The sequence below is a fragment of the Dendrobium catenatum genome, unplaced genomic scaffold (assembly GCF_001605985.2).
Source record: "Dendrobium catenatum unplaced genomic scaffold, ASM160598v2 fragScaff_scaffold_1220, whole genome shotgun sequence".
In the NCBI taxonomy this organism is placed as follows: domain Eukaryota; kingdom Viridiplantae; phylum Streptophyta; class Magnoliopsida; order Asparagales; family Orchidaceae; genus Dendrobium; species Dendrobium catenatum.
In genome coordinates, this window is record NW_021319682.1 from 13798599 (window position 1) to 13866535 (window position 67937).

The window sequence follows — 67937 nt, forward strand, 5'->3', positions numbered from 1 at the left end:
GCGCACACACACACACACACACACACACACACACACACACACACACACATATATATATATATATATATATATAAGTGCACAGGCCCTTATAACTTCACTTGTATTGCACATATAATATCTACCAACTTTATAATACTCACCACACTATCTAACATTTCTCTCTTCCTTCCTCCTTTTATCACACATTTCAAGCACTTGAACATAGAAACATATAATACTAGGCCTCAACCAATTAATAATAGTTTGAACATTTATGGATCTATAGAAATACATGTGCTGCTCACCATATATCGTAGAAAAGAAAAAAAAATTTAACCAAAACACACACTTGGAGAACTTAACATACAATTGATGTTACCGCAGCATCTCCAAAATAATCCTTAGATAAGCCATATATTGTTCCTTAAATTTACAATAAACCAAAATATCATCTATAAAAATGACAATGAACTAATCCAAATGCTCTCAGAATACTCTATTAGTAATACCTCCATATTTAGTATTAAAATCAACTTGTTTTGGTCCGATTCGAAGACGTAAATTCTTAAATTTGTATATTTTGAACCCTTAAATATGTTCTTAAGTGTATTTTTTAAGCATGTGAAAGTATGCATGTTTTATGGAGCGAGTTCCATGGGTCTTTTTTGCATGTTTATGAAATTATAATTTTTCTCCCAGAGACACCACGTCGTTGGTGTTTTTTGCTCCCCATGGAAGGCTTTAAGGAAATTTTGAATTTAATTTAGCGTGGTAGATGATGACCTCATTTTTATATAAGGTCGCTTTGACCCATTCTTGTACTCTAGACCCTAAGATTCTTCTAGTCTCCAGACCCTATGATCAATTTAGATCTTAGGCAAATCCAGTCCAAAATCTAAGGCTAAGGGTTTATGTCCTGAAAGCCTTTCATAGTATTTTTTAAAACACTTCAAAACCTAGTCAACTGACCTTCGATTCAAAATCTATCAATTGTCTATTGTTAAGACATATATCTGAGATCAGCCCTCCAAGTTTGAGCTCAATATGACCCTTTTAACCCCATAAATAAAATCCATTTTCAAAGGCTGCAAAATCTTCAAAAATTTACGATCCATGCCACTAGACCCTCCACTTTGTGGAATATGATATTGGGACCTTCCCCAAACCACTTGATAATGTCCACGGCCTCCCCCATGACATATTGTCCAGCAACTTGCACTTTTCCAGACCCAATTTGACCCAGGTTTAACTAGGGGTCAAAATGACCAAAATACATTTAAGGGGATTTTTGGTATTTTCCTCAAATTTTAACATCTCCAACCCATATCAAACTCCAAATTTCATTCCAATGGATCCTAAATGACTTTAGGAACACATTGGATGCAAACTTACTCTTTATTTTGACCTAGTTGATCAAGTCAATCATGATTGACCAAAATATTCTTAATGGATTTAAACATCCATTTTCAACCCAAATGAACTACTAAATGCATGGGATCACTTTCATTAATCTCAAAATACTCATTTGAATCTGTTTGACCTAAACTCAACTCATGGTTTGACAAGGTTGACCAAGTCAACCATAGTTGACCAAATCAACCCTTTAACCCAACACTTATCAAGTTTAATCATTCAAGCTACTTTAAATCAATTTAACCCATCAAAAGCAGTAAATTAGACACCCTTGGCATATCCAAAATTTATCCAAGTCAAAACCCCCTTGGGTTGACTTGGTCAACCCATTTGGAAGGGTTAAAACCCCCTCCAATGTCATGTATTTACTCTAAATTCTAAACCCTAACTTTAAATCTCTTGACATGATTTTCTATAGCACTCTTGACCTCCCTCATGCACATCCTAGTCATCATTGACTGGTTAACAAGTCAATGGGTCAAACAAAACCCTTGAAATGAGACCATTCCTTAGCTACCTCATCATGCCACATAGGGGTGCAAACGAGTCGAGTCGGGCTCGAGTCAGCGGTTGTTCGAGCCGAGCTTGTCTGAGAAATGCCGAGCTCGAGCTCGAGCTCGAACTCGAGTCGAGCTCAAAAGTCGAGCTCGAGCTCGACTCGACAGAGTAAAAAAAAGCTCGTCGAGATCTCGAGCAGCAGTTCGAGCTCGGACGTGCTCGCGTCGTCGCCAATTCTGCGACGTCTCCAATGTTGCTTCGTCACCGTCCGGCGTCCACGTCTGCTTCCAACGACAACGTCGGCGTACGGCTTGACTCGATTGCACACTTAAATTCGTCATCCCGAACTCAAAGTCCCATCGGGCGTCGAGAACCGTCATCACGAGCTTGTCCGTCATCTTCCTGAGCTCCGCCGTCATGATCCGTCGCCTGAGCTCTGCCACCAAGAGATCCGACGAGCTCTGCCACCAAGTCGAGATTCAACGAGCTCTGGACGAGCTCTGCCACCAAGATCCATCATCCCGAGCTCATCCATGAACCATCGTTGTCCCGAGTAAAGCCATCGTCGTTCCGAGCTCTATTCGCGTCCGACGACGTCGTATCGAGCTCGTTCGTCGTCTAGATCCATGCGTGCTCTAAGATTTCAATTTCCCGCTCGCCAAAACTGGATTTCCGCTTGCTAGAATTAGATTTCCCGCTTGCCAGAATTGGATTTCCGCGTGCGTCGAGCAGCTCGTCGAGCCGACGAGTCGAGTCAGAGACATGTTCAAACTCGAGCTCGATTAGCATCGAGCTCGAACTCGTGTTCGAGCTCGACTCACGGGCTCGTTAAGCACGACTCATCGAGCCCGTTACCGAGTCGAGTTCGAGCCGGCTCGCGAGTCGGCCTGACTCGGTTGCACCCTTAACGCCACATAACCAAACCCATTCTCCAAGCCAAAATATGCTTTAGGCTGATGGAGATAAGCTTTTTCCCTTCTTAATTGACCCATAATCCAGCTCTATTAACCATGCCATGGCTTGGTTTAGCCAAATGAGGAAAAAGGGGTGTGGGCCCCCTCTCTTGGCTTAAGGCAAGTCTCCTTTAAATTACCTGCTTTCTCCTATTTTTAGGCTACACATGGGACACATGTCACCCATCTAAGCCCTTCCTAATTGAATCATAGCCATACAATTCAAAAGCAAGGGCTTAAGGTAGGAGAACTTGCCCTAATCCCATATATTGCTCATTTTTCACCTAAGTCCCAAGCTCCAGCAGCCCCAAAAACTCTCCAAGAGCTTCCTACACTCTCCTGCACTCCCTAAGGCCCTCTCAAGCTTCTCCCCACCATTTCCAAGTCTCAAATCACTATTCTAGTGAGGAGAGGCCATTCTAGAGAGAAAAAATGTTCTATCTTCAACAACTTGCAATCCAACCATCAAAATCCTCTAGAGTCTTCAGAAAACTTATAGCAAACATCAGTAGGAGCAAAAGGAGCCCAAGATTACAAAAATCCACTAGCTAGATTGTAAGATTTTCTTACTTTTAGGTGGAAATCAAATTTGAAACTATAGAAAATCTACAATGTATGGAGCTTCCAAACTCTCGACATTCTTAGATTACGTTGCCCTCTAGTTGTGTTTCTAATTTTGTTAGATTTTGTTGAGTATTTTGGAAGATATGGGTATTTGAAAAATTTTGACCAAATTTGACTCTAGTTCAACTAGAGCCATCCGATCGCGCTGAAGGTGTGATCGGACAGCCCAGAATCAGCCGCATCGCCCCCTGATCGCATGGTTTCCCTCCAGATTTGAACACGGGTCCTCCCACGGTCTAAGATGATGACAGGGTGGCCTCTCGGCTGTCGATCTCATCGCATTTGGTTTTAACGGTCAGATCGTGGATCTAATGTGGTTAAGTGGCTTATTCAAGGCTCGATATATGGCACTATGCCGTGATGCTATGCCACCGCGCCAATGATTGGGCCGGCGGCTGATTTAACTCAAATTTGTTTTAAAAAAATTCAAAAAATGCCCAATCTTTTAAAATTCATAGAAAATTGAATTTTGGGCTTGTTGGAAAGATAATTTAATGTAGTATTTATTAAAATTAATTTTAATTTGTTTTGAACTTTGGATTATAAGAAAACTGAGTTTGTTTGAATTTATTTTTTTCCAATTTTCTTGCAATCCAGGGATCAAATTGATCTCAAATTTTGGTGGAATGTTCTTGAGCATCTTAGGCATATTCTGTGTTTTTTCTAGGGTCAGATGCTTTGTAATTTTCTGTGATATGAATTTTCAAGGTAATGGGTCCGTTTTGGACCCAAAAATTCAAAAATTCATAACTCCTTCGATTTTTAGTATTTTTCTGTGAATTTTTTGTGACGTGAATGCATGTGTACCAGGGTTAGACACGCCAAGTGTCATGCCCATTTGAATAGTAGATACACCTAGGGAAAATAATAAGGAAAATGTCTATAAAACTTAAAAATTTTCTAGGGAGCTGTACACACACCCAATAGGGGTGAAACTTGAACAAAGTAAACTTAGTGATATTTTAAACCATAGCTTTAAATTTTACTGAATTTGGAGCTCATTATGTCATAAAATTATCCTTATCAAAATTTATCCTCTTTGAGGACCCAAAAAATTCAAAAAATGTAATAAATCCAAATTAAGTTAAAAAAATGCAAATAATACTTCAAAATGACCAGAATGTAGTTATCTACCTAGGGAAAATAAAGCCCTTTGACTGAACCTCTAATCTAGCCTTTATTTGATTTCTAATAAAAAGTAACAATTAATCAAATTAATTAATAAAATTAATAAAAAAACCCAAATAAATTCTAAACACTTGGAAACACCTCCTTGGGTCATTCCTGACCTTTGGAGGTGATTCCATGAGATTTAGAGTTGATTTCAATTAAAACTCCCAAAACCTTCCTAATTAAACAAATTTTAAAATTCAATTAATTAAGAAAACTTTGAAAAAATCATAAATAATTCTAGAAAAATCCAATTTAATCAAACCAAAGGCAATCAACTCCTATTAAGGTTTAGTATTTTCTAAAAATGTTAAAAAATCAAAATTTTGTCAAAGTCAATAGTTTGGTCAAACCTAAGTCAAAATCTAAGTCTAAACTTCCGAAATTTATAACTTTTCATAGAAAACTCCTAATCAAGCATAATAACAGTCTAACTACTCATTATAAGGTCTAATATTTATTAAAAATCTAAAATCTTCAAAATTCATTTTAATTTGAAAAGTCAATTTCTTAACCCCTTAATTAAAACCCTTAGATAATTCTAATAATTCAAAAGTCTAATAATGGATAAAATTCTAGAATTTCCTAATTTTATTAATAAAACACTCAACCAATTTCTTAAAATTGGCCACTAACTAAAGTATTTAATATTAATCCACCTTTAATTTTAAGCAATTTAAATAAATTTAATCAAACCCGATTGCTACTAGGTAACCCAGGCCTACGAGGCTATTAATTTAGCCCCAAGAAATGTGAAATAAACTTTACGGTCTCGATGTGAAACAAATGTAGTAATCATCTAACCTTTAAAATATATCTAAATTAATTCTTAATATATTAATATTTAGACTCTACCATAAAACTCCCTTAAGCCTTAGCAAATTCAGTAGTTAAATATAAAAGAATTAGTCATATTATTTTTATTAATTAATAAGTAATTTCATCTAAATATTAATTAATAAGTAATTTCATCTAAATATTAATTAATAAGTCTAATAAGCAATTAAATATTAAATAATTAGTCATATTATTTTTATTAATTAATAAGTAATTTCATCTAAATATTAATTAGTATAATTAAATTTATGCAAATCTTAATTAATTTCACACCAAAATTCTAATAATTAATCGATACACTTATTATTCATGTTACTTAATGTTTAACTAATTAGTCTATTTAATAGGCATACAAATAATGGACGGCTGAAATTTATTTATTCCCAATTTACGGGTCGCAGTATTTCACGTGAGAACTCAACCATCCCTCTTCTTCCCTCGAGCCGGGATTCTCTCAGGTCAGAGACTCCCGCTTCGTCTCCTCTGCCGTGCCTGAACCCTAACTCACCGTCGTAGTAAGAACGTTCACAGACATCGCTGAAATAGATAGGATCGACGGCAATCTTACCTTCCTTCACCGCTCAGACCTCTTTCCCTTTCTCTCCTTGGTCGACGCGGAAACGCCGAAACCCTAATCCTAGCCATCGGCCGTGAGATCCTTTCTTTTTTTCTATTGTGCGCGGCGAGGTGATCGAGGAGTTTCATGTCGTTTTGGTTTCTGGGAGGTCTTATTGTTTATGGCCCATCACAGCAAATTTCTTTCTGTTAATCTCAACAAATCCTACGGTAAATCGTCTTCGTCTTCAACCGTTGCCGGCTATGGAAATGGCCGTCCTCGCTCCGCTGGTAGCGGCGGTGGGATGGTGGTTCTCTCCCGGCCTCGGAGCTCCTCAGGGGCCAGCGCGCTTAAGCCTGCGCCGAGGCTGGCTGTTCCGCCCCCCGTGAACCTGCCTTCGCTAAGAAAGGAGCACGAGCGTCTCGATCCAGCTTTATCAAAGCCCTCGTCAGGCCATGGCGGATCTGGGCTGGGGATTGGGAACAGCTCTTCTATGAGCTGGACCAAGCCTACTCCGCCTATTTCAGATTTTAGTGATAAAGATGGCGGTTCAAGAACTTTGTCTACGGTTGAGCAACGAAGTTTTAGTAGCAGCGTTCAGCCGCAAGGTTTTATGGAGAAAACTGTGATATTGAAAGGGGAGGATTTTCCGTCTCTTATGGCAACATCTACATATTTCTCAAAGCAGAAGCAGAAGCAAGTTAACGAGAACTCTGATGTGTGGGCAGAGAAAGCTGAGCTGCCGTCTGTAGTTGATATGAATCCAAAGTTGAGATCGTCACCTCCGACTATGAAGAATAACCAGGGCAGTGATGGAAGATCAAATCGTGTCTCGGATTATTTTGAGCAATCAAGGAAGGAGGTTGGTACTTTCCCTGGTTCTCTCCCACATGTGAGAATGAGGCGCGCATCTGATTGGGATGATGATGAGCGAGACAGGAATCATGTTGATCATTATGATGGTCGTGTCTTTCCGGATGTTGAACCTCGTAGTTCTTTGTCGAAGGATTCAGGCAGAGGCGATCCATATGGGAAGGAGTTCTCGGCCTTCAGAAAGGAAGATCGTAATTTTAACTCTTGGAGGATAACGGTTGAGCCGAACAGAGAAATTTTGACTACCCATCAGTTGCATGTTGATAAGGATCATTTTGGTCCTAGGAATTCAGCTATGAGTAGAGGAACTGGTAAAGAAGGCAGCCATGATCGATTGCCTTTTGGAGACAGAAAAGAATTTGGCTCCGGTATGGGCATTGGTACTGGAGTAGTTACTGAAGGTTCTATTGACAGGGCCGAAGTTTGGCAAAGAGGGAAACTTTTTAATAACTCTAAGATCTCTAAGGGCCATTTGTCTCCAAGGATTAAAGGTCTTTCTACATATGATTCATTGCAGAGTTTCACTAAAGAAAAGTTAATGCCAAATGTTGGGAGATCATATACTGAGAATGCCAGTTGGGGTGGGAAGGATACTTTTTCTAGTGATGTCATGTTGGATTTGAAGGGTAAAGTGCTCAGGAAAAGGAAAGAAGCTGTAAAGCACGCAGATCTCTTTGATCCTGCAAGGGAATCATTTGAAGCCGAGCTTGAAAGGGTTCAAAGGCTGCAAGAGCAGGAGAGGCAGCGTGTGATGGAAGAACAAACTAGACTAATGGAGGTTGCTCGTAGAGAAGCTGAAGAGAGGGAGAGAATAGTCCGCGAGGAGGAACAGAGGAGGCGGTTGCTTGAAGAAGAGGCAAGGGAGGCTGCGTGGAGAGCCGAGCAAGAGAAGTTGGAAGCTGCAAGGAGAGCAGAGGAGCTACGGATTGCAAGAGAGGAGGAGAAGAAGAAGATTCTTATGGAGGAAGAAAGAAGAAAAGAAGCTGCTAGGCAAAAGCTGTTAGAATTGGAGGCCAGGATTGCAAGTAGGCAGACTGAAGCTAATGCCAATGATAGGATGAAGGAAAAAAATTCTGTGAGGGATTCTGATCTTTCTAGAAGTGAGAAAACTGAAACAATAGCGGAACGCATTAGCAGCTCTCCCTCATTGGATTCACCCAGTATGAGTAGCTTATCTGAAGCAGGGTTTAGGTCTCACACTTCAAGCGTTGAGAACCATTCATTTTATCAACATGGAAAGACAGAAAATAACTGGAACAATGATAGCAATTCAATTATTAAATCCCAAGATCAAGATAGTGGTCATCTATCTGGACGGCAGGATGGATTTTCTTCGAACAGAAGCGCTCACAGGAAACAATTCCAGGGCATTTATGGGCCAAAGTCTGTTGCAACATCTTTTAAGAGAGGAATGTCAGGTGATCAGGCTCAAATTGCTCATAGCTGGGATATAAACAGGGATTGTGATCAATTTAATGGGAGATCCAATATTGATGCCATGTTTAGTGGATGGGACCATGGTCATTTTGATGGAAGCCAGCTTGGCCCTTATTCAGAAAGATCTTTCCAGAACAGTGAGATGGATGACCTAGCCTCATTTAGTAGGGTTCGTCATACCATAAGGCAGCCTCGCGTGCCCCCGCCTCCATCCATGTCATCCTCTGTTCATAACAAGCCTCTTGGAGCTGCATCAACAGGCCCTAATTCATCATTTTCAGTTTCCAGCGACGCACGAATCAACCAAACAGGCAGAAACGAAGAATCCAATGTGCAGAGTGTGTATGATTGTAGTTATCGTCAAAGAATCATAGAACCCGGAGTACAACCCAGAATGCCTGAATTGATGGAAGAACCTGCTCAATCTTTGTTGCAAACAGAGGAAAAGAGTAGCCCAAGATATGGCTCTCAGTCATCTCTCTCTGTCTCTAATCCCCCTAGTTCACCTACCCAACTTTCGAATGATGAATTTGATGATTGCGGAGGTTCCCCAGCTATAACAATTTCTGCTGAGGAGGAAAATATGACCTTCTCTGAGGGCAAATCCATGATACCAGAATTGGATGTTGGGAAAATTGAATTAGAGGTTATACCTTTTCATGGTGAAGATGATGAATGGGCTATTGAGGACAATGAAGAAATGCAAGAAGAAGATCATGATGAGGGTTCTGATAGTAACCAGGAAGATAATGGGGTACATGAAAATGATACTTGGGAGATTCAAATGAAAAATAAGCTTGAATCCTTGAATGTAGTTGTTGAGAAACCAATGGAAATAGGTCATGCTTCTTATGGCATTGAAAGTAATGTTCAATTAGGAACTTCTGGTCACTATTTGTTTAATAAGGATTCTGAATTCAATGAAAAGACGAGTTCAAATGCGGGACATGACAGTGATTCCACTGCAGAGCATATTTTTGCTGATAGCAGGGCAGTTGGTTTGCAATCAGAAGAGAAGATATCCGATAAAATTTTGAATGCCTCTTCTGAAATTGTAGAAGAAGCTGTTAAGGAGCAGGAAGACATGATTTTCGGTCTAGTAACAACTGCTGATCATCCTGCTGATGGCATCAGAGCATCTAAAAACTCAGGTCAAAATCCTATTGCAGCTGTATCACGTTTACCATTGCCTTCAACATCAACACTTTGCTCCAACTCAGCCTCAGTTCGTACCTCTTTTGGCCAGAATGATGTGCCTGCTAAGCTTCAGTTTGGACTATTTTCTAGTCCTCCATTGATACCCTCTCCTCTTCCCACTATTCAAATTGGTTCAATTCAGATGCCACTTCCTCTAAATTCACAGATTGATTCTTTTACCCATGTAAATCCTCCACATCCTCCATTTTTGCAATTTGGTCAGATAGTATACGCACCACCCACCTCTCAAAGTGTGCTGCCAATATCTGCGCAGACCTTTTCCTACACACATCATCCTTCTGGAGGCTCCTCAAAGAACCAAGTGAGTCAAGATCCTACTTCAACAAAGGGCTTGGAAAAACGACATCCTTCTTATTCAGCAGATAAGCAACCTGTTTGTTCTCCAGGGATCACTAACCCATCTCAAAATAATTTGGATTCTGAACAGCCTACTGCATTGTTGGATATACCAAGGGATGATGTTATTAATTCGAAGAGACGGATAGCTTCAGCTGTTTCTGATGAGAAGAAAGATTTTCAAAACTTGATTTCCCATTCAGGCTATCCTGATGCTATTTCAAATAAGAACTTTAGATCCATGGTTTATTCTAAACGGACACGAGGCAGATCAAATTTTGATTCATTTTCTTCTGCTAGAAAATCTTTGGCTGGGCTGAAAGCTCCTGAAACTATATCTGAGATTAGAGGGAGCAGATTAACATACAATGTTAGAAATGCTGGTTCCCTTTCATCCTTTGCAAGGACTGAAACCTCATATGTAAATGCAAATCGACCTCAAAGAAAGGTTCAGAGGCATATTCAGGGAACAGAATATAGAGTTAAGGAGAGTGGAGCAAGGCAAATGCAATGCACAGAGGGTTTTAAACAAAGTAGCTACAATTGGAAGCCCAATTCTGGTAACGATCCTGTGGGGATTCCCTTAAGAAATGTGGGCAAGAAGGGTGCTGTTACAAGTAAATCAACAAAGCTGATGAATGAAGAAGCAGCCCTTTCTGATGCACAAGTTATGGGTGTGATTAGCAATATGAAACTAGACAATAAGAGAGAAACTCTGCAGACCAGCATGTCTGCTTCTACCAATTTTTATGGGGGCAGAGGAAATTTAAACATGAACGGGCTTCCAGAGGATGATATTGATGCTCCTTTGCACAGTGGCATTGTCAGGGTTTTTAATCAGCCTGGAATTGAAGCTTCTTCTGATGGTGATGGTTTTGTTGAGGTACGGTCTAAAAAGAAGATATCAAATGAACGGCGAGGGCAGAGGGAGAGAGAAACCAATTCCAAACATAAGGCCACAAGAGTAATGAACTACTACTTATACGGAATCTATTTTTAACTAGGCAACTTAAGCTATCTGTTGGTTTAACCAATACATCTTCAGTAACTTAACATGTTGCTTTGCTAACAGGTACCTCACAGGCATCGTGTTACTCTTTCAAGTAATGGAATCGCCTATAAATCAGATATGGTTACTACTTTTACAGATGGAGGTGCTGCAAAAAATGTTCATTCTGTTCCTGCCATTTCACATAGAAGGCCATCATCTGATCCGGAGGCCCCAAAGTTAACTACTACAAGCATGATATGCCCGACAATAGCAGCAATTGGCAGCCCTGATGTGAACTCTGCTGATTATGATTCAAAGTTCAATAGTCTGAAGTAAGGCTCTGTTAGAATTATTTCCGTTGAAATTATTTCTTTTCTAGCTACGCTCACATTATCTCCTACAGGTCCAGTCGTGCAGGTTCTGATTTAGCCATAGCTAATGATAGAGGGAATGTTGAGCCTAGCTTGTCCTTTGGTAACAATATTATTGCTCTTGATAAGGCTTCAGTACCTTTAGGTTCTTGGGGAACTGTTCACTTGAATCAGCAGGTAACTGACTAAATCTTTATTGCCTCTGTTTTCTGCAGTGTATTTCTTTGTACCTTAATCATCATGCTGTTATTTGCATCTATAGTAGTATTGTTGATGTAGAAAGAACGATTGAAGCGAAATAGCTGCTGTTAGAATTTCTTTTTAACTATTCTATAAATTTCTTTACTTTTTTTCCTTCACAGCATTTGGCAAACAAACTATTGTTCCATTTTAGAAGTAAACCTGGCTTCTAATTTCTTCCTCATTCCATAGATGCTTTACAAAGTTAATTAAGTTGTGGCAAAACTTTTAACAGTTGGTCTCAAATTTTCTCTATGTGTAAACTTTATCATCAAACTTTCTACCCTAATAAGTTTATTGGTGAATGCATAATTTTTTTGACTTTGGTGGAAGCTTTTTAACGTTGCGAAAAGTCTCAAACTTTTTCAAGATTCCAATTTAGATAGGCTGCGTAAGGACTCCAATAAAGATGTTTCCCCTTTTTCCATTGGCATCCTTTGTACGTTTTTATATGCACTTGCATTATCTATTAATATTGAGTGTCTTGTTCTTCTTAGATATTTCAAAAATATCATCAATTATTTTGAACAACCAATCTGCATTTTTGATGTGCTCACATGCATCAATACATTTCAAATATATTATGCCATTAGAACTGTTGATAAATAAAAATTAATGAATATTTAATCTTATGTCTAAGCAACCATTTGATATTATTTAAGCTCCTATTTGTGCCCATGTTTTCCTTACTTCTTAGTAGTATTTACTTTCTCTTTCAATACCCATGTTCAGAGGTTATGAATGGAAGGATTTTTCAATAGAACATCTCATTATGGAATAAATGCAACCCCGTTTAAAAAAAAAATCCAAATTTCATGGTTCTTTTCCAGAAACTGGTGGCATTATTAGATCATTATCATCAAGTTCCACATAAAAAACAAATCGATCCATGGGGACTACGTGTTCCTCTTAAGGAAGAAACATCACCACTAGGTCCACAACTACTATCTCCGGTAGAATATGAATTTATATCATTTCATCAATGTATTGTTGATGGTTCAAAGATGTAAATGCTTAAGATTTTTTTTTTTTAATGTAAATGCTTAAGATAATTAGAGGTCTTTCATTTAACTTTATGATATGCTCTTACTTTTTTTATGAATTTAAGTGAGATGTACTGTTGATTTTTAACAGGTTTGATAATTTTTCTGCAAAATTACATTTTTGTAAACATAGCCTTATTTTGCCTTGTTTGCTTCAATTTCAACTTGAACTCCATATTTCCAAAGTATGTTCTTTTTTTTAGTTAAATATTTAACCATTATTTCAGAAGTCTAAAATCTATAAGAGAGAAAAAACATTACTTTATTTGATAAGTCAAAAGATTTAAAACTCAAATAATTAATTATTAGAGTTTACTAGTTACACTTGATACACACTGCGGCACAAAAATAGGTATACTATTTATTATTCTCAATTATCAATTATATTTTAGATAGTTTAAATTTTCAAAAAATAAAAATAAAAATAAAAAATGCCTTGCTGTAAATGATATGCCTAGTGAAGAAGAATGAGAAGAGGAAAAAAAATGTTGTTGCCCTGGAAGTATTCTAGGAAGAATAAATCAGGTCACTGGCTGCCATTGAAGGTTAGGAGGGGGAGGAGGAAACATGCAGGCGTGGAATATGAAGCTGAAACAAATGAAAAAGAAAACTTAACTAGTTCTTGTGGTGAAACTAGCTATCTTGAAGAAAGAAGATCAAGAAAAAAATGTACCGTAAATATAGTCGAACCCGAGTGCTACCTTGCTTTAAGGAAAGCGTCACTAGTTGCTCCCACTTGGCTCCAAGTTATTAAATATGAATGCTATAAAACTTTTAGGTTTGATTTATTTATAATAACTTGATAAGCTATTTTTTACAAGGCCCGGTTTTATTATAATCAATCCACTTTAAAAAATCAATTTAAATATTTGCCCAACATTTAGGGGCTGTTTGGCAACAAGATTTACACAGGATTTAAAGCAGGATTTAGCACAAATCCTGCCAAATAGGATGTTGACTTGGCATAAATCTCACGGTGGAATAAATTCTCCGTTATCACGTATTTGTGGTAAATCCGGATTTACTAAATTTGGGAGTTCAGTGGATTTATGGGATTTTGACTGAAGAAGTGCACGAATGGGATAAAATGGTTATCTTTGTAACGGGTTCTCTCCCTCCCGTTATCATCGTTACTTCTGATCCAACAAAAGAACGGCGAGCTGTTGTGACTTCCGACCTAACAGGAAGGAACATTGTCGAAGGAGGCGAAGAAGTCTTTTATTGACTCATTCAAAACTTTACCTCACACGCGAAGCGAGCAAAGTCGAACAACTACTGATACCTGGAGAAGAGGAAAAGAAAACCCTAGGCCTACGGCTACAACAACCAGAGTAGAAATTCTTGAAATTGCTGGCCATTACATTGACAGAGAAGTATCATAGAAATTACTTAAATTAGATCAACTGATTTAATTAATTAAAAAAATTAATATACTTGATAATTAATTAATTACTCAGATTGATAATTAATTGAAATTTGAATTATATTATTTACAATGATTAGTTATTAATAATTAAAATGAATAATTAAAAATATAATTAAAGTTGAAATTAATAAGTAATTTCAATTTTAAACTATTTCTTAATTATATTATTTTTTAATTATAAACTAAATAAGTAATTTGACACTTAGTACTATATTTAGTAATTAAATTATTTGATAATTAAGCTAGTTTCTAAATATATTATTTATCATTATAACTTATTGATTGTAATTAAAATTGAAATTAATAAATAACTCTTACTTAATATGAAAATTAAATTAAAAATATAATAAATTTAATTTTTAAATGAACTAACCGGCTTAAATCCTGTATTACATTGTCAAACAGTTCCACAAGATTTAACAGGATTCATTACTTAACTTGCCAAACAACTTTCAGAATTTAACTGCTCTAGAATTTACTAAATCCAAGATTTATAGGAATTACTAGATCCTAAATAGTTAAATCCTGTTGGTTGCCAAACAGGCCCTTAAAGCGGCTTAATAGAAATCCATTACTAATGAATAAATTGTAATGCACGCCTCCCACGTCTCAACGTCTGGAGATTCTTTTAGTATACTTTAATTAGCTTGAGTTGATTTGACCGTGCCTAACTCAATCAAATCTAGGTACGGATCAAAGATCCTAACCCGACGATTAGGTTGAGTTGGGCTTCATTAATGTTCTTCAAGCCATTGATCCAGAATGACCCATTTGAAACTTGACCGAACCCACCTAATGCCTAGGTCTGTTCATTGTTGATCGGGGGACATAAATTGGGAAATCAGGCTTCCTCGATCTATTTCACCAAGGACTTGGGTCATTCCTGTTGGTCACAATTGATCATGCTACATAAGATAAGGTTTCAAATTCATCCCTAGTCTAACCGATCTATGCTGCTTAGGACTGATATCATTCTTGTTGGTCACAGCTAATCAGGTAATTATGTCAGAGCTCTTGAGTCTTCTTTGATCGAGCAAATATATTTTGTCGATCATGTCTGCTCTCATCATTCCTGGTTTATCAGGCGATGAAGTTAAGGCTCCTTAGCTCACTTTGAAAGTCTAATAGGCAGTAAATATTATGACATTTAAAAAAATTATTAGTAAAATACAAAATATAAAGTGCATTTACTTAATTCTAACCAGGGAGGCGTTCATTTGCACAACTTGAACACTCCAGACAAACATCCTCTCTCCCTCCGATGAACAGTTTCATTAATGCAAATTCTAACCAGGGAGGTAATCATAAAACTCAGGTCCTCAATGTCCAAACACATACTTGAGTCATACCTCTATGATGAGCACACATGTTGTAAGTTTTAATTACAGTGGTCCATCAATGAATATGAAAATGTAAGGGCTTTCTTTGAAGTTCATTACATGTACGATCAAGCTGTCAAGCAAGTATTGCAATAACTTGGTGTTGTATTTGTTGATAATAGCTCAGAATCTTTTAAGAAAGCGAGGTTGAAACTTGTGTTAAAACAAGGAATTGAAACTGTTGAATTAAGGAATCTGCTGGGAGCTGAATTGACTTACTTGCAGTCTAAGTAGTCAACTAAAATTGGCCAAGGGAATATAAACACATTAGAGAGCACTTCTCTTCCTCATAGGTTTACTGTGAAATATACTTGAATGCAAAAATTTAAACGACTAAAACAGCGTCAATGTGCATGATTTGCATGCTGATGAGCATAAATTTTCATATTTGCGTCACCCTTTTTTATAGAAATAAAGTTAAAAACTAAAAAAAAAAACTAATTAGAATTCTAACCTGGATAAGTCTTGATGTCATATCATCTAATTTGATTAACATTAATTATAATAATAAAATAAAATGAAATCAAAATAATTCCTAAAATATTTTAAAAACTGGAAATAATATTAGATTATTTTCTTGGTCCTAGGTTTTCGTTAATTTATTCTTACATGATGAGTGACTTTGTCAATATCAAAAGTTAATTTTATGGTTATTAGTGCTAGGTTGGCTGTATTTGATGATTCCCCAGCTTTAAAGGTGTCTTTTTTTTTGGAAGGTACATTCCAAGTTTAAAGATGGTGGGGGGTGGTGGTGGCGGGTGTCCTGTTGCGGGTGGCGGCTGATGGCGGCATTGGTGGCTAGCATTGAGTGGTGGAGGATGGTGGTGGTGGTGGGAGGCGGCAGCTGGTGGGCAGCGGTTAAGTGAACTTGGTTGCAGTGTAAACAGTTCTCTCAAAACTTTGCGAGCTTAGTATACCTCAAAAATGAACTAATATGGTTTACATTACATTTATTTTACTTTGCAAATTTTTTTTTTCAAACAAACACTAATATTGTCAAAGCCCTTGCATTTGGAATACTTTACACTTATTTTACTTTCAACCAAGCAGCCCTTATGAACCAGTATTAATCTTAACTCATACATTTGTGTTCGTTTGTGTGCGCTTCTATGTTTGTGTGCATATGCTTGTACTCATTGACTTATCAATGAATTATTACTCTAAATATTATGTCTAATTTTCAACATAGGTCAACTTAAAAAGAATTGACAAATTGATTTGCTAACTTATTCTGTTATGGCTATTCAAATGCCTGGTTATGGAAAACCTGGCCAAAATCTAAGCATATGCAGCCTACCCGTCAAGATTTAGGTTCAGATAACCATTTCAGAGTGGGTTTTGGTTTTTGATTTTAATTTTACTTTGCAATTGTAACTTGAGCTTTACATGTTTACCCTGGAAAAAAAGAAAAAGATGTTAACTTCATTGAATTAAACCTATTAAAGTCCTTGTTTTAGCCTGTCTTGAATTTGATTATGCTTTTGTTTCAGTATTGGGGACTTGATTAAAAGAAAAGTAACTGAAAACTTAATTCTAATGTTGCACCTTTTTAGTTAAGTCACCAATTGCAGGATTTTATTTTATTTTAGTTTCTATTAACCACTATGATGCACAAACATGGACACGACGACACGGATATAACACGACACGTATACGAGACACGTTAATTATTGAAAATATATGACACCAACACGGGCTGGACATGATATTATAATTTTTATATTTAAAAAATAGTGTATAAAAATTAAATAAGTATAATATTAAATATAATTTAGAAATAATAAGTCAGTTAACTAGAATTTGTGCTGAAATGATTAATATTAGGATGTTGAGAGTCCGACATTGATATCGTGTATCATGCATCGAGAGAGGAGATGACAGTGTTATGGAGAATCAGGCATTTATGTTATGTAGTAAGTATTGGGCGTCAATTTCAAATTGCGTCTTTCTTTGATGTTAAGAATACGCCAGACAAAGATGAGTTGTCAAGTTGTAGGTATAAAAATTGCTAGCGTCGAGCATCAATGTCAAGACAATGTCAGACTTTGATATTGAGATGGTTTTGAAATGTCGATGTTGGAACGATGTCAAACATCAATGTTGAGATGACATCGGGATTGTTGTGCAACCAAAGCCATGAGTTGCCAAAGAGAAATGAAAATGAGAATATTCGATGAATGAGGTATTGAGTGCTGGTGATTGATTTGATGTTATGGATATGAAATAAGATATTTAGTTTTTATATTTTAAATAAATAAAAATTTTAACTACAAGAAATTATGTTTTTAAAAAAAATCATAAAATAGTTAAGACATGCTTGTCGGACATGCATGTCCATTTTGTATTTAATATTTTTTTCATCTGACACATTTTTGGCGTGTCCGACATGTGTCGGAGGCGTGTCGGACGAGTGTTGTGTCAGAGACTGTATGCCTTTTTGAGGAGAAGTGTCAGTGCATCATAGATTAACTCTAATAGTGAAAACATTTTTTATAATTTGGTGAACATATTTTTGTGGTTTTGCCCGGTTAAGCTGCTTCTCTATGACTATTTGAAATCCTGCAAAATTATATTATTAGGTATCCTGCTTATAACATTATTATTTAATTGCTGGAATTTGATTGATGTTGTGTGCAGTACTTTCTTGATTGAATCCACACATCATTGCCTGCTAAAGGATCAGCGGCTAGTTTTCCATTACAAAGCTCATTTGGATTTCATCTTTGCATAGTTTTGTATGGTTATATAAAATTTATACACATGAAATTCTTCATTTTTGGCATTCCCTGAAAGTGACTCATCTCCCAGGCAGTTACCTCTAACCAGTCTCAACTTGATGAGTCCTCGAATCCTGTGCAATGTAATCCAATTGGACTTGCGAAAGTTTCTTCAGATGATAACAAGCACGCACCAACTACTATGATCAAGGACAAATCATCGTTTTCCTCTGAGAACCTGCCGAACTTCCCATTTGATGAGGAGAGAATTCAGTTTGGTGAGTATTTTATTGATGCCTTTGAAAACATTTTGACGTGATTTTTAAGAGTCTGACAGCATATTTACTGACGTTAGGTGCTGTCATGTCACCACCACCGCTGCCTCCTTTCAGCCAACCTGCCCCAAGTGGCATATGGCCTCCTGGCTCGGTTATACTGAATTCATCAATTATTCATCACTTACCTGCGACTGATCGTAGTGATAGTAAAATTTTTGATAGAGAAAAGTGCCCTAGTGGTTCTTGTACGCACCTGGATGACACTGAGGCTGAAGCAGAAGCTGCTGCTTCTGCTGTTGCTGTTGCTGTAATTACTAATGATGAAATAACTGTTTCTACGTTAGGCACAAGCTCCATTTGTGGTATTGGAACCAAAGGACTAAGTTGTCCAGGTATTTTTCTTATTCCTGCATTGGATAAACCTAGGCCCTAAATTCTTATGAATTGTTATGCTTATGGCAGGTGTGACTAGCTGCACTAGTACAACTGGTCAATCAGCAAGTGAAGAGTCATTGATTGTCACTCTTCCGGCAGATCTATCTGTGGATGCACCGCTCTCATTGTGGCCACCGTTACCGACTCTTCACTCATCTCGTCCCATGCTTTCCCATATGGCTGGGCCACAACCTTCTCCTTTTCCTTTCTTTGATTCAAACTCCATGCTAGGTGGACCCATTTTTGCATTCAGGTCCCAGGATGATTCCACTGGAACTCTGGCACAACAACAACAGAATCCAACTTTTCTTTCAGGGCCAACTGGAACGTGGCCACAATGCCATTCTGGTGTTGAATCATCATTCTATGGATCACCAGCAGGGTTTCCTGCTCCATTTATGAGTTCCCCTACTGGGCTCTCTGGCGTTCATGGTCATCCTCCAATGGTATTTTATAATCATTTTGCTCCTGTTGGGCAATTAGGTCAAGTTGGCCTTAGTTATATGGGCAGTGCTTACCTACCTAGTGGAAAGCAGACTGACTGGACACACGGCTCAGATGGTACTGCTGCAGTGAATGTGAGCAAGGCTGATACCAGCAATCTAAACGTTGTTTTTGGACAACAAAATGCAGCCCATGTGCCTACTTCAATTCAGCATTTGTCTACGGGATCAGCAGTCATGCAAGTGACTTCACCGTTTACTCTGTTCAATCTTAGGCCCTTCCAGGTATTTTTTTTTTTTCTCTAAATATGTGGGAAGCATTTATTTGAACCTAACAAATCTGCTTTAAGTGCTCCTTGAGTAAATGATCAGTAGAATTTTTTTTAAAGTGTGTTCATTTTATTACTTGATTTTTCATATGTTCAATTTAGTTACTCCACTCATCAAATTTGAATCAATTGGTCCTACTATCAACTTTGTTGTCTATTTGGATGAAAATTGGAGGAAAGCTGATGGCATTTTGGACCTTTTATAATCAATATCATTAATTTGAGTTGGTCTTATGTAATGAGATTGATCTTAAAAAGTTCAAAATACTAATGTAAAGCTTCCCCCATCAGTTTCTGTTAATAATATGGCAAAATTGAGGTTAGGATTCAAATTTGATGAGTTGAAGAATCAAATTGAACAATTGAGAAGTTCAGGACTCAAATGAATAAACTTAAACAATTAAGAATCATTTTAAATTTTTTCGGCATATTAGTTCTGAACAATTCCATATTCTAATTTTTGTCAGGATTACTGAAAATACATAGCATTTTAAAACTTAAAACTATAATATGTAGCTATCCTACATTGTAAACCAAATATTATAGCTACCCATGTAATGTAAGCCATCTCGGAATCACACTAGTAGCTGGTAGCTTACCCATAGTGATTCTGTTTGCAATATTTAAGCACTCACTTTATTTACATCTAATTGTTTTTTAATTTAATTTTTTAAGTCAAATCATCACATACTCCCTTTTTCAGTAAAAAAATCTTACTATGTAAGGTTTTAGTGGCAATATTCATATAAAATTTTATTTGATTATCATCTATTCTTATTTATGTTTTTAATGCTTTCTAAGTTATAACTTAGAGCTTTATAAAATTTACTTCTGCAAGTTCGAATTGTTTTGTGAGTTCAGTCCTAATTGACGTCATGTATTAAAAAAAAAAAAGTAACAATCAGCTTATATTTTCTAGCCTCGTTTTCTTTAGCATACTTTTACTTTTTCACCCGACTTTTGATATTAGATTAAGCAGGCATGCATGTTTAGGATGTTTCAACTTAATGTTGAGGAAAAAAAAGGCTAATTTAATATAGAATAGTAGATTTACTTGTGTTATATATTTCAATATTTAATTGAATAGTTATCTTTCACAAGTTGAAATTAGTTTTTCATATCTACAGGAATAGAATCTTAATGACCTATACGTGTGCTATATAGAGAAAATGATCAAATAGTCCCTCAAGTCTTTGTAAGGGACCAAAATGGTCTCCAACTTTTTTGAGGGATCAATTTGGTCCTTTAACTCTTTAAAGAGGTGCATTTTTTGTCCAAATTTCAAATTCTGGGGTTAATAGTATTAAATCAATGGGTATTTTGGTCATTTTTTAATTAAATTATTTATTAAATATAAATTTCAAGTAATATTATTAAAAAAATATATTAAACATTTCTTTAATAAAAAAGTATTAATAATTCTAATTTAGAATAATCTAAATTAAAACTAGAATTATTAATAATTTTTAAATTAAAACTAAAATTTTAATAAATATTTAATTATTTTTTTAAATTACTATTACTTGAAAATTATATTTAATAAATAATTAATTAAAAACGGCTAAAATTCCGCTTGATTTAACACCAATAACCCCAAAATTTGATGTTAATACGAAGGCCCCTTTTTATGAAGCTGAGAGACAAATTGGTCTTTCAAAAGAGTTGGGGACCTTTTTGGTCCCTTACAAAGAGTCGAGGTACCATTTTGATCATTTTGTTGTGTTATATATGTAGAGATGGGATTAATATAGTAATATTACTATTTGTTTGAAAGGAAATAATGCTTATTTTGAATTATTAAGATTTGAAATACCTAAAATTATTTCTTAACTACTCAACCATTCATTGTGATGATAGTGGCTATATCGTGGTAAATATATAATAGTAATTTAACTCATCAAGATATTATAAAATGGTATAATCTTGTTCCATAGGGATGTGAGTGATTTTGTGGAGTTCTCTTTCGTTCATGGAGGTGTTTATATAAAGTAAATTTTGCAATATCATTTTCATTGTGGAAGGATTATAGCAACATTGTCATTGTTGGGTCCTAAGCCTTGGACTAGAAAAGTGAAAGGTTGTGTTAGGTAGTCGATAGTCAGCATAAAACTTATCGAATAATCATGACATTAATCTTCTTGTACATTGTATTAATTCTAGGACGTTCCCTGTAAGAGGCGTGTTGTATAGCTTGAATACAACAAAAAATATAAAGGGCTGCTGCACCGGTGTCCAGGCATAGTGTTGAATAAACAAGAGTTCTCACATTATGGATGGATCCATAAAACTAGAATTAGGATAAGAACTTAGAATATTTATTTTTTTATAGGCAAATTAATGAAATTAATAGATATTATTATTAGGAAGACAAATATTTTATACATTTAGGAAACTAAATGGATTAGAGAAAAAGCTGAGAAGATTGATAGTTTAGGATTTAAGCTATGGTATATGAGTAGAAGTTGTACTAGAAATGATGTAGATGTGATTATAAATAAGAGTTTGAAGGATAATATTATATAAATTAATACAGTTTGAGATATAATTATAGCTTTAAAGATTATTGTTAATGTTAAGATTATTAATATTATAAGTGTTTATGCTCCTCAAGTGGGTTTGGATATTTATTCAAAATTAAAATTTTAGAATGATTTAGAATAATTAATATTAAGGTACTTCTTGACTCGATTGCTTCAGCTCATTTGAAAAGCTTGAGCTTGACTCGATTATTGAGCTTAATTTATTAGTTTTAAATTAAAATTTTCAATTTTTATAAAATTTTTTATTTGTAATTTAGAATTAATTAAAAAATATTAAAATATATTATATAAAATAATTTTAAATTAATTTTCAAATATATTTAAGTTAATCAAGCGGCTCAATAAGCTTTCGAGCCGAGGTAGGCTGAGCTCGAGCTTGAGCTTGTTTAATATACAAGCTTGAGAATAGGCTCGAGCTCGAACTGATGGCTCAATAAGCTTGGCCCTTGAGCTTTTTAACGAGTCGAGCTCGCTCACGAGCTAGCTCGGCTCATTTACATCTCTGGTGGAGTATGCTGGTTTCTATTTTTAAGAATAAAACAAATGCATAAGAGTTTGTGAATTATGTAGGAATTAAGTTCATGTGTCATACATTAAATCTATCGGAAAGAGTGATCGAGCATATATGTTATGACGTGATACTAATGTTTCTCAAAATCAATTTTGATTCGTGGCGGCGAGATTTACTATAGAAGCTATATATTTATTGAGAGGTTTTGATAGGGAAGTACACAGATAGTATGGAGGATATACATATGATATTTATTGATTTCAAGAAAATATATGATAAAATTTTAAAATGAGTGCTTGGGAGAGTTCTAGAAAAGAAATGAGTTAATAATGCTTATATTCAAGTCATTAAGGATATGTATAGAGGAGCTATTATTTGTGTTCAAACACAAGATGCCTTGACCAATTATTTTTCTATTTCAATTGGATTATATTAAGGATCAGCTTTAAGCTCAAATCTCTTTGCTTAATTTATAGATATTCTTACTAGTCATTTACAAGAGGATGTATTCTGGTGCATGCTTTTATCTAATTACATTCTTCTTATTGATTATGAGGGAAAGGGAGTTGAAGAAAAACTTGAATTACGGAGGTTAATCTTAGAGCCTAAAGCTTTTTGTTTGAGTGGATCTAAAACCAAATACACACGATATCGATGCCCGACTCTCTATAGCATTGTCATCTTACCCCCCGCTGCCTGACAAACGAAATTGACTTCTGACTCTTTACATTATAATATTAATCATTTTAAGCACATATTATAATCAAATAACTTCTTATTTCTCAATTATTTTTAATATTCTAGTTATTTAGTTTCTATACAATATTTTTAAGATATAAAAATTATAATACCGTGTTCAATTTGGGTCCGTGCCCTATTTTTTCAGTATTTGATGTGATTCAGTGTACATGTCATGTCATGTACGTGTTGCTATATTGTATTTTTGCATCATAGAATTACATAAATGACCCTTATTTATAATAATCTCTAGGAGAACTTCTAACTTGGCAATTGATGAATTGTGGAACACTTATAAACTACTCTTCAGCATTGGCTAGCTTTTCTGGCAATTAATTGATGCTAAGACGACAAATTCCGAAAAACTATTATGAGTCACACCAGAAAATCTTCAAGTTTCATTGGAATAATTTGAACCCAATTCATTAAAATCTTCTTATCTAAGCTTTGATACGAAAGATCATGTGCAATTGTTAAAATTACTTCAATTTTTTTCATCTCTATCCGATTGTTATAGCAAATTTCTATACCATATGCTGACTCAAAAAAATTAATTTGTTTGTCATTTACAATTAATTGCTTTAGTAATAAAATTACTTATTTATTTATTTTTCCATTTATCTCTGACTGTTTAAGCAAATTTCTTTATCTTGTTAAACTCCCACTCCAAAGGTTTAATTTCTTTTTCATTTACTATAGTTATGGTTATTCATTTTTTTTGTTTCTCTCTGATTATTGAAGCAAATTTATTTATAATGCATCCTCTGACTCCAAAAGTTTTTCTTGATCATGTACGCTTTTTTTTTTTTTTTTTTGGAAAATTGAGGGCCACACTCAACATTCATTCATGTAAAATCAATTACAATAGGGATATAATATGGGAGAGAGAGATTACATGTAAATGTTAAAATAGAAACAAAGGAATATTTAAGACAAGATGAAGAATTTCTTAATTAATTATTCTTCTTGTTAAAGGGTACTATATTTACATATACGTACTAAAAAAGTGTGTAATAAAAGAAATAGCCAACTAGCTCAATTCTTTTTAAAAATTTAAGAAATATAATTATAGGAGAATAATTTTTTCCTAAAAATTTGAAAATAAGATCATAGGAGAATATCATAATTAATCTATCTTTCCTAGAAATATATTTCTAAAATAAAAATAGAATTATAGGAGAAGATAACAATCGATCTCTTCTTTTATTCCTAAAAATATTTTGTTAAAATAAATTCTCTAACTTTCACTTTAAATATTCAACACCCCCTCAAGTTGGAGAATATATCATATAAGCTTACAAATTATGTATTCAATGTTAGGTCTAGGTAGAGCTTTGATGAGGATGTCTACAGTTTGTTGTTTGGTAGGAATGTCTTTCAATTTAATAGTCTCACTAGTTAACTTCTCTGTGCCAATTTCAACGTGCTTAGTTCTGTCATGATGCACGGGGTTCTTGGCTATGCTAATTACTATCTAATTATCACACATCATCAGAATAGGAGATGAACTCATTTGCCTCAGACTCTCAGTTCACTAATAGCTTTTTTTTTATCTAAATCCATTCACAAATTCTTTGTCCAAGTGCTCTGTACTCGATTTCTGCACTACTACTAGCTACAATTGATTGATTCTTACTCCTTCAGGTAACAAGATTACCTCATACAAATGAATAGTACACAGAAGTTGAGCGTATGCCAATGATGTTTCTTACCCAATTTGCATCTGAATACACTTCACTATCACGATTCTCTGTCTTTCTGAAGAATAGCCCTTCTTTGGTGTCATCTTCAAGTATCTAAGAATCCTATAGACTGCTTCCATGTGTTCCTCTACTGTATATGAATTGATAGATGCTTGAAAATTATTATCTGGCCGAATGTGTAAAAGATAGATCAGACGTCCAACAAATTTTTATATCTCCTACTTTCTGCAAATGTTCTTTCTTTCTCGATGCCCAATTTTTTCTAATTGTCCATAAGAGTATCAATAAGTTTGCATCCAAGCATACCGGTCTCCTTAAAAAGATCTAGAATATATTTCCTTTGAGAAACAATAATGCCCTTTCTTGATCTAGCCACTTCCATTCCAATGAAATATTTAAGATTTCCAATATCTTCACCTTCAAACTCTTCTGATGAATACTTCTTTAAATTTTATAATTCTTCCACATCATTCCCATGTAGAATAACATCATTGACATAGACTATCAATATAACAATTTTCCTAGCATGAGAATTATTGACAAAAGAAGTATGATTAGCTTGACCCCTGTATGAAGTCTAGCTTCAAAACAATTTTGTGAATTTGTCAAATCAGGCTCGAGGAGATTGTTAAAGTCTGTACATGGACTTCTTGAGTTTGCAAACATGATTTTTTTGGTCATAATTTTCTTCAAAACTAGGTGGGATTTTCATGTAGACTTCATCTTCAAGGTCACCATTTAGAAAGTATTTTTTATGTCTAGTTGTTGCAAGAATCAATTCTAATTTACAGTCAATGAAAGAAGAATTCTGATAGTGTTAAGTTTTATGACAAGAGCAAAATTTTTTTGATAGTCTATCCCATAAGATTTTATAAAGCCTCTAGCCACCAATCGAGCGTTGAATCTTCAATTGATTCATCTGCTTTATATTTTATAGTGAAAATTCACTTGCACCCCACGTTCCTTTTTCTTGCTGGCAAATCAGTAAAAGTTCATGTTCTATTCTTCTCAAGTGCATTAATCTCATCTTGTACTGCCTTCTTTCACTCTGAATTTTGTAACGCCTCTTGTTTTGTGTTAGAAACATGGATATCATCAATTTGTAAGATAGTGATAGCCCTTCATAACTAACATAATTCTCAATTGGATGACTTGTATATCTCCTAACACTATTCTTCAATGTAATTTGCATGATAGGGTCATCAATGTTGGGAATTGACATATTTTCAATCTTATCCATACCTATGTTTTCTTCAGGTGGACTTGAAATTAAGTCGATATCTTGGCCACATGCTAACTATGATCTGTGTTCTAGCACCCGTCTTTTTCCTCTTGATGTAGACTTGAAAATTCTTATTAGCAAGTTGTGGAGCCACAAATTGAGTAGGTACAGGAGAAGAAATATTTGTGGTCTGGATTGATGATTGAACATGCATGGGTGTGGACAAGTCTTGTGTACAGTCTTTGGGCACAAACATGGGTTGAGAAGAACTTGGCGACTCTTAGTGGGCCAAGGGCATAAACTCAAAAAAGAACTCTCAAACTTGATGTTCATTCATGCTTTTCCACTAAACATGAGATTTGAGATATAAGGACACATGTTTAAAGAAAGAGACATCGATGGTGGTATAAATTTTTTTATTGGTTGGAAAATAACATTTGTATCATTTTTTGAGTTGTATCCTAGAAAATACATTTATTAGCTCTAGGATCAAATTTGCTATGGTATTGAGGATTCACATGAACAAATGTCGTACAATCAGCAATACGAATGGATGAGTGGCCACTAGGATTGTAATTTTGGAGAAGGGCGGCGTCTCTTGTCATATGATCAGAAGGACTAGTGTTGACTATCCACAGCGCCTTGTGTCCTCTGTTAGTAGTGGCGCTGTGGATGTAGTGTGTGAATCTGTTTAAGTAACCAAACAAGTCCCAGTAATGCTACCACTCCCAACTTGACTAAACAATTTATATAGCAAATCCATATGTGCTTTGCTCTCGGGAATAGGAGTACTTTCAGAGTTGGAAGCCCCATGTGCTTTGTTGTTTCTATAAAACTGTGGCTTTGGTTTCCGATCAACTTGTTTGCTATGGAGCTTTCAACAAGTCTCCTTGTAATGACCTAGTTTTTATAGTAATCATGCCAAGGCCTTTTCTGTTTATGATGATCACCATAGGAGTACTCTTAGAGTTGGAAGCCTCATGTACTTTGCTATCTCTATCAAACCATGGCTTTGGCTTCCAATCAGCTGGTTTGCCATGGAGCTTCCAACAAGTCTTCTTGTAATGACCTGTTTCTTACACTTAACATACCAAATGCATTTCCAGTTTCTGATGATCTCCACCATTACTGTTAGATGATCGAACAACAAGGGTAGATACATCCAATGTTGATGCGGGTTATTCCTTAGATTCCATCTTCTCTTTCTTTCTATTTTCTTCAGACCTAACCTCTAAGAAAGCCTCTCTAAGATTTTGTAGTGGTTTAGCGCCCATGATTCGACCTTGAAGATCTTCTAACTCCCTGTTAAATCCTTAGAAAAACTTGGATAGCCTTTTTTGTTCTACAATCTTCTTGAACGTTACTGCATCTTTTGGATATGTCCATGAGTAAGTTTAGAATAAATCAAATTTTTGTCAATACTATGTGTGTGTTGTAATACTAAGAAATAGATTGCTCTCTTTGACGGAAGGCATGAAGTATTGACTCAACCTAAAACAACACTGAAGTATTTTCAAAGTTTAAGTCTCCTTGGCTGCAGCCTATATTTCTTTTGTTGTCTAAACAATGAAAAATTTTCACCTATGTATTGTTCATTGAATTGATAAACCACAAATGATCATATTATTTTCAATCTTCCACTTTCTTAAACTCGGATATGTAGTCTCTGGCTTGACTATTTTTCCCGTGAGGTACTCATCATTTCCCTTACCATAAATGAACATCAACACAAATTGTGACCACTGTAAATAATTATGACCATTTAATTTGTCCTATGATGAGAATGGGAGAATCATTGCCACGAAGATTTGGAATTTTTGAATTGCTTCTTGATTCTGATGTCATGATATCAGATGTTTATGATGAGGATATTCCATATTGTAAAGAAGAAGATGAGGGAGAAGAATGAATAAAATTGCTTGAAATATAGAAGAAGGTCGGGAAGAATAATGACTAGAGAGAATTGGCCTGAGAAACAGAGAAGAGACGATCAGAAAGAATTGGCCTAGTGGTTTATTTAAGGATCGAGTATTTAAAATGTTATTCAAGTTTGTTTATTTAGTTAATTAAACGATTACAAATAAACTTTAACTGAACTGAGCAACGAGTAGCCTATCGAACGCTTGGTTCGCTTGCAGCCCTAGAAACTAGGATAAATACCATGACATATTCAGCACCCAACATCGATGCAGCAAGAAAGCATAGAAAGGAAAACAGAGTACAAAGAATTCTAGAGAGAAATACCAGCACGGAAACAATAATCCCCATAAACAAGAGACACCAAGTAGAAGTTTCAAATGGGTCGACAAAACTCCTCTTTGAAATTCAATCTTCTGCTTTTTAATCTCACAACAAATTTGATTTTTTCAGTAATGATATTTTTATTGAGAGCCTTTCCTCTAAAAATGTTGTTATTTCTCTCCTACCACATGTAATAGGCATTAATGTGCACAGATAATAAAGACTCTTTTGCTAATATTACGAGAAATGTTATCCGAATGTTGGACTATCTGCTACATATTACCACCCAAATTGAAGAAGCTACCAAATGGAATGGTGCTTTTAAGGCTATGTTAGGATAACACACAATTAAACAATAGAGGTGTTCCGACGCTGAACAAAGAGAATTTTTTATTCTTTTCATTAGAGAAATCTTTCAGTTAAATGAAAGATTCCTCTTGAATTTTTAGTAGAAGATCGGTTTGATTGGTCTATTTGAAGTCCAGCACATAAATGTCATTAACCAAGGTGTTGAAGTGATTGTGCACAAATTGTTCTGACAAAGCACTAAAAATTTAATTTCTTAATCATGTAGAATTGTTAATGTTATTTATTTTATCTTTTTCATTTCTCTCTATGTATTGAAGCAACTTTCTTTTATCATCCAGTCATCAGCAGAGATACCAGTTCCAGCTCAATGGCCACCCATCCCACATCCTCATTCTCCCAGTTCTATTCGACGCTCAACGGCGCCCGAACAGCTCCAAAGCATGCCTTCCGATCCGCACCATTCCGCCACGGTCGATCTGCCGGACGAACTCAGCCTCGTCGAATCCACACAGACCGTCCGATCCTCTTCAAGAAACCATTCAACAACTAGCATAAAAAATGATTCAAAAGGCATTATTCCAAATTCTGGAATTGGAAAGACTGAAGATTCAGGAGGCTCTTCTTCTCAGAAGATAAGTTCTGGTGGCCAATATGGCCGAAGAAACACATTTCATGGAAAATATGGGAACACCAACAGCTCTAATAGGAGTATTGGATCTTCTAAAATGAAGCAAATCTATGTGGCCAAAACTCTTCTAACCAGTCCTGGAACCTCAAGCTGAAGGTCTCTAAGGTCATTTATGGCTTCTGGTTTCTTTGGAATCTTCTAATATTTCCAGCTTCAGATTATTTGGTGTAAAAGGGAAGAAGAAGAGAAGAGCCTTTGTCTTCTACAGAATAAACACGCATGAGATGCTTTAAGTGATTTTTTTTTTTCTTTTTTTTTTGTGGGCTCCTGAGAAGGGAAGCCTTGTATCTCTTTATGAAATGCTTAGTTTAGCATTTGTTAAGGATTTTGCTTGTTGGGTAGATTGGAATGAAAATAATTTGGGTCGGAATATTTTTATCAAATTTTGATTATGACGAGTCTTATGATTATTGTAGTTATTTTGAGATGAATGTAATTGATGAAGAATTAATCAAATTTTATGATGCGCTTATATATTTTTATGAAGTAAATTCTATGACTTTGAAATTTATTTTGATTCAAATTTTAGATAAGATATTATTGTTTTTTTTTTTTAATTGAATGGTAATTTTGTTTTAAAATTTTTGCATCTTTATAGAGTTAATATCCGCCTATGTCATCTGAATCTCAATAATTGCAATAGTATTTATCATATTTATTTTATTATTATTTCAAAGGTTGTGTATAGACGCATTTATTGCAAAAAATAAAATAAAATATATTGATGGCTAAATTTTGACAGCCATACAACTCTTTTAAATGCATAATTTTATTTGATACGTAAAAAATTAATAACAATTCTTAATATTTTATTTATTCAACTGTCCCAAATAAAAGCTTTATCTAGTAAGTCCGGCGGATCATCTCACCACTATCTGTTCCTACTCAATGGAAATGCGGGCTTAGCTTTCATAAAATATCCTCAGGAATTGATTTAGCTTCTTTTGGGAAAAAAGATACTTATACACCAATATTAATTCCACCTCCCCAATTTTTTTTAACTCTCAAAGTGAAAATATCATCGATTTCACAGTTAAAATAAGTAAATTATTTTTTAAATATATTTTCTATTTACAAGCAATCAAATCAGCCCTAAGTTATGAGAGAGAAACTTATGAATGCTTTAAGCAAACCAAGAAAATGGAAGTCCACTTCAGAAAAAAGTTATTACGTGCAGTATCCGAAAAAAAACATCCGGAGGTCAATCCGGATGCGCTACGTCACCCAATACACAGTGCATTGAATGACATGGCAGATCCAAACTGACATCCGAACGCGTTCAAACACCGCACAAAATAATCTCTCTGAGTGAAGGCCAAATTCATAAATGGTTATGTGAAAAGCTATTTAATTGATAAAAACTATAAGAATTATTATCAAAATATTGAATTCAAGCCTTGTCCATATCTATAAGATGGTTGTGAGACTTGCAATACTTTACGTAGAGTATTGGCCATTTAAAGACCAGCATAAAATAAAATTAAATGTTAAAAAGATGAAAATGCTTAGGATTAGATATATTAGAAAGAGCAAAATTATATATATATTAGAAAGAATGTGCAATGAACTTATAAGTGAAAATGTTGGAGTAACTCCAATGGCAAATAAGATTAGAGAGATTAGATATATTAAATTTCACCAATGTTAAGAAAAATAGAAATAAACTTTAAAGAATTTGATTAAGAAATATTATAAATGGTCGTTTTTTATTATATTTAAATTAAAATTTTATTCTTAATAGACAATGGAGAAACATTCATGTAACCAACCCCACATAGTGGGACAATGGCTTGCTGTTATTATTGTAGTGAATCCCATATAATGAGATAAAAAGCTTAGTATACAACATATTTATATTATTTATAAAACATCAAATATTTAAATCTCATAAAAAATATCACTAATATTATTTCATTTGAAATAAAATATAATTTTTAATCCATATATTTTGTTGGATTATTAGATAAATAAATACATAAGCAACCTCTTCATATTTTAACACTCAAAATTCAAAATGATAAAAAAGAAAAAGAGCGGGAAGATCAACATACGTAGAACCCAAAATTCTACCATTTACATATTTAACACTTAAACTTCAACATTTACACAATCACTCAAAACTTAAGAAAAAAAAAAACATAAAAACAACACTTACATTCACCTTCTTCGCTATCTTTCACACGCCACTAATCTCATCGCCCTTCCAGTGAGATCTGCTAGGACTTCCCCATGCCGTTCGCGGCGGTTTTGTTTTATATAAATCATGAAATTTAAATGTTAAATATATAAATGATAAAATTTTGAATGCAATATATATAAATTCTAAATAAAAATAATTACAGATAATATGGTCATACAAAAATGACTTCGAACTTGCTGCAAGGGTGAGTCTCAATGTGCTTCCGTAGTGCAGAGCTGCTCTCAAAGCTGAAGCTGTACAGAGCTTGCCTTTGAGAAAGACCAACTGGATATATTCTGTATACTCTTAGTTCATCTCCTCCCCTTAAACTCTCTGGCCTCTCGCTTTTCCAGATAGGTAAGTGATTCAGCGACTTGAATTTTCTCAGCACAGCAAACTCTAATGCTTCTAAGGTCAAATGCTGAGAACTGCCAAATTCATCAAATGATAATTAAAAATATGAGCTAAAAAGCAAGAACAAATGCTTTTTCATGCTTGAATTTTAGGCTGCTGCTTTTAGAAACAGTTTTTAGTACAAAAATTTTCTTAGTAGAAAGCTGCTTTTAAAATTAGTGAGAAAATAGTCCCAAACAAAGCCTTGCTTGTGCGAGTGGGAAATTAATACATGTAAATCAAATTACAACAAGACAACAACATCAAGCCTTTGTCCCACTATGTGGGGTCGGCTACATGAATTCTTTTTCGTCGTTGTGTCATGTTAAAAGTCAAATTCTCATTTAAATCTAATAAAGAATGATCATTTCCAATATTTTTTAACCAAATATTTTTAGGTCTACCTCTATCTTTCTTAACATAAGTTAAATCTAATACATCAACTTTCCTAACCGGGTCATCGGAAGGCCTTCGTTTAATGTGACCAAACCAACTAAGGCAGCTCTCTAATCTTATAATGTAAATCAAATTCAAGTGGAAATTAATGGAGGTAACGTCTCCATTTATTTAAAAAATTAAAATCAAATTCATAAAGAAGCAAAATGATTTGAAAGTTGAAATTTACGAGTGAACAAAATAACAAAATTGCAATCTGGAACATAAAAATAGAATTCAAATATGAAAAGTGCAATATGTACCTGAGGAAAATAGATTCCATGTTGAACCGGCCTCTCTCCCTCACATATAAATGGTATAAAGTGCCCATCTTACTGCTACATTTGCATGGTCGCTTCTGAAATCTGGCTGATGAGGCCTCTTCCTTCTCGTGAATGCTGGTTGCTATATGAACACAAAGCCTGCAAGATGAATGCACAGCTGCCATGTCTACAAGAGCCTTGAACGAATCAGAAGGGCCATCAAACTTCCAACTGTAAGGCAAAAGTGCATCAAGTGTTCAGGAATATTATAAAGCTATTAAAATTAAATAAAAAATGTTTGTTGAAAAATAGGCAAAGTGGAAAGAAGAGAAGGAAAAAAAAAAAGATCCATGCACAAACTGCCGTGTTATTGAATGAATATAGCAGCACCGATTGCTTGCCATAAAAAAAAATTGGTTGTGTCATAATAAGTTAGAGAAGTCCATGGCAGAGAATTAAAATGAGAAGTCCATGACTATAGGAGAGGTAGTTTATACAATTAAACTTGAAGATGGTAATAAAAATAATGAAGATGAAAGGAGAGTCACCCACGACAACATAACAAAGATATCAATAAAGAAGATGGTGGATTTTTTTTTTTGAGACATTTCGGCCAATTAAGGAAGACACACACATTGCATATACAAGACTCGAACTCAGGACCTCTTATTTGATACTCTACGCTCCCAACCAACAGATCAAGGTGAGCTGTGTAAGATAGTGGATATCATTCATAAAAATAATATGTAAGATTATAAAAATATTTTTTATAGAAGACTTGCTAGAATCTTGACGAAAGAGAGAGCCACCAAGTTCTACATATCACATTGCATACAAGCAATACTCCATCGACCAAGTTTGATTTCTATTATAATTGACACCTTATGTATAACCTTCCAAACATAAAAAATTTCATGGAGGGAGGGGGCGATCACTTAAGGAATTCATGGCCGATTGAATTTCATATTTGACTCCTTAACCAATTGATTCTCTTCACAAATTATTTGAAAATAAGATATAGTTGGATCATAGACTTTAAATCACCATTCATACTTTCAGTGAAACATTCATGAGAGGTGGATGGAGAGGAGAGGGTGTCCCATATATGTTACTATGTTTACACAAATCAGCCAAGCCCATTTGGAAAGAGTTGGGAACCATGCAGTTGTTGTCATGATGTTTAAAATTATGCTGCCTTCAATTAAAAAAAAAAAAAAAAATTCCACTCTTGATGATGATCTCCTTCCATAAATGAATGAATTAACTCCATGTCTTATAACAAGCAATATTGGTTAGGGTACTAATGACAATGAGGAAGAGCATGGGAAGTCAAGAGTAAGCTTAAAAGGGCAAGTTGCTCAGTAAAACGTAATGCTTAAGATTAAGATGGCTACGGAAAATACAATAAAAAATAACATTACCTCAATGTCTTATTATAAGCAGTAGGGTTTTCCGCAAGGTATTTCATAGTTTCAGCAACTGAGGTGACATCACCAAGTTCTCTAATATGCAAAATAGAATTAGGAGACGGAGCAAAGTCTTGAATGTTCGGAGCACCAACAACAACTGGTATTGCTCCTGCAAAATTATAGAAAGGAAGAAGGAAACAAAAAAATGCTTTAGAAAATAGAGAGATATTAATTGAAAGAAACCAAGCCTCATAATATAGAATCTTTCACACAAAGAAATCCAGTAATATAAAACAACAGAAAACTCATGCTGCACATGATTTACAAAATGATCAACATACAATCAAGCTGATCAAGCATTGCAAAGCATACCAGCAACAAGGGACTGGAAGAATTTTTCTGTGACATAGTCATCCTCATTGGAATTTTCAAAGGCCAAGCTGAACTTGTACCGCTTCAGAGTTTCCAACTTATCCACTGTTCCAAAACAGCCATGAGTAGATGGAGATATATTTGTATGATTTTCAGACCACGGCCTAATTTGCAGTTAAAAATCATACAATGGAGTGGAACTAAAGCAGCTTTTTAGTATAAAAATATTCTGAACTAGAAAAATTTGTACTAAAAAACTGCTTTAGAAAGCATTAAAAAAGCCACCCCAAACGAAACATAACTGGTGTTCAACAGCAAATCAGATAAAATTGAACTTTCTAATAAGTGCTTCTTTCATACCTCAACAAAGACAGAAATTAAAAACAAGCTAGTTAAATTTCATACAGGTATGGCCTGGGTTGATTATAACGGACATTAGGGAGGCCAAAAACACTTAGTTGTTTTCCTGTTAACTGTATCGTACAAGAATATATACGTAACTGCTTTCCTGGTTTTTTTGGCTTGAAAAAAACATAGGTTCAAATTTCATTTTAAAAAAACGACTAGTGAATCTGGAAGCCGAGTGGCTCAAAGTCTACACATACCATTACCATCACGATTTCGATGGCAGCCTCCATATGAATCTATTTTTATACCCAATTTCTCCAGCATTTCAAGAGCCTGCAAACGGAAATTATGTGCACCACAATTTGAAATGAAGGCAGCTGCAAGCCCTCCTGCAGTCTTGGGTTGCATCGGTGCCATTATATCATATTCAGCCCATGAAAAATAGCCAACTGGAACATCTGAGGAGAGACTGGTTGTCATTATGATACTGTACCCTCTCCTATCACCAATGTATGAGATCAATCAATTTCTATAAAATTCTTAAATCAATGCAACATTTCACAGATAAATAGCGGTCAAGAAAACTTATTAAACTAATTGGCAATGGAAAATAAAAAAAATAATAAAAAAAAAACTTTTAACCCCATAAAAATAAAGAGGGAAAAAATAGAATTCCTCTTCTCTACTTGAAGGGTGGTTTCTAGAACAAAATGGCCAACTGCCCGCCATCACTCTTGACAAAACTTCCACTGCACGGACACTGCTGGCCTTGATCACAGGTTGAATTGTTAAGCATTAACCGGTTGTTGCACACTTCAAGGTTTAAAATTACGCAATTGGGTATTGAAGCATTTTTCTTTTGTGAGGCGAGGCGTAAGCCTCAAGCCATTTTGAGGCGTAAGCCTCAAAATCCAAAAATTGCGTAAAGTGAAAAAAAATATTAAATTTGAACATAAGCATTATTAACTCCTTTCTTTTCAAGAACTCTCCATAACACTTCTCTTGGAATTTTATCATATGCTTTCTCTATATCAATAAATATCATATGTAGATCCTCCTTATTCTCTCTATATTTCTCCATCAAACCTCTCAATAAATGTATGACTTCCATAGTAGACCTACCCGGCATGAATCCAAATTGATTTTGAGAAACATTAGTATCACACAGCAACCTATGCTCTATAACTCGCTCCCATAGTTTTAAAGTATAATACATTAACTTAATTCCTCTATAATTCACACACTCTTGTGCATCACCTTTATTCTTAAAAATAAGAATTAGCACACTCATTCTCCACTCATCTGGCATCTTTTTAGTCTTCAAAACAGTATTAAAACGTTTAGTAAGCAAAGAAATTCCTTTATCTCATAAGCATTTCCACATCTCTATTAGAATATCATCAGGTCCAACAGCTTTTCCACACTTCATTTTCTTTAAAGCCTCTCTAACTTCAGTTTTACTAATACGCCAATAAAAAAAAAATCTTTATTTTCATGGTGAGAGAAGCGCCGAGATCATTCTTCCAAGGTGGGAGAAGCGCCGAGATCATAATGGGGAGTTAAATTAGCCACATTGAAAGTAGTTGATACATTACAGTCACCGTGGAGATCGATTTGATATGCATTGTCATTGATTTTTCTATTTATTCTAAAAGGTCTGTCGGCCTTGGGTTTAGATTTACTGAAGGCTCCTGGAGAAAAACATTCTCTCCTTAATCAAATCCACACAAGATCGACTTCTTTAAATTTGACTCTTTTCCGTAACTTGTAGGCTTGTATTTAATACTTACTATTTTGTTTTTCTATGCCTCTTGGACCTGCTTATGTAATTGTTAAATCTCCAACTTGCGTTGTACAACATCCAAGCTAAATTTGGTTGACTAAAGGAAAGGTATCAAATCAAGAGGAGTAATCGGATTGCTACATATACAACCTCAAAGGGACTTTGCATAGTGGACCGATTGGGTGACCGATTGAAGGCAAATTCAATCTGAGCTAAAATCAAATCCCACTGACGAACATTCTTTCCGACAAAGCAACGCAATAAATTACCTAAGCTGTGGTTGACGGTTTCTGTTTGCCCATCGGTTTGGGGGTGTACAAACTAACAATATTGTAGGTGAGTTCCTAATTTTCCCTAAAGGGTCTTCCTAAAGTGGCTTAAGAACTTCGATCAAAATTAATTATTTTTAGAATACCATGTTATCGAACGATCTCATGAAAATACAAATCTACAATATGCGTAGCATGAAGAGTTCTATTACATGGAACAAACTGTACCATCTTGGAGAATCGGTCGACCACTACCATAATGGAATCTTGTTTCTTTGGGTTCGAGGAAGTCCCACCACAAAGTCAAGACTGACATCCACCCACGGAGTATTATACACAGGAAGTAGGAAGTACAGTCCTGCATTGGTGCTTGTTGCCTTCGTTTGTCTGCAAATACAGTAACTTTTAACATACCTTCCAACGTCACTTTGAAGTAGAGGCCAATAAAAATTTTATGCTAATAGGGAGAGTGTCTTTCTCTATCAAAGTGACCAGATAAGCCTCCCTCATGGTACTCAGCTATCAATGTCAACCGGGTAGAACAGTTAGGAAGGCATAGGCGGTTGTTGAAAAACAAATAATTAAATATGGAAGAGATGGGACATACCATCTTGACATCTACTCCAAATATTTTTAAAATTTGCATCATTAGGGTATAGTTCCTTTAGTTTTCAAACTCTATAACATTAGTTTGCAAAACCTGTAGAAGGAGGTGTCGCCAGCTGAGAGCATCAACTATTTGTTTACAATGGCCTGATTTATGCCTGATGACGTAGTGGAAGGCAGATAAAAATTCAGATCACATGGCATGCCTAGCTTTCAATTTCTTTTGATGATTAAGAAAACAAAGTACTTCATGATTAGAAAAAAGTATGAATTCATTAGCTAAAAAGCAAAAGACTCCAATGATGTAAAGCTCGAACTATTGCGTAAAATTCCTTATCGTAGGTGGAGTATCTTCGGCGGACATCATTTAATTTTTCGCAGAAAAAAGCAACAGGGTGTTCACCTTGACTAAGTACTGCACCAATGCCCACATTCGAGGCATCACATTCAACCTCAAAAACTTGCGTAAAATTTGGCAACACCAAGGTAGGTGCAGCCATCAACTATTGCTTAAGGGAATCAAAGCTCACTTGTGCATCTTCTGTCCAATGGAATCATTCTGCTCGCAAGATTTTGGTCATCGAAACAACCATAGAGCTGAACATCTGAATAAACCTTCTATAAAACAAAGCAAGCCCATGGAACTGTCGGGTGTCTATGAAGGATTGTGGAATGGGCCAGCTGCGTATTGCTTCTACCTTGGACCGACCAGCCTCTAGACCCGCATTTGAAATTCGATAGCCTCGTTGCGAAATGTCACTTCAGCTCATTTGCAAAAAGTTGTTCTTGTAAAAGGTTCAAGATTTGACGAAGATGCTGTTGATGTTCTGCGAGATCATGACTGCATATGAGAATATCATCGAAATAGACTACCATGAATTTGAATAAAAAAGTGGTAGGATATGATTTATTATTCGCATAAAAGTACTTGGCGTGTTGGTGAGCCCGAAAGGCATAACCATCCACTAGTAGAAAACTTCATGTTGATGAAGGTTTTGAATGCAGTCTTCCACTCATCACCGGGTCTCAATCGTATTTGATGACACCCACTGCGTAGATTAATTTTAGAGAATATCGTCGCACCATATAATTGATCAATTATGTCATTTATGTGTGGGATAGGAAATATGTATTTTACGGTGATTTTGTTGTCAATGCACATCCTATGCCTCCCATCTTTTTTTTGGCACCAGTAATGCCGGAACAGCATAGGGACTAATACTAGGCCTCACAAAGCCTTTGGCTATGAGCTCCTCGACTTGTCCTGTTAATTTAGTCTGCTCATCCGGTCTCAACCTATAGGAGAGGCGGTTGGGAATTACAGATCAAGGCACAAAATCTATAACGTGTTCAATTTCTCGCTTAGGAGGTAAAACCACTGGAATGTTATCTGTTAAAACATCCAAGTATTCATTCAAGAGCTTCTAAACAACATATTTGTTCTTGTAGGAAGTCTCATTTGACTCAAAATAAGACTAGAAGATATCCTTATTCTACTTCTCGTAAGGCCTCCAAGAATAGAAACCGTGTTAGCAGCTGTTGATCCGACTTGGGTCCGTGATCTCCCGGTAATGGTACCAAAACAATTTGCTTGCCTTGATGTTTAAATGAATAGGTATTGGTTTCGCCATCATGGATGGTTTTCCAATCAAACTCCCATGGTCTGCCCAAGAGAAAGTGACAAGCATCCATCGGCACCACATTGCACCAAACTTGTTCATCAAAGGTTCCAGTGGAAAAGTTGAATAAACAACATTTGGCTATTTGCACCTCATTATCCTTCTTAATCCAAGACAAAGTATATAATTTGGGATGATTTTCTATGGGTAATTTGAGTTTTTCCACCATTGTGGTGGAAACCACATTCTCATAGCTTCCACTATCAATAATCATGTGGCATACCTTCCCTTCTACAGTGCACCTTGTTTTAAAAATATTGTGTCCCTGACCTACTCCTTTTTGAGAATTTAGTAGCCTTTGGAGGACCAACAAATTCCCTTTCCTTAGTGGAAATGATAATAGTTTCTTGGGGTTGGTCAGATTCAAGCAATTCTTGTTCTACAACAACTTCAGGTTTGTGTTCGAAATCCTCTATAAGAGTGACTACTCAGCGATTTGGGCATTCTGACACTATATGCCCAAACCCGTGGCATTTGAAGCATTTTTGCGCCGGAAATCCATTTCCACCAAACGGCGTACATAACCCTCCTGACGAACTTCGCTCGTTGTTATGCGAACATGTATCTTCTTTGTTTTGTGATCCAAGTCCGGTTGTCATCTTCTTGAAGCCGCTCTAGCTCCCTTCGTCTTCGCAGTTAGAAAATTTGCCTTGAAATATCTTTCTCGTACCTTGTTGCTTCTCTACTTCTAATACTAAATTAATAACATAGCATCCAATATTTTTGCAATTGCACCACATTGGCTATAGAAGCATGTAAGCCTCCCAAGAAACACAAAATTGCATTTTCTTCAGGTTCCATCAGATCGCATTGTAGGGACATCGCATTGTAGGGACAATTGCTCAAACTTAGCAATGTATTCTTCCAGTGTGAGATTATTCTGTTGCAATCAGTGGAACTTCAAGAATGGGTCTTGACGGTATTGCTCCGGAAGATATTTGTGGTGTAGTTCCTTCTTCATTTTGGTCCAAGTGGTGATTTTGCTCCTACCTTCTCGATTCCAATTTCGCTTTAGATTCTCCCACCACAACGACACACACTTTTTTAGCTTAATGGCCACTAGCTTGACGATTCGATCAGGCGAAATCTTTTTGAAATCAAGAATTTGTTCTATCGTATGTACTCAATTCAAGAATTCAGCGAGATCCATTCGCCCATCAAACTCAGGTAAATAATTCTTGACTCCACAGTCGCTTGAACCACCCCGTGTTGCGTGTAATTCTGGCGATGATTTTCTTCTACATCGCTTGAAGGATCTTGATGGAAGGGGTTGATGTTTTCATCTCTTTCTTACCTTTTTGTAGCCTCTCATTGTTCAAATCAGGCCAATCTATGCTGCAGTTGTTGTATCTCTCACTATAGATCTTCAATCAGCACTTCTTGTAGCTCTCTTTGCTGAATTTTTCGAGGCAGCATATTGCTATCTCTGATACCACCGAACACCGATCCCTGAAGAAAAAATTGAAAAGCTACATGGAATGAGCCACAAGGAGCACCTCCCACGGAAGGGAAACAAGCCCAGCTCTATGACACGGTCTCAGGACAAAATCACCACCTAAATGAAATTTAAGATTCAGAACAATGACTCTCTAAAAGAGAATTGCACATTAATGGGCTAACAACCTCTTTTTATTAGAGCCTTATCTGTATTTATATACAATGCTAGGTGCGGCTATAGGTAACAAGACACAAAAATCAAAACAACACAAATTAAGCTATACAAGGGCTACATAATAGATGAGATGAAGAGTGCAGAAATAAAATGCGGATAGCTCTGGCGTCACAAACATCTTACTAATTTTATTGATCCCCCCATGGCCCTATCTGACTCCACCACCAATGAACCCATCACTGATAATCCTATTCCTCTCAAAGTAAGAGGAATCTCCATAACATCCAAACTCAAGTTCTTGATGTTAAATATCAAGAATATTATCAATCTACAATCTACAGTTAATTGCCGACAACCATCCTACATGGCACTCTCAAGTCTAAAAGTTGTTCAAGGCAAAATGGCTTTGATAGGTATGTTGATGGCTCAACTACAAAATCAAGCAGACAACTCAGCACTAAAGATGGCACCATCCCTCCTAACCCTCGTTTCAATATATGGACGCTCAGTGATCCAAATAACTCTGCTAGTATCTATTCAATTATTTCACATGTCCTAACTATATTCATTCATCGAGATTTGGGCAATGATTGAAGGAGACTGCAATCTAGCAATCACTTCCGCATTATTCAAAATTAAAAAATGAACTCCATCATATAACAATAAACAACAAAACCATGACCTAATATCTCTCTGAAAGTCCAACCCAGACCCGACCAGTGCAGGTTACTAAGTTGACCCGGCCTGACCTACAAACCCGGTTTTGCATGCGGAGACCGCGTAGCATGCTGCGAAGTGCAGGAACAAGATCTACATAGGGCTTTCCACTCGCTGGGTAGCTCACTCTTCACCGGTGCTGCATGGTCCTGGAATGGATCAAGCCCTAGCATGCTGCGAAGTGCAGGAACAGGATCACCCATTCATCATCACCAAATGCGGTCAACGTCGGATATGGACGCAGACTCGAGCGGCGAGCGGGACATCAGACTCGGACTGACTCAATGACATGGGACATCGGACACAGACGGTAGACCCGAGTAGCCGAGCGGGACACTAGTCATCGAACGGTCCAGACGCGGGTCTGAGCGATCGAGAGGGACACCAGACGCGGACCCGAAAGTGATGCCAACACAGGACTAGTGCGGACATGAGAGAAGCCAAACCGGAATCGAACTCGCGGGTAAAACCCGAGTTGATTTCGAGTTGTCGGGTCAACCCGAACCCAACCCAATTTTAAAAATGGGTCGGAATTTTGAACCCGAACCCGACTCGTATGACAAACGGGTGACCCAAACCCAGAATTTTTCAAGTCGGGTCCAGGTCGAGTTTCGGGTGGGTCAAGTTTTGACACCCCTACCCCCATACAGCCTTCTCTCCTCCTATCAGACATTTAAAATCGCCATTGGACAAAACTTTAGCAAATTAGATTGGTGACCTACTCTTAATACTTTATAGTAAGGAGACAACTATTGCCAATAAAACATAAAAGGAAATGCACTCTACAACCATTGACAAACCTCTATTTGCTCTTCTTAATACATTAGGAAAAGGATGAAAGGCAATTTGCGATCAATTATGCCACTAGAGGACACAACAGGGGTGGGAGCTTCAACTAGATTCTCTTAACAAGGCAACTCACCTACAACCCTAATCGAGATAGCAAAAACTCCACCACAACTATTTCATGCCATATTTGATTATACAGCTCTCGGGAGCTAATGTGACCTGAGCATTAACCATCAACACAATAAGAAAAAAATATGTGACACCTCCTCCCATCAAATTATGATTGGTACATAGACTTGAGAACCACCTTGCATCTCACATCAAATCCAAAAAAAACTCTACTAGGCAAGCCTATATAAAAATAATCAGAATGTTGCTCTCAAGGATAGATAAACCATTCCCATATCTCATGTTGGATATGACATTCTTCCTATGCCATATGGTTAGGGCTGTCAATTCGGGTTACCGGGTCGGGTTCGGGTCGAACCCGAGCTGACCCGACCCGTTTAACTATACGGGTCCAATAGCAGAACCCGGACCTGACCCTGGTTAATCACGGGTCGGGTTGACCCGACCCGCCAACCCAAATTTTTTTGGGAAAAAAATGTTAAGCAGAAAAATTGCAGAAATTATATGACTAATAAACAAAAAAAGCAATGAAATAATAAATGAATACAGTTTTTAAATAATACAAGATACAAATATTGAATACAAGATAATACAAGATACATTACAATTTTTAAATTTCTATAATACAAGATACATTACAATTTTTAAATTTATAATTTACAAATACAAAATACAAATATTGAAATAAACAATGATAGATAATAGATTGATAGTATGATTACAAATTTACAATTTACAATTTGCAAATACACAAAAAAATTTAAAAAATAGTAAATCACAATTCACAAGTCACAACCAGAGTTGTTGTTGGCTGACATGGGCACATGGCTGTTGGCCACTTGGCCTGTTGCTCATTGGAGTCATTGCTCAAGCCGTCAAGCACTCAAGCCTCAAGAGTCAAGACTCAGTAACTCAAGTAATTAGCTTCTTTGAACTTTGAAGTTTGAACTTTGAACCATCAAGGCATCAAGGCATGAAGTATTAATGAACCTGCAAGGCTGCAAGTCTGCAACAAAATTAAGTAAAATCTACAAGCTCAAGAGTCAAGTCAAGCCTCAAGCTCAACTGGTTAAGGAATCAGTGAATCATCGCTTCACCGGCTTAGGCTTTACTACTTTAGGGCCTTCGGCTCAGAATAAACCTAGTGAAAATTGAAGCATCATTTGCTAGTCTGCAACAATTTTAAAAATTTGCCCTCCAAGATTACAAATTGAGCATACAGATTTTTTAAATTTTATAACGGAGGAATCTATATCCTTCAAACCTTCCTGCACAATAAGATTTACTATATGTGCGCAACATCGCATGTGGAAGAATTCACCATTGCATATTAGTGCATTTTGCAAATTCAAATGATTTCTTAGAAAATCAATTGAGACAGTATTCGCTGAAGCATTATCTAGAGTAATACTGAAAAGCTTACTATCAAGTTTCCAATCAATCAAAAGCTATTGAAGTTTCTCAAATAATGCTAAAACATCATGGGGGGTGGCATATAATCAAAACTTATAATCTTCTTCTGTAACCGCCAATTATTGTCAATGAAATGTGCAGTTAAGCAAATAAAACCATCAGTGTTAATGGAAGTTCACAAATCAGAAGTTAAGGAAACTCTACTCTTACAAGTACATAGAAGGGCTTGTATCTGAGCTTTCTCCTTAATGAACAATTTCTTACAGTCATTTCGTGCTGTATTTCTGGATACAATTTGTAAATCAGGACGCAAGTATCGAAGTAATGTTCTAACACCAGACCATTCCACACACTGAAAAGGTAAGTCATGCTTAACTATGCATGCAGTAAACAAGCAACGAAATTCATGATAATCAAACTTATTTTCAACCATAGAAATAGAAGTGCTTGCGTTACTTTGAAGAATAAGTTGACCAATATCATGGGAGTCCCGCTTCTTACAGTTCTGAATGTGACGTCTCAAATTACCTGTTCCATTTTTACTATCAGATAAGTAAGTTGACCCACATTTCTTACATTTGCAACGTTGTTTGCCATCATTACCAACTGGCAACATTTCATAATGTCCCCAAATAGTAGAGGTCAACCTCCTCTTTTTATTTATTTATTTGTTCATTTTGAATTGCATTATCACCAACCTCACGGTCCTCACCCACATCCACATTGTTATACTCATCACTGTCACATTCAACGTCATTATCAATAGGCTCTTCCTCATTTTGCTCGAGAGGATTACTGTCAACAATTGTATTAGAACCCTCCATCTAAACACCAAAAAAAGTAAAAAACACTTACTTACGAAATATTAAAGAGGACAAGAAAACAACAGGGAAACATAATCGGAACTATGAATCTATGATAGTATTAGTCTATTCAGTTTTCACTAATCACTATTTCAGAAGACAAGAAACAGCAGGGAAACATAATCAATTAATCAAAGATTCATAGGCTTAAAGGCTCATAGCCTAACTGGAATGGCAAAATAATGAAAATAGAAGTTTCCCCAGTCCCGAGTCCCAACCCGCAGAGGCGCAGAGTCACTATAATGGCAAAATAATGGAAATATAAATGAAAAGTTGAAAACCATATTTCCCCAGTCCCGAGTCCCAACCCGCAGAGGCGCAGAGTCGCAGACGGCATGCCGATTGCCGACATATGAGATGCCAAAAGAATATGATAAACGGTGCTAGACAGAAGTTACAGAAGACCTTAAAGGTCCAAAACCAAATGTCAAAAACATCAAACTGCAAACCCTAATCAACAAAAACTGCAAACCCTAACTTCCAGATTGATAAATTGTGAAATAAAGGAAGAGTAGAAATAATGTAGATTCGTAGAATAGTAGATCTGTAGAATCGTAGATCAGTCAATCAGAAACCAAAACTCAGCAAAATGCCAAAATACTCCTAAAAAAACGAAACCAAACTTATTCAAAAGTAATGAGTTCACTGACTAGTGATTACAGTCTTACAGACCAAGCCAAAGATGCGAACGGCCTGGAGGCTGGAGCCCTGGACTCTGGACTTCTGGAGGAAGGCAAGAAGCGAGAGAATCGGAGATGGGAGTCGGAGATAGAGAAACGAAACCCTAACTGAGAAATGAGAAATCCCTAATAACTTATCCGCCGATCCGCTCGATGGCCCTCGATGGCTCGACCGCTAGACTACTCGACATTATTTAAACTTTAACGCGGGTTGTCGTCGGGTCGTAATCGGGTTACCGGGTTGACCCGAACCCAACCCGATTGTTATACGGGTCCAAAAGTAAAACCCGAACCCGACCTGCTTATTAAACGGGTCGACCCGAACCCGAATTTTTTGGGTCGGGTTTTCGGGTCGGGTCATTTGTTGACAGCCCTACATATGGTACACTTAACCTCTCTAATCTATTCTACATATCAAACATCACTCACAATCTCCTATCTATAAATAAACTGACCAATGATAATCCTTCTGCAATCTCTTTTGATAGCTCTAGATATCAAATCAATGATTTGACAGTCAATCGGGCTCTTCTTTATTAACCCAATTAATCTGTCGCAACTCCACTCATCAATTCTAACCACCTCGCTCTTCTATCAACTCAACCTGACTTCCCAATCTGGCATCAACATCTTGGTCACACCTAATTTCAATTCAACAATAACTCCCTACTCATCTGAAAATTCAAGCTACCTAGCTAAAATCAGCACACTGCTCTTCATATTCTATTGCAAAAAGTCATAAACTTCCTTTTCTATATCTACTACTGCTAGTTGCTCTCATTTAGAATTCAATCACAATGATGTAAGAGGTCCTTCCCCGAGTATCACAAATCAAGGATATCAATACAATGGTTTGTTTGTAGAAGATTTCTCTCATTTTTTAGGGTTTATTCTATAAAATATATATCCAAAACAACCAATTCATACATTTCAAGAATAATGACTGAAAACCAACACAACACATCCATCAAAATACTTTATCCTGATGGTGGTGGCAAATACACCAATAAAAATATTCAAAACCATCTAGCCCAATGAGATATTGTCAAATGTCAACCAATACAATATTTCATACATGTCTGAACAAAATGGCATAGTTGAATGCAAACATCAACATATAATTGAAACTGTCTGAACTTTGATGTTTGATGCTAATTTGACAATCACCATTTGTTTTGACACTCTCATAGCTACATTCTATCTATAAATAAACTTCCATATCAACTCCTATACAACAGGCCTCCTGCATATATACACCCTAAAGCCATTTGTTGTATATGTTACCCATGGTTGCAACATCAATCTCCACAAAAACTCATAACAAGATCCACAACGTGTCTTTCTTTGTTACGCCACAAACTATAAAGGATACAAATGTGTTGAAACCAACACAAGGAAAATGTACATCTCCCATCATGTCCAAATATCAGGTAGGTTTCTCAAGGCTATAAGCAAGTACATGTGATATATTAACACAACTTTCAGTCTGGCACAAATGTCTACTATTCATGTTCTACTTACAATTCCCTCAACTCATGATTCGCCAATTATGCAATTGGAAATATCTAATGCATTTTAGCATGTCAAATTACAATAAACAATCCATATGAACGAACCACCTGGATTTGTAGATCCTCAAAATCCAAATCACGAATAACCTCTTATGAAAGTCATCTACAACTAGGGGTGTCAATTTCGGGTCACGGGTCGGGTTCGGGTCGACCCCGGAACTGACCCGACATTATTCGGGTAAACCCGAACCCGACCCATTTTTGCAAACGGGTCAGTTTTTCTGACCGAAAATGACCCGCTTCGGGTTCGGGTCAACTCGACACGACCCGCTAAATCATTTTTGATGGGACGAATCAGAGGGCGACAGCACAGAACAACGGCAACTGCGGACGAAACGGACTCGACAGACGTTGGAAAGGACGAAAGAACGTCGGAACGGGACTAAACAACGATGGATCAGGAGTTCCGTCGGCCATCGGCAGTGGCAGACATGACTTCGAGCCAGCGACGGGCCGTCGAGCCAGCGAACGCCGAAGGGAAACTATGTGGACAGCCGATGGCGGAACCGAGGGATGACGCGCGCGGACGCCTCGACCTGGTTGTCTGGTTGGAGAAACGCGATGGCGCGCCCGGTATGCGACTTGACGAGACGAGACGACGATCCACAGTTCTGACGCGATGCGAGATGACGTGGAGTCTCGTATCGCGGAGCTGACTCGGACCTTGGTTTCCGTTTCCGAATCAGTACGGGCCAATATCGGGTTTCCGGGTCAACCCGGACCCGACCCCCTTTTAAAACGGGTAGAAATCTTTAACCCGACCCCAAAATTTTCGTGTCGGATTCGAGTCGGGTTTTCGGGTCGTGTCAAATATTGACACCCCTACTACAACATCAAAAATTTTCCACTCTCCCCTCCCACCTACATCGACTCAAGTTTCATACAAGTAAGACAGACCCATCCCTACTTCTCCAAAAATGACTACACCTATTTTCTTGTCTACGTAAATGATACATTGCTTACAGAAAGCAATCTAGCAACCATCCACAAACTGATCAACAATCTCCACCAAATGGTCATTATGAAAAATCTAGATTCCATTTTATACTTTCTTAGCATTCAAATCCACCAAACATCAACAAGATTTCATCTTAGTCAAGCTAAATATGCTGGTGAAATACTACATAGAGCTGATATGTCAAACTGCACATATGCCGTAATCATATTTCGATCAAAACTCTCAGCACCAAAAATCATACAACATCATTTCTAATCCCACCAAGTACTACAATACTTGACGACTACAAGACCCAACATCTTCATTGCAATCAACTACATTTACCAATACATCACAAGTTGCTTAACATTCATTTTTAGCTCCTCAAAAGGTTACATATATATTAAAGGGGAAATGCAACTCAGGCTTCCCATTTAAAGAGATAATTTAGACTTACGCTTACTCTGACTTGGATTGAAAAGGCGATCCTACTAACTGAAACTCAACATTCGTCTATTGGGCCTTCCTAGGCACCACTCTAATCTCCTTCTACATTGTAAAAAAAATGATGGCGGCTAGGTCCTCCACAAAAAAAGAAGTAAAGAGCTCTTGCTATGGCTGCCGCATATATCATATGGTTATGTCATCAACCTACTTTCCCGTCCCCCACCGATCAACCTACTACACTCTAATGCGGCAACGTCTTCTCTCTTGTTCTTGGAAACAATTCAATATTTTACGACAGAATCAAGCACATCAAAATAGATTATCACTTTATAAGTAATTGCCAGAAATCAAAAGATGTCATATAGCAACTCAAGACCAAATTGTTGATGTGTTTAACAAATCTCTTACAACAACTCAATTCATTACCTTAAGAAGCAAGTTGAACATTCATGAATGAATTGTCAACCTGCGGGAAGATGATATCAAATGATAAGCTACCAAACAAGAACCATCACTCAGCATAATGGTCCTTATCTGGACGGCCATTCATATACTCATTACCACTGTCACTGTGTAATTCGATTTATAGCAGCCGCTTCCTCCTTCAGCTCTTGTCAACCATGGGAAAAACTATTCATTTAATCTTGATCGCAATTGTGAAATTACCTTTCTTGTATCAGTGACCCTTACTCATCTCTGTATTTATATTATGCTATTTAATATTAACGGTGAAAGGAATAAATTACTATATTACATCTTCTTAATTTTATCTTTCTATAATTCTTATTATTGTTCAGAACTATCACAAGTGAAAAACATATTTTATAGGTAATAAATTAAGACTAATGATTTGCTTTTTTTATTATATGGATAAAAAAATACCATGCTAGCATAGTTTGGTTAGATTCAAATATTTTTATTTTCTAAAACCTTAAATCTAAATCAAAACAAATTCATCAATCTATATAAGTCACAAATCAAAAAGGAACCAATACTTTAGTTATTTCATTTTGGAGTTATTTTTTGTTAAACCATGGCCAACCCCTATAAAGAAGAGCACAGAAAAGAAAAGCAATTAAATCGTGCTTACCCACCGTCGTGCATGATAAATATCGTTTTCCACATAGTATTGAGAAGATTCCATGGATCGGTGAAGAGTTGCTGTTGCGGGATTTGAGGATAGTCCAAATACGGCATCAGGTATTTTGTTAGTTAGAAATCCAAACTTACACCCCACGGTGCATGAACTCCAATCCTAAAAACAATATGATAAAGTGAGAAAGTATGTCAAAAATAAAGGAAGAAAGCTTTCACTCCAATTCAAAGAGGAAAATGCCTTCCAAAGATTGATTAGTTTACATTAATAGCTATACGCCAAATCACAGCTATTACATACTCCAAATATATAGTATTGCAGCATCCCTAGCATAAGAAAATATCACTGGGAGAGAGTGACTCATAACTTAAAAGACTAGTTCGTTGAAACTGAACAAACCTCTTGCGTCTAACATCATTATAATGATTAAACCAAAGACTGATTAATTACGGTATTCACCTCTCTCAAATAGTGGATACAAAGAAGTGAGATGCCTGTTCACTACTACAAATAAACATCCTTAAAATATTGAAATCAGAAAGCTTGTTTTTCATATATATGAAAGTGCAGGAAGAGGAAAATACAAAATAAATCACTGCAATTGATACTACTAGGATAGATGCACAAATTTGTTCAGCACAGTTGTAGAGAATAATATAAAATAGGGAGATTTACATGCATACCACTTAATACTATAAAATATACATAGAAGGCATAAAAACATGAGCTTTCTTGCAGATACAACTCCAGTAATTCATTCAAATAACTATCATAAAATTATACACAATAGTACTGCTGATACAACTCATCAAAACTATATCAAGTCTCTATTTCTAGTTTTTCCCTACTTTGCTTATATTAGTTAGCATTAACCACTGTTATTAGCATATAGCCTAGTTTAGTTGTTTTTTTCTTTAGTAGCTTGTGGAACTTGGCTATATAAGTATCCCAATTGAATGATAGTGGAGGATTATTGATATATTGATTTCCTAAAGGGACTAGAAACAAAAAGATTATCCTCCTCTGTTCTGTTAGTTTTTCTCCTTACAGGCTACTATGCCATATTGGTATCAAAGATCATCCATGCAGGTGACGGTAAGAGCCAAATTGGCGATAATGATCGCAACATCCCGGCGTGAAGGCCAATTAATGCTCGAACTGAGGCTAGAGGTTTTCAGGACCAACTTCCAGCAATTTAATATTGAAATTCAAAGAGAGCTTCAGTGTTCAAGGATGTGGCACTCTCTCTAGCACCAAACTAGCAAACCCAACAATCATACCGATACCTAGAAAAGTTGCAGTGGTAAATAGGGATCTTTAGTGTTCCCAAAGACCTAATCTACCAACTCATATAAAGTTTCTTGATTATGACTGAGTTTGTTATCCCCACTGACACACTACTTATTCTGAATCTAATTTGGATATTGAACATTACAGTTGAACCATAAACCAAGACTGCAACAGAGTCAAGAGAAATCACTTTGAGATTTCAAGTAAAAATTGATATACCATTCTTTGATGAGAATTACATTGAGGATTATCTTGACTGAAAAAAGAAACTCCCTCACTAGTGACAGGTTAAATATGTAACTTACAAGCTCAAAGGGGGACCTTACAAGCTCAAAGGGGGTGGTGCTAGGGCATGGTGCTTCAATTGACTCAATCATGACATCGAGAAGTGTGAAGCCATATAAATAGCTCCAAAAGGATGAAACAATTATTAAGTGGCATTTTCTTCCCTCTATTTACAAGCAAATGCTCTGTCTTTAATATCAAAGATGTTCTCAAGGTTCCCGCATATTAATCCCCCTTTACGTATGTCAATAGTCTCCCGAAGCTGAAAATACAAACAAGAGTTTGATACAATCTCGACAATATCTACAGAAAAGCAAGTTCATCTAAGTGTTTCCATAGTTTTCAACCTAATCATCGATTTGACTAAAATCCAAGTCGGCAACAAATTCAATTAATGGATGGGAAACAAGATAATGGAAACCAACCTATATCGCCCCTCAGTGTTGCCAAAGTTAAAGATGTTTCAACTGAAAAAGGAGAATTCTTAGTATATGAAAAGGTGATATTAGCTCCCCGATAGCCAGTGGCCTCGAAATGTCATGTTATTTTTCCAACAATATTAGTCAATAAGTTCTTCGATCTTCTGGTGGATAGTGGATGCATAGAATATAATCTCTAGTAGTGTAGTTAAGGATCTTCAATTGAAAATGGCAAAGAAGATGCAACCTTAAGAAAATAATGGTATTTCTAAGGGAATTAATGTCCTTGTCTCGAATATATGTAAAATCACATTTCCTATTGGCAATTTTTTTATGTGATGCTTATCAAATCATTGGTTGATCTCAATACTAGTGTCGGGGTAAAGTCAACAACACATGGTGAATTTTAAAAGCAAAAGAGCGCCATGCCGCCTGAAACCTGCACGACGTGAGTCAACTAAAAACCCAATGTGCTGAAATGGCCTCCGTTTGTGAAATGAACAGCATCAGGGTGTTCAAAACAACTGAAATAGCTAAGATCGACACACATATTAGCTGGGGTTATCGATAAGCAAAAAATTAAAATTTCACGTGCACAGATCAAGACAATATTGATATGCTCGACAACAACTGCAATTTGACAGGCAAATTGATACATAGTTAACTAAAAAATTTATAACAATTTTATATTTGAAATTAATTACAAATAATAATTCTAAAAAAAGAGAAGAAATAAAAATACCTAAATCTAAATAACCTAAACATAAACCCCTCGTTTCTCCTAAACGAGAGGGAGAGGGGCGCGGGGTCACATGAGAGAGAAGAAATCGAGAGGGAGAGGGGCACGTGAGGAAGTGCTGTGCTTGAGTGGTGTGAGCGGTCAACAAAGAGAAATGAGGAGTTTATGCTTAGGTTATTTAGATTTAGGTATTTTTATTTATTTTGTATTTCTTCTATCTTTTTTAATTATTATTTGTAATTCATTTCAATATAAAATTGATATATATCTTTTTTTAATTAACCATGTTTCGATTCGTCTGTCAAATTACAATCACCATCACTCACATCAATATCATCTTGATTCGCATGCGCAAAATTTTAATTTTTTGTTGATTGACAACTCTGGCTAATATGGGTGTCGATCTTAGTTGTTTCAGTTGTCTCGAACACCTTAGTATTGTTTGTTTCGCAAACGGAAGCTATTTCGGTGATTTGAGTTTTCGGTTGACACAAGTCGGACGAGTTTTATGTGGCATGGCGCTCTTTTGCTTTTGAAACTCATCATGCGCAATTGACTCGACCCCAAAACTAATATTGAGGTCAATAGTTAATTCATCCTAAGCAATTTGATATAGCAGCAAGCTACGATTGTCATGCTTAACACCCACATTTTATATTGGATGGGAAAGAAAATGAAATTGTTACCAACTCCAACCTTGTAGAAGTGTTCTAAAAGTATTCTAACACTGAATGTGCAATTCTTATAGTTCCAATAAATTCATTATACAGCTAACAGAAGAACGCATTCCCTATTAGTGAGAGTCTAAGAGTCAAGAAGCTAAAGCAATTTGCTGATGTCAACCCACCAGAGTTCCAAGAACAATGACCACCCCTAAGATCAATTCAATAGTAGATTGATTTAGTTTTGAGATTGACTCTACCGAATCTACCACGCTATAGGATGAGGCCACGGGAACATCAAATCCATAATATATCATGAATGACCTTCTAAAGAAACTCAACAGACACACATTCACACACTAACTATTCCAAAAAAAAAGACTGCAACTAATGAAAGTGCATGACAATTGTGCACTCAATAAAATTACAATTTAATACAAGTTTCCAATGTCGCGGCTAGAAATTATGTTGAAAGATTGGACTGCAACTTTTTTTTTCTAAACTAGAGCTTTGAAGAGAATGCCATCAATTTTGGATTCGAAAAGATGATCAAAAGACTTCTTTTAAAACTCACAAAGGACTCTATGAACGTTGGGCAATTCATTTTAATCTTTCCAATGCATCAAGTACCTTTCTGTGCATAACAAATGTGATACTAAAAAATTTCCTTGGTAAATTTTGATATTTATCATAAAGATGTACTCATTTTCAGTTATTCACAAATAGAACATTTACACCAATCCCAACTACTTTTGGCATTCAAAGGAAAAAAATATTGTATATCAATCTCACCAAATTTAACTTTTTTGCTCATATAGTGCATGTTTTGGATTTTGTTATTAGTGCTAAAAGCATCCAAGCGGATCCACAGAAAGTGGAAGCCATTCAATTACGAGCATACAAGTTTCTATGGTTCACCAACTTTTATCGTCGCTTCATTCCCAATTTCAGTATCATAATCGTACCTCTCACCGACAGTTTAAAATAGAAAGTCCCCCTCTAGAACAAAGAACAACAACAAAGTTTTAGCAACATCAAAAACAAACTTTGCACAACCCTAGTGTTAGACATTTTTAGGTGGAGATAGATGCTTCAACTATAGGAATCGGTACAATTGTGTCTCAAGAAGGTAAGGGGATAGAATTTGTTGGTTAAAATTTGTATCATGGTTGACATAAGTCAACTTGTGATAGGCCCGACGTATACAAGACTAAAATTTCATTTTTATAAGGCTTATGTTATAGTGCTGAGTTTTTTTTTTTTTTTTTTAGTGCTGAGTTTTAATACAATACTAAAAATAATCAACACTTAACTTCTTAAACACAAGTAAACAAAATAATCAAGTAGATTTGGATGTATTTAAAATAAAAATTTTGCTAATGAGTAAAATAAATGTACAATTACCTTTAATAGAACGGGTCAAAACAGGTGAAACATATTGTCAAAACAGGTCAAATTTTGCTAATCAGTTTTTTCTAACTCAATATTACCAAAGCTAAGCAAATAAAAATTTGTTTGCAGGTTTTTCATAATTTTCTAAATTTTGATTTAATAAGAAAATGATTATAACACTAACTGTGATTTTATAACTTCACAAGGCATCCCATGTAGAATTTGTAGACAAGGTATGCTTAATTACAAGGGTTTCATTATTAATAATTCAAAAGTTTTTTTTGGAATTTATAAAAAATTAATTTGAAAGAAAAAGAATTTAATGGGCGTCTTTTGTAAAAATAAAAATGATAGAATTGAGCAACCAAACTAGACAAGCCTAAATAGAAATAACGTCGAATGCAAACCTTACCTCCACAATACACAATGAGAGGAGAGAGGAAGTAGTAATTCTGATGACCAACAGATGCAAACCTTAAATTAAAGTGAGATCATAAGGAAGTAATGGTGAACAAGACATCAAACACTCAATGCCCATGAAAAAGATTTTCAGAACATCAAAACTTGCTGCAAAGGAGCCTCATGATTTGAGTTGTAACCCCTCTGGCTCCTTCCCTCTCTTATCTTTTTTCCTCCTCCCCTCTCTTTTGGGCTTGGCAGTTGGCAGCCTACCAACTGTGGTGAATCTCGCACACCTCTGTTGTTAGAGAATTGAGTTGGCCAAGGACAGGTGATTCCCCTCTTGCTCACCCCTAGTCCTACAATTATGCAAGGTAGACCTAAAACACCAGACTTATCAATGGAATCCTAAAGCAACTTTTATAATAATTATAGATATGATTGCTGATATGATAAGCCACTACTGCATCGTGAGAGTATCTAAATACTATGCTCTTTATTCTGTGGATCTGATCCCCAAAAAAAAAAACTTGTTTTATTGGCTGCCAAGCCTTAGTTCGATTGTTCAGACATGCTCCCAACGTATTTAATGGAACTGTTAATAAATTTGCCTTCTTTTAGGTTGCAATGCCTGCTCATTTTTTCAACAAGGCCGTTCTTCAGTGCTGGGGTTATGGGGGTAAAGATTATGGTAAGAATGCTGCTGATGTTTAAATCTAACGAAAGTAAAGCTGGTTAGACTTTTCAAATCTTACAGATCAGTCCGATTTGTGTTCTCGTTATTGTGTATCCATATGTTTCTGAGATGATCAAGATTGGCTTATGGATGAAGATGTAAATATTTCAACAATATTCTGTATTGCTTAGATTGATGGGAGCTATAGATGAGGTATTAGCTCCAACTATATGTAAATTTCAAGATGTATGCAACTGACTTTGTTCCACATCACCCTCGCCTCCCAGCCGGTGCCAAGTTGGTCAGGGTATGATCAATAGCCATTTCACCTCAGCCCATCCCTTTATAATGAACTGAATAAGCTTTCAAAGATCTCCTAAGCAACTGTTGTGCATTTTCCTTGAAGAATTTTAAAGCCGTACATCTCATTGTACCAAAAAATAGAGGGCTATGAGTCAAAATCCCCCTCGCAAACTTCCAAATCAGAAGATTTATTCAGTACCAATGTACATTCGAATATGGCACAAAATCGAAATCCGAAGGGAAATACGAAACCTAATAAACAGCTGCAAAAAGGCCCAAAAATACTAGTTCTCTCCAAGGAGATCTTAAATAGGTCCCAAACATGACTAATTCCCAGTAAATTAAGTTCAAACGGAGATCAAACAAGGATAAAAGTGGATAACACTTACCTGGTCCGAGCCATCCACCAAGACCGGATCCTTCTCGAAATTCCGAGCATAAGAAACATTATCCTCCTTCTCTAACCACTCCCGGCACCAGCCTTCTTCCTCCGCCTGCTGGAGAACGTGCCGCGTCGAGCGAGAGGAGGAAGATGAAGAGGAAGAGGAAGGGAAGTTGAAGGAGTTGGTCCAGTTTTGAACCATCGCGGCATTCTTTACCATGTCGAGGTGTCCGAGGAAGGCGACCTCGCCGACGACTATGACAACGGCGAAGAGCGGTAAAAGCCCCGACCAACGCCGGCGGTGGTTGGTCGGAATAATCCCCATCGCTCGTCGGTGTCGGCTTTTCCTTGCGGAGTTTGGAGGAGTAGTTGGACTAGCCAACACCCGCCCACCTTTGTATCTCAAGTTCCCGGCGGCAGCCCGTCAATGAGGTCAAGACGAAATAAAAAAGAGAAATAATAGTGGGAAATTTGATTTTATATTTCAATTGGATAATTTTTTTAATAGACGAATTTATGAAAAAGAACTTTAATTAATATTTAATTTAGTTGAATGAGAGTGAATAAAAATTGATTAGAGAAGTAAATAAATACCGAAATGAATTTTATGTATTTAATAAAACGGAAAATTATTTTGTATATTTAAAATATGAAAAATGATTTTCAGAATTATTTTTAATAATATGTAATTAATTTATAATTACATATTATTTAATTGTTTTATCTGAATATTAAACTAGGTATTTTTAATGTTTTATAAATTTTTATAAATGAATTGAATATATATATATATATACATATATATATATATATACATATATATATATATTACTGTCAAACAGAAGCTACAAAATTGAAAAATAAACTTGTTATGACTATAAAAAACATATAAGATAATAAGAGCATAGCCCAAATATTTAAAAAAAATGCTAAGCATATAAATAAATTGAAATTCATATCATAGAACAATTCATATCATAAAGTAGTTCATGTCACATATTCTGATTATAGAAATAATCTCAAAGGATTCTAACCCCTTATATCTCCTAGCAGATATTTTTTAATCACATATGCACATTTTTCATCGCATTATGACAGTTAATATATAATTGAACATGTATCAGAATTGTACAATATTTTTTATAATGGTAAGCAACAAAATTCTTATTGAACCAAATTTCACTCTTTCAAAACATAACAAATTTATGAAGAATTGTGTAAAATATTATTTTAAGACTTTAATTATGCTACGGTATTTTTCAGTGTTCAGATTATTTTATGTTCAATTAAAATAACACAAATTCCAAAATACCTAATAAATTTTTTTCAAAAAGTATTTAAAACGTTCATAATCTTAATCTCTATAACATAAAAAAAAGTTACACATTAAAGTTTTTTCAGTGCTAAGTTATTTACATTTTTCGCTAAAAGAAATAAAAAATTAATTAAAAAATTTAGAAAAACTTCATTTTTTTGAAAACTAAGACAGACATAATGTGACCTATCTCGATCTAAAAAACTTTCCTAATGGAACTGATGGCTAATTAGGCATAATGTGACCTACCTCGATCCAAACAACTTTGTTAATTGGGTCGATGGTTAAGATAGGTATAATATGACCTTCCTTGATCCAGACAACTTTCCTAATTTGGCCAATGGCTAAAAATAACCCAAAGCGACTCAAAATGTAGTTTCCCCCTCCAATCCTCTCTCTTTCTCTCTCCTACTTGGCCGAGTGCTCGATTGAAATGAATGGAATAGTGAATTAAAAAATATATAAAGTGCTCTTAATGGCCTAGTACTGCAGCACTATAATCAGAGATTATAGACTCTATAATGTTACTATTTAGTGCTTTAGTTGAGTGCAATGCTAAGACGCTCGGACACCCAGCACCAAGGCGCTCAAATACTGATATTTTTATATTTTTGTTAAAATTCATAACAAATATTTGAGACTCATTCTAGAGCACACATAATTATTTTCATGCATCAAAACACTCCCAAAGACATACAAATAAATTCTATCCATTATTTCAAGACTTCTGTGGCTCTATACTTTAATGAGTTTAGTAAGTCATATGAGATGGCATAAGCAAAAAAAATTAATGCTGTGGTGTTCTTTCTCATCCATCATATGGTGAAGCGTAAAAACATTTTGATCAAACACATGCTTCATTTGCTACTGAGCCACTTAACATAAGATTGGAATTATGTGCTGATGGTTTTACTTTATACAGTTAGGCAGCTTCATTGTATTCTTGTTGGCAAATTATATTAACACCATACAACCTTCTATTAGAGATGTGTATGATTATCCCGTATAAGTTCTTAACACTTATAATGCCTAGACCACATAATCCAAAAGTAAAAATTGATATTTTTTTTTCAACCATTAATTGCTGATCTCAAATTCTTATGGGAAGAAGGTGTCCTCACATGTGATATCTCAACCAAATAAAATTTTCTCTTTAGAGCTGCATTGCTTTGGATCATTGACAATTTTTTAGCTTATGGTATGTTATCGGACTAGAGCATAGTAGAAAAATTAGCTTGCCAAAACTGTATGAAAAATATTAAATCTTTTACATTAAAATATAGAGGAAAAAAATACTTGGTTAGAAATCTGAACCCATTAACTATATATATTGACCACTCATCAAGAATATGAGTGTTTGAAGAAAAAGTCATGAATGTAAAAGATTTAATATTCTTTATGTTAGAGGAAACACTCATGAAAAAAATGAGTGTGATTATTATAGTATTCTATATGAGGTTCTTGAGCTATAGTACCCAAGAGAAGATGATAATATTATATATTTATTCAACTATTAATGGTATGATCCAATATTAAATAGAGGCACAATGGTTCATCTTATATATGGTTTAATAGAAGTAAAACAAAGTAGAGGATATGAGAAGTTTGATCCATTTATGCTAGCAAGTCAAGCTGTTCAAATTTATTTTAACAAATATCTTAGTTTTCATAAAGATAAGTAAGATTGGCTAGCTGTCATAAAAATTGAAGCATGGGAATCATTGACCAATAATACATCGTAGCTACTACACATCAAAATGATGAGATGTCAGATTATAGATCTGTTGAAATTAATGAGATGTTAACTACATCACATAATATTAAAATGTAGTTAGAGGATGTGAATAGTTTGACAAGCTCTTCAAGTAAGAATGAGAAATAAAGTGAAGATACATTGGAGAGCAATAAAAATATTTCTGATTCAAAATAGTTATTATAATTTAAGTGACTAAATTTATCACAATATACTTATTGTAGTGTAGTTTTTGAAAACTAAGTTAGCTCATGTAGCCGTTTATAATTATCTAAATCCTTATGTATATAAATTAATATACATTTTGTAACTATAATTTTGTAATTCTTTATGTTTGTTACAACTTAACAGTTTACCTTCTATATTTTTTTATTTATATTTATACAAATCTTCATATATATTACAACTTTATGTTTAATAATTGATTCTTTTACTACAGATGGCTTCAGGTGATGATCTTCCTCGTAGATCTATTACTTCAAAATTCGCTCGTAGGAGATAGTTAAGCACTGGACCAAGTGCATCTAAACAGAGTGAATAGGGTCAGGGCCAGAGTTCCACTAGTGATATCATCACCACCACCTGGGAGTCAGCATCAATCCCCCACTAAGTAGGATCAATAACAAATAGATCTAGCTGTGGTTAGAATACCTCCCATTCTTGGGTACTTCCCTCCTCCTATGCCAATGAGTCCTTAATTTTTATCTCTAAAGTAGACACACTCAACTCTATCAACATACCCTTACCCTCCTTGCCACCACCCCTATTATTACCCACCTCTTGTGCACGAGGATAGGTGAACTATCAACACAAATAGAGGTTGGTACTGGGGAGCCTGTAATAGTAGAAGATAAGCATGTATACATAGAGCCTGAGGGAGATATATAAGTTCAATTTTTTTTGTAAAGTTATTATAATTTGATGTATTATATATTATTGAAAAATTTTTTACTTGTAGCTTGAGTCCCTCAAGGCAGGCTATCCACAAGATTCATGATATCATATGGAGCAAATATAATGCTCCTTATTTATCATGAAAGAAGATCTCAAAGGAAGTTAGGGATATATGTTCAAAAAATTTCAGATATATTTATTTGGCATTATTTAAAATATTTTATTTTACTTGTATTAATATTATTTATTATGATTATATTTTATAGTAGGAACGGAACCCCTTTGAGCCTAAAGGGGGCAATTACCCCCCACCCCCAAAAAAAAAAGTTTTATTATATGATTCCTTAGATAATTTGTCCCCTTCAATCTATTTGCTAATCTTTATTACAAGAGTTTTTTATGCAATTTCCCCCCCTAAAAGTTTTAAAATACTATGATCTTTAGGCAATTGCCCAGTATAATTAAACACATTATGTATATATGTTATTATTAGGAAATAATGAATAAAATACAAAGAGAAATAGTAAATAAAAATAGCCTAAGTCAAACCCTGCCAAGGGCGTTGCCCCCTTAGGCCCCCAACAAATCTACCAATAATTACTTATAAGTTTTTTGTGTAGCGGAAGAGTTCAAATGATTAACTAAATAGTCAGCTTGAATAATTACATAATTAATACAAATTCATTAATAATCATTTGAGTAGTCATAATAGTCATTTAATTAATACAAATTAATTAATTAAATGTCACATGAATAGTCACATTATTAATCTAAATAATTAAATTAAAACTTTTAATTAAAATTCATTAATCAAAGGCTAAGATTCTATTTAAATAATAAAAATGGAAGGATGGGATCTTGTTTAGGAAAAAACTCAATGGAGTTTTATAATAGTAGTATATATATATATGTTTTGTGTATAGCTACCCTATAATATTATTGTTAAATGATATTATAATGTACTATAATATTTATGTTAATAGAGGTAGAATATAATACATTAATTTTGTAAGATGATCCAACATGCACAGATATATAATAGGAAAATATAGGAGACACTATAGTTTTTATATAGAAAATACGGGAATGACATAAGTCAGAATGCTTAACCGAACAAAAATAATTATGTTATGGAAGCATTGATTATAATTTGTTAATTTCCCAAATTAGGGAAAGTAGGTGTAATAGTACGTACTTTGACTGACTTAAATAATTTTTTTGTGGAGTCATTATAAGTCAAATTTATAAACCATCTTCACCATAATATAGATATTATTGTACTTTAGCTATAATATTTTTTCTCAATTTTTGGGGTAGTGTAAAAAATTGACGTACGTCAGTACAAGTAGGGTTTTTTTGGAAAGTTTGGTGTCCATTTTGCAAAGTGATTTCACAAAAATTTTCTAAACATGATGCATTATTTCATGAATATATTTTTATAATTTTTGGAGCTCTAGATTTAAAAATATAAAAGGATTACATAAATTTATTTGCAAAAAATAAATAAATAATTACCAATGTAACCATTTATTATAAAAATCTATTATCACTTACATTAAAAAGCATTTTAATTCTTTTTTCTTTATTCCTCAAGCGAGAGAGCTGTGAGAGAGAAAATAGTGGAAAAAGAGAGGAGAGAGAAAAAAACTGAAGTTTTGGAGTTTGTAGAGCAATTTTAATTGCTAGTCAATTTTGTTTGGAAAAGTTATTTGTCTCAAGATAGAGTACTATTATCACAACCTCACATGATATGACCCATTATTATATAGATTATACCATGTCTGATTATGACAAGACTGCATGCAAGATCCAATTAGAGAAGTACTGAAACAAAACTCTCAATTTATATACTGCACAAAGCCGCTACTTAATACAATATAAAGCTTAAGACAAAATCTCATAATATTTTTTTTCTATATATCATCCAAAATACATATAATATGAGGTATTTAAATGTTAAGCCTGTAAAAATAAAATTGATCAAACCAAATGGCATACCTACAATATAGATTGAAGTATATTATCCATACTACTTTGTAGTTCCTTACCCTTCCCTTGGTTTAAAAATAGAAGCAAAAGTAGGAATGAGATAACATAACTCAGCAGATTATTACAACCTAAAATAGAAATTAAAATTGAAATCAAAAGAACTGAAAATATTATACTATAAAAATAAATTAAAGTACTATATGGAAATTAGGTGAAATTGAAGCATATTTTGAAATAAAATACATTTAAACAAACACTAAAAATAAATGAATTATGAGAAAATTTTTATAAAAATTATCATAAATGACTTTCAAGCACAAATTTTTATATATCTTTGCTAACAAAATTCCACCTCGATAGCCCACTCACTACAGCATAACATCACATCACCTCATATTACATCATATTTCTTTCATCATTTTAGGCATATTTTAATGCATTTTATTAAATAAAGCATAATAACACTCAATTCAAAAATTGCCAAAATACTTTAATAATAAGCAACTGAAATACTATCGAGTAAAGAAATAAAAAGTTTAAAATATAATCAAATTATTGGAGACTGTGCAAAATATTATTCTGAAGCTTTAATTAAACTAAAGCACTACTTTTAGATGTCAAAATAAATTTATAAATTGGCAAAAATCACTACTTTTTTTAAAATCAGCTAACAAAAAAAATTCAGAATATACTCATAATGTTTATAATCTCAATCTCTATAACATATAAAAATTACGCGGTGAAAGTTTTACTAATATAAAGTTATCTACATTTTTCAATAATAGAAATAAAAATTTGATTGAAAGAAATTTCAAAAATATTAATTTATCTAAAACTGAAATAGGTAAAATATAGCCTACCTTAAGACAAGAAAATTTTACAATTGGGCTAACAAACAAAAAGGGCTCTATGACAGTCAAAACCATTTAAATGCAAAGATCATAAAAATTATTTTTATATCTTCAAATTTAGATATAAAAAAATTACAAAAAAAATATTCATAAATTAGCAAAGCATGTCTAAAAGATTCTAATTAAATTGGTTTGCATAATAGACTCCTAACAGTCCCAAAACCTCTACTTGTACTAATATATGTTAAATTTTTAAGAAATTGCATCAATACCAAAATATTAAAAAAAAATTATTAAAAGTAAATAACAATAATATCTATATTATGGTGAAGACGATTTATAATTTGGACTTATAGTGACTATTGAATATATTTTTTACTGTTGTAGATATATAATTTTAATTTTAAAGTTATAACAATCCACCCACCTTAAAAAAGACATCATCGATATTTCTAAATAAAAATAATACATATTAAACTTGGATATAGCTGCCTCATCTTAAATTCCTTCTCCCTAGTAGCCTTTCTAGTTGTCCTATTTTTCCACTACACCTTGACTATCAGAATATGTTTACTCCATAAATTTTTGATATTGTATACCAGAATCCTATCTAGCTCTTCCCCATAATGCATGTTTGGATGAACCTCCTCTTTATCAACATATAATTTATTCCTATAATATGATATCCACTTTCTCAGAGAAAATACATGAAATATATTGTGTATATCTAACACATAATTAGATAATAATAACATGTAAGCATAACTACCAAATCTTTCAATAACCTCAAAAGGTCCAATGTACCTTGGAATCAGCTTACTAATTCTTACAAATTTGTTGACACGTTTCATAAGGCTGATTTGACATAAATAAAATTACCAACTTGAAATTCAACCAGCCTGCTCTTTTGATCATTATATTTTTCTTCCTATCATGTATAGATCTTAACCTTATATGATCAGACTGATCTTTATTATAATATCATTGATAAAAGCTAGCCCTATCTCCTATTTATCACCCACCTCTTTCAAAGATTAAGAGATCCTACACTTCCTACTATACAAAGCTTCATAAAAAGCAATACCTATATTGGACTGATAAATATTATCATAAGTAAACACTATTAGTTGGAATATGATCCTCTCAATTATCCCCAAAGTCTAGAATACAAAGTATCAAAAGATCCTCCAGTACCTGAATAGTCATTTCAAATTATCCATCTATCTGTAGATGAAAAGTCATACTGAAGTGTAATTTCATACCCAATCCCTACTGAATAAGTCTCCACAACCTAGATTTTTTTCGACCATCCTGGTAGAATACAAGACATTGGGAACACCATATAATCTAATAATATCTCTGATATATATATATATATATATATATGCTAACTTGTATACCATATTTATTTGTCTAATTGGAATGAAATGCACAAATTTTGTCAGTTGATCAATAATAAAATAAATAACATCATGTCCCTGACTCAATCTGGGAAAATGCATAGAAAAATCCATCATCATCTCTTCCCATTTCCACTTTGGAATAGACAAGGATTGTATAAGACCACCTAGTCACTGATGCTTTTCCTTTATTAACTAACATGCCTCATACTTTGACATAAACTCTATTATATTATTCTTTAATCCTAGCCACTAGAATATACATTTAAATATTTATATATCTTGTTTTCTCTTGGATAAATAGTATGCCTCATGTAAAATCTTAGCTCTTAACCCACCAATAGAAGGAACCCATAATCTTTTCTTGTAGAAAATGATAAAATTAGATACTCGCAGTTTAATCTTCTTACAAGCTTTGATCAAATCAATCAATTTTAGATACTCTATGACTTTTGAGTTTCTTTAATCTTTTCCCATAAAGTAGGTTGAATAATCATCTAAGATAACAAAGATGGATCTGCATTAATTGATACTGCCTTTATCTCCAGCTTCTCCAAATCTTAAATAAGAAGGTCTAAAAGTAAGCAACAAAAGAGAAGTACTTGAGGACTTCCTACTCGATGCATCTGTCATAATATTTACCTTACCAAGCTGATATTGAATAGATAGATCATAATCCTCGATCAACTCAAGTCATCTCCTCTGTCTCAAATTTTGATCATTCTTATTGAAGATGTACTTCAAACTCTGATAATCAATAAAGATATAACATCTGACTCTATATAAGTCTTGACTCTATATTTTTTGTATAAATAAAATAACTACTAACTCCAGAATATGTGTTAGATAGTTCTTCTTATGTAGTTTCAACTGTCAAGATGTATAAGCAATGACTTTATCATGGAACATTAGAACACATCTTAATTCTTTCAATGAAGTATCACTAAAAACCTAAAATCCATCTATACTTAGAGGAATAGTCAAAAACAAAGCAGAAGTCAAATAATCCTTTAATATCTGAAACTCTTCTTAGACTCCAAAGTCAATATAAAAGCTAATAAATTATGAGTTGGTCTCATCAATGATAGAGAAATCTAAGAAAATCTTTAAAGAAATTTCATATAATAACCAACTAAGCCTAAAAAATTATGAACCTCAAAAAATTGTATTAGGCTAATAAGTCATCAATCATAGGAACATGATACTTATTTTTATAATATTTTAGTTTAATTCCTACTAATCAATATACATATGCATTATACCATCCTTTTCTCTACACAAACAAAATAGGTGCACTCCATGGGTGGCGGGGTGCAGGGGGTTTACACCCTGCAAGGGTTCAGATACTTTATACTCAAAAGAAAAATTTTATATAACTCCCTAGTATTGTGCGCCCAAGCTCCCCAGCGTTCGTACCCGAGCAGCCTAATCTCTAAGTGCATTAGTGCTGAATAATAGAGAGTAGAGTGCCACGATGACATATATATGGTGCTACAATGGATCAAGATAGATATTCAAGCACCATAGTGCTTCAAACTGGCACCGGAGTGTTGTGAGATGGTTTTTTTTAAGGGTTACCTCCCTTTGGGTTATTTACTTGGTTTTCTCTTATATTTTAAGTGTTGGACATTGGAGAATGGTGCATGTGAGAAGAGAAGCAAGGAGAGAGTGAGAGTGAAAAAATACATATATATACTTATTTATCCTAATTTTTATAGTGGATTTCTTGGTGTGATGTGGCTCCATGGTTTTTTCCCTTATTTGAATTTTTCCATGTTAAATGTCGGTGTCCTTTACTTTCCACTACTTTTAATTTCTTGCCTATTTCATCATTATAGCGTTTACTCCTCATCCTAAATAACTGGTATTAGAGCGAGGTTCTTCAGATCGAGTGGTAGTAATGGCAGACAAAGCAAGGTACAAGTTTGAAAAGTTTGATTATTCAAAATTTGCATTCTAGTGGATGCAAATTGAAAAAAAAATTATAAGAAGAAGTTGTATTTATTGTTGGAAGGAACCACCAAGAAGATAGATTCTATGACTATAGAGGAATTGGAGGTTCTTGACCGGACTGCACTAGGTTTGATATGACTTTCACTTTCTGCATATATAACATTCAATATTGTAAATGCAAAGACTACAATCTATCTCATGGCAGCACTAAATAAAATGTATGAGAAGCCATTGACCTTAATCAAAGTTCATGATGAAGAAGTTATTCAATATGAAGATGTTAGACAACACTCCAATGACAGAGCACCTAATTAACACTATGATGAGTTAATTGTGTTTAGTTGGCATCAATTTTAATGGTGAGGTGAGGGCATTATTGTTGTTGTCTTCATTTCAAGAAAGCTGGGATGAGCTTGTTGCTGTTGTGAGTAACTCTTTGGAAAGTTCAAATATAAACTTTGAGGACATTATAGGGTTAGTACTTAATGAAGAGATTCACGGAAGGGCGAATGGTGAATCTTCAAATTATGCTCTAAATGTTGAAGCAGTAGAAAGCATTTTAGAGAGAAATCCTCGCAAAGGGAAATCAAAATCCAAGAAAGGAGAGTCTACTTTTGGAAGAAAGAAAGTTGTGTGTTAGAGTTGTGGGAAGAAAGGTCACTTGAAGAAGGATTATATAGTACCAAGGAAGGGCAATGGTGGAGGTCAAGATAAAAATCATTCTATAAATATATCTTTAGAAGAATGTCAGTCATATTCTCTTATATCTCAGTTATTCTAAATCTTGGGTGATAGATTCAAGAGCTTCTTATCATGTAAGTCCTAACAAGGAGGCATTCAAGAACTATACTCAAGGTGATTTCAATAAAGTGTATCTCGGGGATAATAAGCCTTACAACTTTTTTTCACAGTGTTATTGATATCAGAATGTTGGATATGTCAATTTGGAGACTCAAGAATGCTAGTCACATTCCTTATATGATGAGGAGTTTAGTTTTTATGAGTCAGCACGCAAACTTAGGCCATATAACATCATTTATAGGAGATACGTGGAAGGTGACAAGAGGGGCTATGATTATAGCTCATGGTAGTATTGAAGGAACCCTATATGTTATCAATAGAAGAGCATATTCTATTAGATTAATAGATTTAGATATTTATGGAGGACTTTGGATCGAAGGCTTGGTCATATGAGTAATGAAGGAATGAATTCACTTCTTAGATATTTATGGAGGACTTTGGATCGAAGGCTTGGTCATATGAGTAACAAAGGTATGAATTCACTTCTTACTAGAGGAAAGCTTCATGGTTTAAAATCTATAGATTTAGATTTTTGTGAAGATTGTTTATAAGGCAAGCAACATAGGGTGAGTTTTTTAGATACTAGTTCAAAGGTCAAGTCAAAGAAGTTAGAGTTATTACATACTAATGTATGGTGTCCTTGTGGGCCTCCGAAGGAGCACCGCTCGCGGGGGTTCCCTAGTAATAACCACTGTGCCCGTGGAAATCTGACCACTAATCTACTAAACCACCACTCATCTTTTCATCGGATGGGGGGAAACCTCGGACTAGGTCGTAATATATTTACTACCCATCGTGGTGTCTGCACAGCATCGTTATCCTCCAAAGATTTAGCGATATGCATGCCATCCAATCTGCCCATTCCCATCGACCCGTTTCGAGTCGAGCTAGGAGGCCTACGACATCTATTTAGGTCTTAACGATAGTCGTGCTACCCTCTGCATTC

General features: G+C 35.0%; 2 protein-coding genes across 2 annotated transcripts; one reads left to right on the top strand and one right to left on the bottom strand.

Moving 5' to 3' along the window:
• The first annotated feature begins 5859 nt into the window (after positions 1 to 5859).
• On the top strand, positions 5860 to 29965 carry LOC110100588. The gene is made up of 7 exons (XM_020828159.2): positions 5860 to 10858; positions 10967 to 11217; positions 11289 to 11433; positions 18153 to 18339; positions 18417 to 18731; positions 18802 to 19502; positions 29149 to 29965. Exons 1-7 carry the CDS (start codon positions 6212 to 6214, stop codon positions 29590 to 29592), a joined length of 6690 nt encoding a protein of 2229 aa, XP_020683818.1. The 5' UTR covers positions 5860 to 6211; the 3' UTR covers positions 29593 to 29965.
• Positions 29966 to 31530: 1565 nt separating this feature from the next.
• LOC110100572 (glycoprotein 3-alpha-L-fucosyltransferase A) lies at positions 31531 to 56497 on the bottom strand. The gene is made up of 7 exons (XM_020828141.2): positions 56043 to 56497; positions 49487 to 49647; positions 35155 to 35396; positions 34550 to 34654; positions 34190 to 34346; positions 32769 to 32999; positions 31531 to 32105 (listed from the first exon to the last, which is right to left on the bottom strand). The coding sequence occupies exons 1-7, from the start codon at positions 56358 to 56360 to the stop codon at positions 31850 to 31852; spliced, it is 1470 nt and encodes a 489-aa protein (XP_020683800.1). The 5' UTR covers positions 56361 to 56497; the 3' UTR covers positions 31531 to 31849.
• Positions 56498 to 67937: the final 11440 nt, after the last annotated feature.

Coding starts and splice junctions, on each gene's coding strand:
- LOC110100588 (XM_020828159.2), top strand. CDS start 6,212: ATGGCCCATCACAGCAAATTTCTTTCTGTTAATCTCAACAAATCCTAC. Junction 11,434..18,152: donor CTGTTCACTTGAATCAGCAG/GTAACTGACTAA, acceptor CTCATCTCCCAG/GCAGTTACCTCTAACCAGTC. Junction 19,503..29,148: donor TCAATCTTAGGCCCTTCCAG/GTATTTTTTTTT, acceptor TTTATCATCCAG/TCATCAGCAGAGATACCAGT.
- LOC110100572 (XM_020828141.2), bottom strand. CDS start 56,360: ATGGGGATTATTCCGACCAACCACCGCCGGCGTTGGTCGGGGCTTTTA. Junction 34,347..34,549: donor CTTCCAGTCCCTTGTTGCTG/GTATGCTTTGCA, acceptor ATAATTTTGCAG/GAGCAATACCAGTTGTTGTT. Junction 32,106..32,768: donor ATGGAATCTATTTTCCTCAG/GTACATATTGCA, acceptor TGAATTTGGCAG/TTCTCAGCATTTGACCTTAG.